Raw genomic sequence first — 61,927 nt, 5'->3', positions numbered from 1 at the left:
AAATAATGTTGGAGTATGTATTAGGAGTATTTATGTGAAGAAATAGTAAAGGTTAATATAGTCAATTGCAATGCTAATTAATGTTAAAAGGTGAGTTTCTTAATATGTGTGAAAACAACCAAAAAATCACTTATTTTGGACCGGAGGGAGTACTAGTTAAGTATATACAATCCTTCTTCGCAACTACTTTCTCTCCGTCATCAATTGTTCGCGCTCTTATACTCGACAGTAATTGTCCTGATTTTCTTATCATATTTGATTTTCCTATCTCATGAAGTTTCCTATCTCTTGAAGGAAAGGACAATATATTTACCATAATTGAGTTTTTCTTTTCTTGTAAGGAAATTATTAATCTCTCATATTTGGCTAGTCCTTTTTCCTGGAGGAAAAAGTTTGAACTTCTATATATTAAGGATCCTTCCTTCTCATTTAGTAGCATCCACAATGTAGCCATATGAGGTTTGAAAGTCTTATTTAGGGGGAGAGTTTCGGGACAAGTGTTAGTCTGCCACTTGTGTTTGCCTCTTCGTTAGGTTTTTCTCTCGATATTTTATACTCTCTTTTATATAATAGATTGCTCATTTCCACCCATGGATGTATGTCAAATTGACCGAACCACGTTAAATGTTTGTATCTCTTTTGGTAGATGTCTCTTTTATTGTCTGGTTTATCATCATTGAAAGTTTGCTTTACTAGCTTCCGCATGACACTTAATTATTTCGATCCTAACACATACAAACTGTTGAGGGATCACTACATCCTGTTTACTACTAAAAAATCTAGTTTTAGCGATGGACAAATTCCGTAGCTAAACAGAAAAAGTCGTCGCTATTCTCATTTAGCGATGAATTTGCGACATATTATCAAAAAATTCTGCTAGCTACGAGCGATTAGCGACAGATTAGCGATGACGTTCATAGCTAATTCCAGATTTTTTTTTTAGTGGTTGGAGGAAGATTTGCAATATTCTTTTCACATGTAATTTCAACTCACATAATTTTAAAGTAGGATGAGATCTTTTTTTTAACAAATACTACACTTGAGTTTAGCCAATAAGGCCGAGAAAGGTATGGATGAGATCTACACCTTGGCTTTCGATAAACATACACCAGTGTAATAGNTATATATATATATATATATATATATATATATATATATATATATATATATGTATAATCTATGTATATTCGCTAAAAAATTTAAACATTGAATCTTGTCAGTTATTTGTATAACAAACTATTACATTTTATTTTAATTTACATGACATCCTTTTTGTTTATAGATGTCCGGAAATGACATCGTTTTCTTGAGATGTCCGAAAATATTTGACATTGTTTAACTAATAATATGTTTTCTATTCCTTTTTTAAGTTTCTAGAACCCTGAGTATATTTACTTTAACTAATTAACTAAGCTTTGAAGTTTTGTATTCCCTAATTTCAGTATAGGTCAAAATCTGAACAGAAGAATCTTACTTAAGGAAGGACGACCAAGAGTCAACCAAGCCGAGGTCACGTATAGGAAGCAATACACCAACGAGTGATTCAGCTACGGTCGAGGTCGAGCACTCAGTTCGGCCTGAATGGCTAGTTCAACACTTAGACATTTTAGAGGAATATTCCACAAAGAACTTAGGTACTCCGGTTAAGGACTGTTAGGTAAAGAAAGTGTTTTTTTATTAGTATCATGGGAGAGAGTAACTAGGGGGGGGGGGGGTTAGAAAGAACTCACACACAGATAGACATATCTCTGAAGATATCTTCATCTTAGGCTCCTCACCAAGAAGAAAGGACAAAAAAAGCTTAGAACCTCGGTATTCATCATTAATTTAATCATATCAAATGTGTGGGGTTCAACCTTGTTCAAGAACGGTGATTCTTTTCGTTCATGTATTCTTCGTTATCATTTAATATTGGTGAAATCATCATCCTTTTCTTACATTATGGGATTCAATCGTAACTATAATAAAATTTTATGTTCAGCTATGCTTGTTTATTCTGATCTTCTATCTCAGATCTAGGATAAATTATCTTTGGCTAGGATTTGCCTCAAATCTTCCTATTTAATTAGTTTAACAAAAAAGTTTAACTCTTTTTAGTCGAACAATTTGGTGGCGTCTGTGGGGACTTTCTAGACAAAGTTTTAGTTTCCTCTAGATCTAAAGGTCAGTGAGAGTTCCACTTCCCGTTTATCGTAGTTTCGCCCTCTCGTTTTACAAACATCAATTTGAGAAATTTGTAGGCAAGCTCTTGAAATAGCCGAACCAACCAAGGTTAGATCTTTGCACGAAATCGAAATTATATTTGATATCTACACGAAAGCCACGTCTTGCTGTAGGGATGAGTCTGGTATGTCGTGAGCGTGAGTTTTCCAAGTAGGATTATGGCCACTATGCACTAAGCACGTCCACAATCTTATTGCTATATTAACGATTAGATACCAATATATACTTTATGCACACTGCTCTCTCTCTCTCTCTCTCTCTCACTCTCTCTCTTTCTCTCTCTCTCTCTCTCTCTTTCTCTCTCTCTTCGGAAGGAATGATAGCCTATTGTGTAATTCTTTGAAATAACAAGCTTGCCCTGCCCGTACATTTGCGGTATGACTCATGTTCCCCTTATTTTTGTGCACTCGGGACTGGATCGGACCGGGACTTGAACTCAAGATCCCAACAGGCGAAGTAAGTTGTCAGTCCATTAGATGCCCAGATTCGACTAACGACGAAGTTAAGCACAAGGTCGGGATCAAATCTGAAGCCAGCATTCGAGTACGGGTCAAAACGAGTCGTTCTACAGTGCCCCTCTCCCCTCGCCAGCCAATGAGATCGAGGTAACAAATGATTTCGATTAGGTTTAACTAGTTATCTTTCATTTAGATAGGGATAAGGACAGGAGCATCCTCCCAGATACATAAAAAGGAACAAACGCCATCAAAACAGCACACCAAGAAAACGTTCTGCGCCATATCATCCTACGGGCAACGGTCGAGTGAAACCACCCTCCAATAAGTTGGTACTTAAAACCATAAAGGAAAAGGTCTGTATAGACTGGGACTGGGTCACCAGCCTAGAAAACATACGAATCTCTCCAACAAGTTGGTACTTAATGCCATAAAGGGAAAAGTCTATATAGACTGGGACTGGATCACCAGCCAGGAAAACATATGAATCTCTCTAACAAGTTGGTACTTAACGCCACAAAAGGAAAGATCTGTATAGACTAGGACTGGGTCACCAGTCCGGAAAACATACGAATCTCTCCAACAAGTTGGTACTTAATGCCATAAAGGGAAAAGTCTGTGTAGATTGGGACTGGGTCACCAGCCCTGAAAACATAAGAATCTCTCCAACAAGTTGGTACTTAACACCATAAAGGGAAAAGTCTATATAGACTGGGACTGGGTCACCAGCCCGGGAAACATATGAATCTCTCTAGCATAAAGACAGAACACATGTGAGAAGCTCACCCACGTGCTCGACAAAGCAACTATGCGACTACACTAGCTAAATTTTGATTTCTTACACATTAAGACGTCCCAAAGCTTGGGCGAGACATTCATCGCCCGGCCTATCAATTACCTCTCCATGCAGGGCGATGAAGGGACTAGAGAGACTGGGACTCGAATGTATGTGTAGGCCGTACAAAAACATATAGTCTTCTCCAATGAACAAGCAAATCAGCATACAGAATTCTTATGTAACTCCACCAAGTTTACATATCACGCCAACACAGAAAACGTACATTCGACCTTGCTCGAATTCATTAAGAGTCAAATTCGACCTCGCTCGAATTAGCGCCCAAATTCGACCTCGCTCGAATTAACAAGTCAAATTCGACCTCGATCGAATCAGCAAGATAAATTCGACCTCGCTCGAATTAACAAATCAAAATTCGACTTCGCCTGAATTAGCAAGTCAAATTCGACCTCAATCGAATCAGCAAGATAAATTCGACCTCGCTCGAATTAAAATATCAAAATTCGACTTCGCTCAAACTAGCAAGTTAAATTCGACCTCGCTCGAATTAGCTGGTCAAATTCGATCTCGCTCGAATTTGCGTGTCAAATTCGACCTCGATCGAATTAGCAAGATAAATTCGACCTCGATCGAATTAACAAATCAAAATTTGACTTTGCTCGAATTAACAAGTCAAATTTGACTTCGCTCGAGTTAACAAGTCATATTTGACCTCGCTCGAATTAGCAAGTCAGGTTCGACCTCGCTCGAACTAGCAGGTCAAATTCGACCCCGCTCGAATTAATTACCAAAAGTCAGGGACTTATTGCGAGAAGATCCAAGAAATTCAAAAAGAAAAAAAGAGGAGGAGGAAAGGCCAAAGACATACGATCAAGGACGAATCGACTATTTCATTCAAAGGAAAAATAGCGTCTTATAAAGTGCCAAAAGGGAGCCCCCATCCAACCAACTAAGTACAAAAAAAAACTAAGTACAAAAGGAAAGATTAAGTACAAAAGAGTAACATAATATTCTTGGATGGGGGTGAGGTATGCTTGGATGCCTAATATTCCATTGTTATGGCCAGACATAATTTAATATTTTGAAGGATATAAACCTATATTGATCACTACAAGAGTAACATGGTAGGCTGGTAGCTTCCTTTTCATGGTTGGTACAAATGCAATACTGATGGAGCCTCAAAAGGAAATCCTGGTCCTAGCTCATTAGGTTTTTGTGTGAGGAATGATGAAGGTGATGTGGTGTATGCAAGGGCAGTAGACCTGGGGGTGACAACTAATGTGGTGGCTGAAGCTAAGGCTATTCTTCAAGGATTGGAATACTATATGGAGCATGATCTTCACCCTCTCATATTGGAGACTGATTCATTAGTGATGAAGAAAGTGATAGAAGGGGAATGGGATCCTCCTTGGGTAATTGCAAATGATGTGAAGAAAATTATAGAGATGAAAGGCAACTTCAATTTGATCTTTCAACATGTGTTCGGAGAAGGCAACTCAGTGGCGGATTTTATACCTAACATTGTGTTTTCTTTTGCAGGTACATCTGAGTTTCACTCATTCTCTGAACTGCCTAGTGCAGGGAGGAGGTTGATTAATTTAGACAAATCTCAAACTCTTAACCTTAGTGTTAAAATAGCAAAGAGAAGATCCCCAGACTGATGGCTTCACAGGATTGGAATCTACACATACTTGCGAGTTTCTTTTATGTCTCATTCTGTATGCTATTAAGGTACTTTCCAGTGGTATTAGCATGGTCACATGCTCATTCAGGAGGTGCTTTGATAGTGTACAGGACCAATGTGATAAGCAAGTATTGGATGGTGCAATTTATTCTACTTATGATATGTTCAAATGTTAAGGAAAAGGTTGAATCTGTTATGTGGAATTTCTGGAGATTGTTGAATCATTTCTCAGTGGTATTAGCATGTCTTCATGCTCAATCTGAGGATGGTTTAGCAATTTTTAGAATTATTTCTACATTAAAGGTTCAGAAAGAGAAGGATCTGAGCTTAAAAGATCGTAAAATCATCAAGCACCATAGGCCTGGCGGCACCAGGCTAAAGCTTGATGATACCCTGGCGTTACCAACTTAAAGCCAGCCCTGGCCTGGCTTTTTTCTTGCAAAGCCAGCCTAAAGCCAGCCTTAGCCTGGCTTTTGCCATGCAATGCCTGCTTAAGCCAGCCCCAGCCTGGCTTTTTCCTTGCAAAGCCTGCCTAAAGCCAGCCCCAGCCTGGCTTTTGCCTTGCAAAGCCTGCCTAAAGCCAGCTTCAAGACAAGTGTAGCCTGGCTCTTTTACATGATAATACTGATGATCGACCATATAATTTATACTTGGATAGAATCAGTACACTGCCTATGGGCAACACTAATGATTGGAAGACTCTACTGGCTTCAATTCTGTGGTGGAGATATTTGGAATTCATATTAGCCTATGGACTGCATATCCTGGCGCCTGGTGAGAGCTTGATAGATGCTGCTTGGTATTTTCCACTGGCAATTGGATTCACATACACTGACAGGAGAAGGAAGACTTCAGCGGATAATGTTGTAATAGCTAGTTCATTAGACTTTAGTTTTTCTATCTTTTTAGTAGCTAGTAGCTTCATGCAACTTCTATTTTGGTTTGGACATCTTGTAAGCTTTGGACCCATTTTGAGATTTTATTTATATACTAGCCACTAGGTGATAACTAGGGATTTTGACGCATTTTATACTCCTTCTTGCTTATGCTTTGATCAAATATTCATACAAAATAGTCCTAAAAGGCTCACAAGTTGTGCTTGATTGCAGGTTTGATCAACAAAGTGACAAAATATCAAAGAACGTCTCAAAAGGACTGAAACTTGCACAAGTACCAAAAACAAGGCAATCTCACGCAGAACAAGCCCAGTGCGGCCGCACACCACTTTGTGCGGTCCGCACTGGAAGATTCAGAGACCTTATTTCAAGGCTTCAAGGAAGTGCGGTCGCACACCATTTTGTGCGGTCCGCACTGAAGGCACCGCGGCCGCAGTCCATTCCGTGCGGTCCGCGGTGTGAAGATTCAGAGAGGTCACTTTTCAGAGTTTTGAGCCATCGTGGTCCGCGGTCAACTCTGTGCGGTCCGCACTAGAAGCCTCCGCGATCCATTCTGTGCGGTCCGCGGAGCCCAAGTTTAGAGAGATTAATTTTGAACGCCAAAGCCCAGTGCGGACCGCGGTCCATTTAGTGCGGTCCGCACTAACCCCGAAGGGGTATTTTTGTCCAGATTTTTTAGCTTAGTATAAATAGATTCTTTTTCCATTTTTAGGGCATCAGATATTGTAATACGTAAGCTGCACTCGTGAGGCGACTTCTCTTAGCCATTTTGGGCATTTCTACTTACTTTTCATCATTGAATCTTTGTATTTAGCTTAGCAATTAATTAATATGTGTTTATCTTCGTCTATTTCTTGTTTTTCTTCTTTGAATATGAGTAGCTAGACCCTATATCTAGGGTTGTGGCTCAACCCTAGTGTGGGTAATTGATGGGTCTTGTATTTTAGAGCTAATTTGACTATGGGTGTTTGTTATTTGGGCCAATTTCATGGTTAATTTCTGAATCAGTTTGTGTTGAGTTGACTTAAGCTCTTCTTGAGAAAGAGAGCCTAAGTCTTCGAAATTGGTCCAACAATGAATTGGGGCGTATTCAAGAGATTGATAGCCCGAACTAAAGGGTTAAACCTCGAGAGAGTAATACCCGAATTGAATCCTAAGTTGCTTGTGCAAAATTGCATACCCAATTGGTCTTGAGAAAGCCAATTCGGGCAAAATCACTTGAACCACCGAGAGGTGTAGAGTGGGTAAATTCGTACAACGGTTATAACATACTCCCCAAATATGTCAAATGAGCTTAGATTCAAGTACCCGTCAATTGACCACCTAGGCGGTACTCACCACCCTAGTGCCCTTTACACTATTTGAACAACCCATAGCATTTAACCCTTAGCTTAATTTACAATTTGTAGTTTGTTAAAAGTAGAATTATTAAGAAAATCCCAAAAATGAATAGAAGTGTAAATAAGAACACATACGCAATCCTAATCTAGATAGATACTCGATTCCAACTTCTAGCGCTCTAAGGATTCGATCCAGGCCCAAAAATCGGGTAAAAGCTATTGCGACCCTCTCTTGCTACTTATTAGTAGTGCGGAGTTGGCAGCGATCACTTTTTGGTGCCGTTGACGGGGAGCTAACGGTTTTGGCTATCTATCTAGTTGGTTTTGTGCTTTGTTCTTCTTTCCTTCTTGTTACTAATTTGTTTGTGTCAATACTACAGGTACCAAAATGGCTTTAAATGCAAATGACCCTCTTGGAAATGTAGATGCGTGGGAGGAGATAGATGACATTGGAGATGACGAGGTGCCTCTTGTACCTCCCAGACCACGACGAGGCCGCCAGGCCAATGCTAATGAAAACATTCCAGACCCTCCTCCGCCCCCTCCAAGAGCGGTTCCTCGGGTGCTAGCGAACCAAGGCTATGCAAGTGCTATTGTCCCTTCCAGAATCCGGGCGGGCAATTTTCAGATAACCAATGTGATGTTGACCTTACTTGAGCAGCGTGGGTATTTCATGGGTGCTGTGGATCAAAATGCCTACAAACATCTCAAGGGGTTCGTGGATACATGTTGTGGTAGCAAGCAGACGAATGTGTCCGAGAATGCTCTTAGGTTGAGGCTTTTCCCCTTCTCACTTCGGGGGAAAGCATTGGATTGGCTCGAGAGACTCCCCAACCATTCCATCACTACTTGGGACGAGTTGGCGGATTAGTTTATTGCTAAAAGATTTTCACCCGGGCACATGGCGGCACTTCGAGATGAGATATTGGCCTTTAAGCAAGAGCCCACAGAACCTTTGCATGAGATTTGGGAGCGGTATAGAACAATGGTAAAGGAATGCCCCAATAATGACATGACGGAGAATATGTTGCAACAAACTTTCTACCGGGACATTAATACTACAAATCAATGCATCGTCAATCAACTCGCTGGGGGTAATTTTATGAAATTGATGTATGATGAAGCTTGTTCCGTTCTTGATGAGATGGCGGATACGTCTTCCGCATGGAAAAGTAGGGCCAATGTTCCCCAAGGTGACCCTACGGTTATTCATTTGCATAAGGAATTAGTTGACCATGGACATGCTATAGCGGAGTTGACAACTACTATGAACCAATTGGATAAGGCACAGTTGTAACAAGTCCAAAATCCTCGCCAAGTGAATGCTATGGAGGGTGTGAATATGCTTGTCAACAAGAGAAGGCAACGAAGGCAACAAAACCAAGGAAATTCTGAGCAATTTGATGATGATTGTGATGGGTTTCAAAATGATGGCTATGATGAGCAAAATGAAGAGGTACAATATGTGAACAATTTTAAAGGCCAACGGGGCAACTCTTCTAACCAACAACAGTGGCGACCCCAGGGCAATTGGGGCAATCAACAACAGACAATGGTAATTGGGGGAACAATAATCAAAACAACAACTGGGGCAATCAGAACAACAATCAAGGCAACCAAGGGAATTGGAATGGTAATAACAACAACTGGGGCAACCATAACAATCAAGGTGGATGGAACAATGGGAACCAAGGAAACCAGGGGCAAGGCTTTGAAAGGCCCCCAATGTACCAACAACCGAACAATCCACCTCCTTTTCCATCCCAGGGCCCTAGTTCATCTAATAATGAAATGGGTAGAATTGAAATGATGTTCGAACAAATGATGAAAAATAATGAGGATTCCGATGCGCAATTGGCTTCTCACAATACTTCAATTAGGAATTTGGAGGTGCAACTAGGTCAAATCTCTCAGTCCTTGAATACACGCACTAAGGGTGCTCTACCAAGTGATACGGTAGTGAACCCAAAGGGAGGAAACAATCATGTTATGGCTGTGACAACTAGGAGTGGATGAGGCGGTGATGTGAATGCCTCGAAACAAAAGCAAGTTGTTGTTGATGATGTTGAGTTGCAAGAGGATGCGGCTCCTTTGGTAGTTGAAGATGTGGTTAATGACAATGTGAACAATGAAGTGAGGATTGATATTAATGAAACCGAGATGGAAACTCAAGAGGCTGTGAACCCGTCTAGGGAGCACGTAATGGACATGCCGGAGCCGGTTGTGCCAAAAGCCAAGGCACCTTTGCCTAGGCCACCTCCCCCTATCCTCAGAGGCTAGCCAAGCAGAAAAGTGAGAATCAATTCAAAAAGTTCATTGACATGATAAAGAGCTTATCCATCAACATGCCTTTGGTGGAGGCTTTGGAGCAAATGCCTGGTTATGCTAAATTCATGAAAGATTTGGTTACAAAGAAAAGATCAATGGACTGTGAAACTATCAAGATGACCCACCAAGTTAGTGCTATAGTACATTCAATGGCTCCGAAATTAGAGGATCCCGGTGCTTTCACTATCCCCTGCACTATTGGTAGTGCAGACTTTGCCAAAGCTTTATGTGATCTTGGGGCAAGCATCAATTTAATTCCCTTCCCAGTTTTCAAAACTTTGGGTATTGGGCCTCCGAGGCCAACTTCCATGCGTTTGCAAATGGCAGAGCGATCTATGAAGCGACCATTGGGTATTGTTGATGATGTGCTCGTCCGGGTGGACAAATTTATCTTGCCGGCTGATTTTGTAATCTTGGATTGTGAGGTAGATTATGAGGTCCCGATCATATTAGGGAGACCTTTCCTTGCTACGGGGAAGGCTCTAGTGGATGTGGAAGCAGGGGAACTCACTTTCAGCATGGGTGATGAAAAGGTAGTATTTCATGTGTGCAAGTCAATGAAGCAGTCCAATTGTGCCGAAGTATGCTCATTTGTGGATTTAGTCACGGCTGTGATAATTGATGATACCAGTGCGATGATCAATGTTGAGGACCTTTTGGAGGCCATATTGTTGAATTTGGATGTCAATGTTGATGCGGGCCGAGTGGAGTATGTGAATGCTTTACATGGAATGGGCTCTTATTCTTATGAGCCTAGGAAACTTTCTTTAGATCTTGAAAATAAAAAGATGGCTCCAACAAAGCCTTCAATCGAGGAACCCCCGGTGTTGGAGTTGAAGCCATTACCTCCACACCTCAGGTATGAATTCTTGGGCTCTAATTCAACTTTACCAGTTATTCTTTCCTCTTGTCTTACTAACATGCAGGTAGATGCCACATTGGTGGTGCTCAAAAAGTGGAAAAGGGCAATTGGATGGACTCTAGCTGGCATTCGGGAATAAGCTCCGCATTCTGCATGCACAAAATCATTTTGGAGGATGATGCAAAACCCTCCTCGGAGCATCAAAGAAGATTGAACGAGGCAATGCAAGAGGTGGTGAAGAAAGAAGTGATAAAATGGTTGGATGTCGGGGTTGTGTACCCTATTTCCGATAGCTCGTGGACTTCTACGGTGCAATGTGTACCAAAGAAGGGTGGGATGACTGTGTTGACAAATTACAACAATGAACTTATTCCCACTTGGACCGTTACCGGATGGAGGGTATGCATGGACTACCGAAAGCTAAACAAGGTGACCCGCAAGGATCATTTCCCTTTGCCATTCCTTGACCAAATGCTTGATCGCCTTGCGGGTCGTGCCTTTTATTGCTTTTTGGATGGATATTCGGGGTATAATAAAATCTTAATCGCTCCGGAGGACTAAGAGAAGACTACCTTTACTCTTCCATATGGCACCTTTGCTTTCTCTCGGATGCCCTTTGGGTTGTGCAATGCACCGGCAACATTCCAACGGTGTATGATGGCCATTTTCACCGATATAGTGGAAGATATATTAGAGGTGTTCACGGACGACTTCAGTGTGGTTGGTGATTCATTTGAAGAGTGTTTGGGAAATTTGGATAGAGTTTTGGCCCGGTGTGAAGACACCAATCTCGTACTCAATTGGGAAAAATGCCACTTCATGGTTGAGGAGGGCATAGTGTTGGGCCATAAAATTTCAAAGCATGGGATTGAGGTTGACAAAGCCAAGATAGAGGTGATTTCAAGGCTTCCTCCCCCCACTTCTGTTAAGGGGGTGAGGAGTTTTCTTGGCCATGTAGGGTTCTACCGGTGGTTTATCAAGGACTTTTCGAAGGTAGTGAATCCTCTTTGCAAGTTGCTAGAAAAGGATACAAGGTTTGTGTTTGATGAGAGATGTATGGAAGCCTTTGAACTTCTCAAGCATAAGTTGACCACCACCCCGATCATTACCGCACCCAATTGGAGCTTGCCTTTCGAGCTCAAGTGTGACGCGAGTGATATTGCTGTTGGGGCAGTTTTGGGTCAAAGAGTGAACAAAATGTTTCATCCAGTGTATTATGCGAGCAAGACTATGAATGAGGCTCAAAGGAACTACACGGTGACTGAGAAGGAATTATTGGCTATTGTGTTCGCCATGGAAAAATTTCGGCCATATCTTATGGGAGCCAAAGTCATAGTGCACACCGATCATGCAGCTATTAGATATTTGATGACAAAGCAAGACTCCAAAGCTAGAATGATGCAATGGGTCTTATTACTTCAAGAGTTTGATTTGGAGATAGTGGACCGGAAAGGTAGTGAAGACCAAGTGGCGGATCATTTTTCCCACTTGGAGGAGGAAGGTAGGCCGTGTGATGGCCTAGAGATGAATGACACATTCCCCGATGAGCAACTCCTTTCTGTATCGATGTGTGATATGCCATGGTTTGCGGACATTGCTAATTTCCTTGTGACTGGCATCATCCCGTGTAAGCTCTCTTCTAACCAAAGGAAGAAGCTCAAATGGGATAGTTTGGACTTCTATTGGGATGAGCCATACTTGTTCAAGAATTGCACCGACGGAGTGATCCGGAGGTGTGTACCTGAGGAGGAGCAATTTAGCATTTTAGAGGCTTGTCATTCCTCCCCCTATGGTGGCCATCATAGAGGGGCGAGGACGGCTTCAAAAGTTCTGAGTTGTGGTTTTTATTGGCCAACCTTGTTCAAAGATGCAAGTGATCTAGTAAAAAGAAGTGATCAATGTCAAAGAGCGGGCGGGATTTCCAAGAAAGATGAGATGCCTCTAAACACCATTCTTGAAGTTGATATCTTTGATATATGGGGTATCGATTTTATGGGCCCTTTTGTAAGCTCGTGTGGAAACACCTACATTCTTGTAGCGGTTGATTATGTCTCAAAATGGGTTGAGGCGGCCTTGCCCAACAATGAAGCTAGGAGTGTGGTGGCATTTCTGAAGAAGAGCATTTTCACAAGGTTTGGTACACCTCGGGCAATTATTAGTGATGGAGGATCGCATTTTTGTATTAGAGCTTTTGATGCCTTGCTTTCCAAGTATGGTTTCAACCACAAAGTGTCTACGCCTTATCATCCTCAAGCAAGTGGCCAGGTTGAAGTGTCTAACAGGGAGATCAAGAGCATTTTGTCTAAAACCGTCAATGCCAATAGGACCGATTGGTCTAAAAATTTAGATGATGCTCTATGGGTTTACCGGACCGCTTACAAGACCCCAATTGGTATGTCGCCGTACCGGTTGGTGTTTGGGAAAGCATGTCATTTACCAGTGGAGTTGGAGCATAAAGCCATGTGGGCCTTGAAGAAGTTCAATCTTGATTGGGATATAGCTGCTTATCTTCGGGTGGAGAAACTCAATGAGCTTGATGAATTTAGGTTCCATGCCTACTCTAGTTCGTCCCTGTATAAGAATAAAATGAAATACCTTCATGACAAATACACTCGGGGCAAGGAGTTCAAGGTGGGAGATTTGGTGCTCTTATTCAATTCTCGTCCAAGGTTGTTCCCGGGAAAGCTGAAATCAAAGTGGAGTGGACCATTTGAAGTTGTGTTGGTGACCCCTTTTGGTTCTCTTGATTTGATAAACAAAAATGATGAAGTCTTTAGAGTGAATGGGCACCATGTCAAGCATTATCTTGGGAAGTTTGATGATAGCCATGTGGTGGCTGTTGTTCATTTCAGATGATTAGATGGTAACATGCTTCGTGCCCCGACGTTAAATCAGGCGCTTCGTGGGAGGCAACCCATGTGTTTTTCTTCTTGTTTTCTTTGATTTTCTTTGTAGTATAGGAATGATTTTTGGGCTAACTGGTTGTGAGATGTTACAGGTTTGAGTTGATGCAGTGCAGGACATAATTGAAAAAAAATGCACAGGTCTCTGAAGTTTGCAGTGCGACCGCACTACCATTTTGTGCGGACCGCACTGGCAGAGGGTGAAGAGTGAACTCTCTGAAGTTTGCCACCGCGGCCGCAGTCCATTTTGCGCGGTCCGCGATGGGCCTCTGCGGCCGCAGTCCATTTTGTGCGCACCGCAGAGGGCTGCCTTCTCAAACTTGAAAAAAATAGCCCTGTGCGGACCGCGGTCCATTTTGTGCGGTCCACATTGGTAGGTGAGACTGGGCCCTAGGGTTCTCTCTATAAATAGACCCTTGGGGCCTCCTTTTACTCTTTTCGCACTTTTGCCTCTCATACCCAAGAAAAAACACTGTTCATCACACCTTTTGCTCATAATTAATTGTTGGAACGTATTTTCTTCAATTCATCTTATTATCTGGTACCACAATCATCCTTTTACTTGTTTAATTTTGTTAATTTTTGTTTTTCTTAGCTTTTAGGTCTTCTTCCTCCCCTTTTTTCTTAAATTTCCATGCTAGGTTAGTTTAAATCTTAATTCATGTGGACTTAGTTAGTATAATGGACTGGGCAATCATTTGGAGGAACTAATTAGGTGAAAAATTGAGCTTAAAATCTAAAATTTGGAAACCCTAGTTTAGTGCCAAATCTGGGCACCCTGTGCGGACCGCGGTCAATTCTGTGCGGTCCGCAGTGCCCCAGTGCGGCCGCAATTGCATTTGTGCGGTCCGCACTGCTGAGATATAGAGGCTATGTTTTTGGAACCCCACACCTGTACGGACCGCGGTCGTTTCTGTGCGGTCCGCGGTAGCCTCAGTGCGGCCTCAGTTGGTTTTGTGCGGTCCGACTGGGTACTTCTGCAACATGTCTGCACCAATTCTTGTTCTGCTTCTGCTACTTTGTTCTTAACTGATTACACTGATACTAAAGTGTTATTTGAACTGTGATTGCAGACAATGGTGAGACAAAGGGGTAAACAACCCGGCAGAGAAGAATCCTCCCAGGGAGGGAAGAAGAAGATGATAAAACTCACTCCCCAAGCTCGGGAAAACATTAAAAGGACCAGAAAACTAATAAAAGCTGCTGATAGAGCCACCTCCCATTCCTTGGGGAGTGAGTATCAACCGTCAAGGGACATTTCTTCAGACTCCGTGCCAGAATATGTTGAAGACTGGCCGGAGAGATTCAGGCTTCGAGACACTCCTCCACCATCACCCACTGCCCAAGAACCAACTAATGTCATTTCTGAGTCGTTTGAGGGATCAGCAGCAGGTAGTGGGGAATACTCCACCTCTCTTACAACTTCATTATCTAGAGAGGGTGCAGTAGGTGCGGAGGAGGAAGTTGAGAAATATGAGGAGGTAGCTGAAGGAGGTGAACCAAGGGTTGGGGGTGTAGATAGAACGACGAAGCCGGAGGTTTGGCGAGATAGGTTCCCAAGTGAGGTGGCATACCACAAATTTAGGGAGTGGTGGCAAGTGAGAAAATTGATACTGGAGAGGAGCTTCATTGATAACGATCTTTTACCCCTCAACCCCAATGTGCAAAGATAATTTAGGACTAGAGTGGGCTGGGAACATTTTATGGAGGAGTGTGTAGATTCCAACGAACACATGGTCAAGGAGTTTTACTGCAATGTAGCCCACATCAAAAAGGGCTCCAAAGTGACCAAGGTTCGTAATAAGACAGTGTTGTTTGAAGGAAAATACCTCAACGAATACCTTGGCTTCAATGAGGAGGATGAAACTTTGTACATGGCGAAGTTGGAGATGGGCGAGGAGGTTCGTCCCTGGCTAGCACAGTACCTGGCAATCCCAGGTACCACCCCTGACTGGTTGACTGCTGGAGTCAAGATATTGAGACGGACTTTGAATTTTGAAGCACGGGGATGGGAGACATTTATGTGTAGCAGGTTGGACCCCACGACACATGACCAGACCCTTCCTCTTCCCCGGGCTGTGCTGGTGGCTTCTATCATGGCAGGGTACCCCATCAATGTGGGGAATGTGATGTGGAGGATTATCTCCATCGTGGGTGCGGAGCATGACCGGAACTATCCCTTCCCCAGCACCCTCACTATGTACTTTCGGGATTTGAAGGTGGACAAGAAGCCCTACGACGTCAGCGTCAAAGCAAAGGCCTCCTTCTCCTAGTACAACATGCAAGGGGATGATAACCCCAACAGCAAGAGTTTCAAAGGTACAGCTACTGCTTCAACTGGCTAGTCTGACGAGCCAGTTGTGGTAGTGGCTCCTACTGAGCCCACCTCCACCTCCACAGCTATCCCTCCCGGTCCATCCACATCCACAGCCATTCATGTTGATCCATCCACCCCAGCAGGCCCGGAGATTCCATCTTCCCGGGCCCATCCCATTACTGCCAACCGATTGAGCCAGGCTCTTGCCAGTATCAACAACTGGATGTCCACAGCGTAATCCAAGCTGTCTATCTTGACTACCCCTGTAGAGGCTCAGTCAGCTCCCCCAGCCCCACAGGTACCCCAGTCGATCGAGGATGTGCTCAAGGAGATGTTAGAAAATCAAAAGAAGATCCTCGACAATCAGAAGAAGCTTGCTGAGGCAGTTGATTCACATAGCAAGGCTCTCAAGGAGCTTGCTAAAGAGCATAAGAAGCTAAGGAAGACACGGGCCTCCAAGGAGTCTGTGAAGGAGTTGCGTGCAGATGTTGACAAACTAAAGGCAGATCAGTTGCCCTTAGACTTATTGCTTGAGGACCCTGTACCTGCAGCCCACCCACAGCCAGAGCAATCACAGAGGCCTCTGAAGAGGAGGAGGATGATTCCTAGAGCGGATGATGTTGTCATCCAGTTGGCGGACCCACCGGAGACTTCCTCCAGTCAGCCACCGGATGTATCTCAGGAGCATGTCCAAGCACAGGTCCCAGCAGCAGAGCAGTAGCCCACAGGGGACCTGTCTGAGGTTCCCGAGCACACAGAGGACCCAGGGACCACTCAAGAGCCCATGCAGACAGACAGGCCTTAGGGAGTCTTTTATATCATTTCCCTCTCTAGTTTTGTTGCTTTGATTTCGACTAGTTGGCATTGGGGACAATGCCAACTTTTATTTGAGGGGGTAGGCCCTACTTTTTGCTTCATGGATACATTCGGATGACTGTATATATTTTTGATACATTTCTATGCTTTCTTTATCTTTTTATCTTTGGTCTGTATATAATTTTGATATTTCGTTACATTTATCGCATTTTGATTTCACTTTGGTCTGTATATAAAGTTACATCTCATTGTATATATTCATCCCATCCATTGTATATTCAAATCCCCTCTTGTATATATTCATTCTATTTTCCGCAAATTTTTTCGTTTTTAGCTTCTTATTTGTGATTCGTAGCTTTTCGTTTTTGAAATTTGCAATAAGCCTTTGGTTTTCTTAATGCCACGGTTCTTTCCAAAGGTGGAGTGTTGTGTGAACCGGGTGGCTCTTCCCAATGATAGATGGCGTGACAACCTTCTTAAGGGTTTGAGTCCGTTTTTCTTTTAGTTTTTAGTAGTTAGTAGTTAAGGGTGCCTCAAGCAAAGCTTCACTTGGGCCTAGCACATTTGCCTTTGATCTTATGGTCAAAAACAAATTGTTGTGTTTAGGATGGTGAAAGTCGCGACCTTGAGACTCTTGTGTTGGCCAATAATCATCAAGTGGTTTTTCGGGGACATCGTGAGCTTAAATCTTATCTAAGGCCGTTGTGGGCCCCCAACTCTATGTCTTTAGCAATCCGTTAGCTTGTGTGGTGAGTAATTGAATTACAAGTCCAAGTCCCCGAGCCATTGGTCTAGAACTTGCCCTGAATATTTGTTGAGGCGAAATCCTAGGTGAATTTTGACTTGATACATGATTATAGGCTCTCCTTGATCCAAATGATAGTTTGAACAATTTCATAGCCTACCAATGATAAGATCCCTAGTTAACCCTTTTGAGCCTTACACCGTTTTCTTTCAAGAACCATGATACAAGCCTATACCCGTTCTAAAAGATACCCTCTCTTGGCACCCGATCTTTCCTTTAGCACATGGCAAAAGTATGAGTTTGGGGGGAGAGACGAGGATTGCAACAAAGTGGTAAAAAGGCACAAAAATGAAGAAAAGGAAAGGCAATGAAAAAGAAAGAAAAGCAAAAAGACAAAAAGAATGTTCAATGTGAAAAAAGAATAAAAAGGGATTCAAGAAAAGCAAATGAAAGGTGTGGAAAGTTGAAAAAGGAGAAAAGGTTTGAAATGCATAAGAAAGAGTGACAATGTGTCTCTCTAACCCCTTAGAAAGAAGTGAAAATGACTCAAAGAGTCAAGTGAAGGAATGCCAAATGAATCAAAAGAAGTGCTTATGGGAAGATGGAACCCACTTAGACAAAAACATTCCCTACCCTGAACCAAAAGCCTTCACAATGTCTCCATAAAAGCCCTATATGATCTTGAGTTGAATGAAGCTTACATTAGTGGATACTCACATAAGGGGCAAGCATATGGTACCTAGAGCCGGACTTGTAACTTTTTATTGAGAAAGATGAGTGAATTTCCATTAACCTCGTTTTGCGTGCCACTATTCTAAAGGTGAGGTTTGCTTAGGGAGAGTTGAGGATGTGTAAGTTTGGGTTCCACAATGACCGAAGTAATTGAAAGAGTTCTTTGATGTGTTGACAACTCTTGATGCTCTTGTGTCGCACTTGATCCATGGTGTTTTTCAAAGAGTAAATGTTGTTAATGGTTCATTTGTATTGAGGGCAATTGTTAGTCCCAACTGATGCTAGTTGAGGTAACTTTAGAATAGCTAAAAATTTCTTGGATTTTCCCTTAAGGGGTGGGTCTTATTTTGTTTGCTTGAGGACAAGCAAAAGCTTAAGTTTGGGGGAGTTGATAACTAGGGATTTTGACGCATTTATAATAGTTTGGGGGAGTTGATAACTAGCAGTTAATTAATATGTGTTTATCTTCATCTATTTCTTGTTTTTCTTCTTTGAATATGAGTAGCTAGACCCCATAGCTAGGGTTGTGGCTCAACCCTAGTGTGGGTAATTGATGGGTCTTGTATTTTAGGGCTAATTTGACTATGGGTGTTTGTTATTTGGGCCAATTTCATGGTTAATTTCCGACTTAGTGGTTGCAAACACTAGTTTGTATTGAGTTGACTTAAGCTCTTCTTGAGAAAGAGAGCCTAAGTCTCCGAAATTGGTCCAACAATGAATTGGGGCGTATTCAAGAAATTGATAGCCCCAATTAAAGGGTTAAACCTCGAGAGAGTAATACCCGAATTGAACCCTAAGTTGCTCGTGCAAAATTGCATACCCAATTGGTCTTGAGAAAGCCAATTCGGGCAAAATCACTTGAACCACCGAGAGGTGTTGAGTGGATAAATTCGTGCAAAGGCTATAACATACTCCCCAAATATGTCAAATGAGCCTTAGATTCAAGTACCCGTCAATTGACCACCTAGGCGGTAGTCACCACCCTAGTGCCCTTTACACTATTTGAACAACCCATAGTATTTAACCGTTAGCTTAATTTACAATTTGTAGTTTGTTAAAAGTAGAATTATTAGTAAAACCCCAAAAATGAATAGAAGTGTAATTAAGAACACATACGCAATCCTAATCTAGATAGATACTCGATTCCAACTTCTAGCTCTCTGAGGATTCGATCCCGACCAAAAAATCGGGTAAAAGCTATTGCGAATCTCTCTTGCTATTTATTAGTAGTGCGGAGTTGGCAGCGATCACTAGGCAGCCTAGTTAGTGGTATATTTGCTAAAACAAATAAAAAAAAGTACAAAAGTATAAAAGCTTCACTCAACATTATCCCCATCCACGCTGTCATCTCTCTTTCCGCTTGGTTCAGCGACTTCACCTCCACCATCACTCTCTCCATCAGTACGTTCATCATAAAAGGCAAGTCCGTCCTCAGCCTCATCGTCTCCATCAGCCTCCGGTGCTGCAGGGTCATAGCCGCAGGCAAGCCGGGCCTCACGCGCTTTAAAACGGACTTCTTCAAAAGCGGATTCCGAAATATTCCCCGCTGCCAACAAGCACTTATATATATCTCACTGAGCCTCATCATGGATCCACATCTTGTACATGTGGCGAGGAACGTCAATAGAGGAGGACGTACGAGTCGAAGCCAACAATCGCGCCCTCTCAGCCTCGAGAGCGGTATTTTGATCACCCAAGCTCGAGACATCACTTTCAAGCCCACCAATCCACTCATCAAGTCGCGCCTCCTTCAGAGCGGCCGTTTCCATTTTAATTTCCTGTTCGGACCTGAGAACGCAGATAGAATCTTCCAATGCCTCGGCCCTCACCAAGGCCGTTACTCAGTCTCCCTCAGCCCTCTCTAGCTCGGCCGCCTTCCTTTCCAACTCGGTCACTTTCTCCGCAAACTCAACACTCAGACCGGCGACTCTGGTGGCTCTCTGCTCAAGCTCCATCCGCAAGGCCACCACCATCGCCCGAAGATCAACGCACTCAGCCGTGACCCTCTTGCCCACCTCGAGCTCCTATTATTTAGCCCTAAGCAGCCCCTCGAGTTCGTTGCATCTGCCGATGGACCACACCAAGTCCTTGTCCTTCTTCTCCAACTCCTCCCTAAGGGACTGAAGATTGCTGCCCTCCCTAAGTCGTGCATGCATCTCGCGTCACTTGTCACGGTATCGGCAGTACTTTGAAACTAAAATCTGGAAAATGGCAGCCCACCTCTCCTCGCGGCAGAGACTCTCAATCTCTAAAACGAAAGTCTGAATAAAGAAAAGAGAACAAAGAAAAGTCAGCAAGAGTAGAAAACGTAAAACGAAGAAAGCAATAAAAACTCACCCTCAAAGCCATTCCGGCTACGCCCCGTGATAGGCCAGCATCGCTGATCTCCTGAAGGGCCCTGTTTTCCGTAGCGGAACAAAGAAGGGCAAATTGGGATACCAAGCTTACTGTGTACTCCAACAAATTGCAATCTGGGAAAATCTCGATCACGCGAGAGGAACTGTCCGTTCCCGCTTCAACCCGAGTGAACCCCTCCTCAAACATTCTTATGTCCTCGGGGTCAATATCTGAACCGGACTCATAGTCATCTACAACCACGCCCTTTGCCCTCTCGCTGGCTGAAGAGGGAGCACGGGCCTATTGCGAAGTCGATGGACCACTCGGAATGATTGCGGCGGCCTCCGAGCTCTGCCCCCTTCCAAAGAAGCCATCTCCACGATCGGAGGAGGCACGATTTCAACGCCCAAACCAGTACCCCGTGCGGTTCGGACACCGCCAACACGGGTTCACCCCTCGAAGGTCCCTCAGTCTCAGCCACTATCCTCCGCCTCTTTAATGGAGCCTCTTCGTCTTCGCGCTCCAACGACTCGTCCACCAAATGAACAACGGGAGCCGAAACCCCCGCTAGGGGAGAAGCACCTGGGCGGCCTGTTGATATCCAATTTTTCCCTGTATATATTTTATATGCAAAATACTTTCAAAATAACATATGTTTGCATATATAAGAGTGTCCAAATGTTTTAGTATTTTTCCTGATTTTTTAAAAAAGATTTTTAAATCAATTTATTGCCCGATTTTAGCTATACAAAAACCAATAATTATTCCTCGAATTATCATTTTGGTGATTAATTTATTTTATTCTCATATTTATACCAAAATATAGCTAGGGTAATTTTTTGCACATTTTTACAAATTTATTTAGTATTTTTTAAAGCTAAATTGCATATAATTGCAATATTAGCCTATTTTAAGAATTAATTGTGTTTATAATTACCAAATTGACCAGTATTTTTAATTTAATATTTATATATTATTAATTAATTTAGTACCTTTAATTTGTTTTCAGAAATCATTTTACTATTTTTATAAAATAAAAGGGAAAAAAATGGCTATTTAAAATCTAGCCCTATTTCATTTCAATTGTAGCCCAAATCGACCACCCTAGCTAACCCAATTTCAATCCCAATTGGACCGGACCAAATCCTAAATTTACCCGCCCATGACCCAATTAAAAAACCCGCCCGCCTCCCCTTTTTTTATCCAGGCCGTTGATCATTTTGATCAACGGCCACAATTCCCCCTTCCTTTTTTAATTTCCAAACCCCCCAACCCTAAAATCATTTCACTTAATCAGCCGCCTCTAAACACCCCCTTCTCTCAAACTCTCTCGAACCTTCCCGGAACCCTAATCGTCTCCTACCACCTCCACCGTGAAACTCACCGGAATCCATGGCTTCTCAGGCTGTGGGAGTCCTATATTCACCTCCTATTGCTCCTATGTGCCTGCTACCTGAAGATTCGAGGTATGACCTCGAAGGTTTTAATCCAGACCTTTTCCGGCTCGAGGTTTCACGACCATCTCCGGCCTTGCTCCGGCGTATCCTGGTCTTCTAAGCCTGATTCTAACTTCTCCGACTCAGGTCAATGACCTTTTCAAAGCCTTTCTCATTCTAGGGTTCTTCTGAAGCCCTAACCCTTCGAGGTTTTTCTCCAATTCTTTTTAGATCTGTTGCGTATCTATGCTCTACTTGAGTTTTCAAACGATTTCCCTAACTTTTATTTTGAAAATTACTTTGAACACCCTTCTTTTCCGATTTAAGGTTTTCTGGAAAGTGTTTAAGTGTTTCATGATTTTTCTTCTTTGTTATTCGTGTGTTTGCCTCTGCTGTGTTCTCATATCATCTTTTGTATGCTTCTCTTACTATATTTTCCTATACTATGGTCTCGTAGACTTCTCTACTGTATTTTTACCATGTTCTTATATGTTTATCTTACTGTGTTTTCCTATATGCTTTTCTGCTATACTTTTTCGGTGTTCTTGTGTTCTTCTACTGTATTTTCCTGCTAAGTTTTTAAGTTTCTCTGTTTGCCTTCTACTGAGCCCTGTTTAAGTTTCTTCTAAGCATGCTTTTTCTACTGTTCGTATCAGTATTTGCTATTATGTTCTTTGAATCCTTCTACTGTGATTGCATGTTACTTTGCTATCATATTCTTCATAAGTTCTATTGCTGAAGAAGCCCGTCCTTTTTTGAAACTTTTGAACATGATTTTGATTCAATTGCCTGCCCTCTCATCCTTGTTTTATGGTTTGATTGAACTAGGGTTTCATTTCAAAACCCCTAACTCTATCAGACTAACTTTGAGTCTCTGAACTGAGTTTACACCTTTGTTTTCATACAATGTTGAACCTTTTGCTAAACTCTTCTACACTGGATTCTTTCTACTGATTTTTACAAGGGCATGACAAAGTTTCCTTCATGTTTAACGTGTCTGTATGCTTTTATATGTGATGAATCTTTCTTCAAAAAAGGTTTTCAAACATGTGATTGATTTAGAATTCCTTTTAAATAGGTCTAATTGATTTGTTTGCTGATTTTCCTTAAGTTAAAAATCTTTCCCATCTTTCTGACTTGGTTCATTCGTACAAAATCTCTGGCCTCAGATTTCTTGGCTGTTAATCGATTTTCTTCCTTAAATTGTACAACTGTGTATTTCAAAGACCTTGTCCTTAAATAGCCTTTATGTATTTGCCCCTAATTTACTACTTTGCACAAAGTGTTTGATTAATTTCTTTCCTTAATTGGTTTTACCCGTTTGAATCTGAATCCCTTAATTAAATGAAGCCTTGTCTAATTGATTGACAATCAGTTATCAAACTATTTTCTTACTTTATTTCTGCCTGTTTTCTGCATTATAAATACACTACTTCTCTTTAACACACAGCATACACGATTAACAATCCTCCAGTACTACTTTACAATCTCTTCTGAACTCTTACTAGAACTCTCTCTTCTTGTCTGCATTCTGACTTTCACAAAGACTACTGCTTTTTCCTATTTGAAACTGGTATGTCCTAATTTTAATTTTCAGCATCACCACAATGTGTTTACTTACAGCTTTCTACATCTATGTCTACTTTACTACTTCTGCAAAGTTAACTACTTAAACTAGCATGTTGTTTTCTTTTGCTTGTTTCTGTTATGAACCCATCCTCCCTATTCCCTTTGTGTGCTTTGAGTTACAGTTTAAAACATGGCAATATGCAAGTTATTGTCTATGGATTAAACTTGATCCCTTAGGGGATCCTGACCTCTAAACAATGTGTTCCAGTAGGCTTATGGGTGTGCCAGCATCTCCCATTGTTGGGTTATGCCCACTAGCCTGCTCTTTACTTCTTGCAACTCCCCATTCCCTATACCCCTATGTGTACCAATAACATCACGTGTAAGAATGATTACCGCATGTTGTGTGGGGTGATCCATATTATTAATAAACCTAGGACCCCCTCCCTTTTGTTTCTTTGTTTCTTTTAAAATCTTAAAACGTTTCTTCTAAATCAACTTTCTTCAATGCTTTCCGACTTTGTTTATTTCTAACCTTTATGTGAAAAATCCCCTCTTATTTGAAGTCCTACTTGTCTATATGTTATTTGTACCTTAAGTCACAACAATAGTTTGGCCGGGAACCACACTAGTGGATTCTGAGGGGTGCCTAGCACCTTCCCCTTGGAATAATTTCAAGCCCTTACCCTATCTCTGGTTATCCAAAATCAAGCTCTTCTAAAAGTGTCCTAATGCACTTCAATCATTAGGTGGCGACTCTTCAATTCCATTAAACCCAATTCCCAAAAGGGAACGAGTTGTCTTCCAAATGTCATAAACCCGATTTCGCGAGAAAAAGGGGGCGCGACACGGCCAAGCCCGCGCGAAGTCGAAGTCTGCGAGACAGCGGCGGCTTTAGCAGGCTCACTTGCAGCTATAACGAGTATGGGTTCTGGTGAGATACCCATTTGGCGAAAAGCAGGCGTAGGAGCCCTCGCCCTCCTTGCTGTCCTCCGACCCATAAACAAAGAAGAGAGATAAGATGATAGAAATGACGGTATAAAAGTCAACAATTGAAGCCAAAAGTGACTCACCGGTCGCAGGTCTACGCCCGAACCTCTCATTGAAGTGCGACCACTCGCGAATCCCCATTGTATGGGGCAAAAACTGACTCACCCAGTCGCGAATGTCAACAATTTGTGGAGGAGGATCCCGCTTGGCTGCAAAGGAAGAAAGAGAACGATCATATTACCCCAAAATAAACAACAGGTCATTTTAGAAGGGAAACACTTACTAGCAAAGTTCTACTCCTCGGGGAATCTGCTGGGGTTCGATACCACGTGCGCTGTCTTCATGTAGAAGAAATTTTCCCAAAAACGACGATTAGTTTTATCATCCATCTTCTCTACCAACGCCTTGGTCCATCGTTGGCTCGTATGAATCATCGTGCCCCTGTGAAAACTTGGGGCGAAGAGGTGAAGCACATGGCGTAGAGAAATACCACGACTGGACAACTGCGCGTATTTGATAAGCATGAGGAAAAGCTTGTATATGTACGGAGAGAGCTGAGCAGGGCACACGTTGTAAAAGCGGCAAAAATCCTCTACCAAGGAAGGAAGAGGAAGCGTGTAGCCGACGATAAACAGGTATGCGTAAAATGCGCAGTACCCTGGGCGGTGTATTTGGACTACATCACTACCAGCGGGAACGATTTCAACATGGGCCAGGATTCGCCACTTAATCCTAAATGCAGTAATCGCCGCCGCATCCATCGTAGAAATGGCAGGTTCAGGTTCATCCTCAGGTAGGTTTTTGAAGTCTGATCTAACCTTCCCAGAGCGTTAGATTATCTCGTCCATGGTGGAAAATTTTTCATCTTCCACCATGGCCACCCCTTCCTCATGAGGAGGTGCATCCGTAGCCAACGTCACAGGGTCAGAGGAAGCGTTGGCCTTTTTTCTGATTGTGTGAAGAAGAAATACAAAGATGAAGGAGATGATAGTTGCAAAGGATACTGAAGGGTAGAAGAAAACACAGAAGCTGAAAACTCGAAGAAGATAAGAACTCGGGCTTCAAAGGCTCTGAAAACACAACAATTCAGATGAGTGCCTATCCCTATTTATAAGAATATAGGCACCCCAATCGAGAAAGCCCAAACACCGCGTCATTAATTTCGAAACGGAAGAAGCGAGGGAAATGATGTAACGTATGAGGAACGTTCGCCATAGTGACACATGAAGAAAGTGTCATTTCAAACTAATGTAACGGCCAGGTGCGGCTCTTGAAGCGTCACCTCGCCAACAAAGCTGAATCACTCTTTGGCCAACGTTCGCAGATTTCTCAAAAAGTGCAACTGGCGTAGTCCGCCCACCGAGCTCGCCCAAAGGCAACCCCGACGGGCAGAGGGACTAACTGTATAGGTCAAAATATGAACAGACGACCAAGAGTCAACCAAGCCGAGGTCACGTATGGGAAGCAATACACCAACGAGTGGTTCAACTACGGTCGAGGTCGAGCACTCAGTTCGACCTGAACAGCTAGTTCAACACTTAGACATTTTAGAGGAATATTCCACAAGACATTTCAAGAACTTAGGTACTCCGGTTAAGGATCGTTGGGTAAAGAAAGTATTTTTGTATAAATATCATGGGAGAGAGTAACTGAGGGGGGCTGGAAAGAACTCACACACATATAGACATATCTCTGAAGATGAAGATGAATCTTCATCTCAGGCTCCTCGCCAAGAAGAAAGGACAAAAGAAGCTTAGAACCTCGGTATTCTTCATTAATTTAATCATATCAAATGTATGGGGTTCAACCTTGTTTAAGAACGGTGACTCTTTTCATTCATGTATTCTTCGTTATCATTTAATATTGTTGAAATCATCATCCTTTTTTTACATTATGGGATTCAATGGTAACTATAATCAAATTTTATGTTCAGCTATGCTTGTTTATTCTTATCTTCTTTCTGAGATCTAGGATAGATTATCTTTGGCTAGGATTTGCTTCAAATCTTCCTATTTAATTAGTTTAACAAAAAGGTTTAACACTTTTTAGTCAAACAATTTCTTGTTAGCTTTATAATAACTAGTACATATATCCATTCTTTCTTTCACAACTACTTACATGAAACCCAGGTTCAAATAATACCTTTAAACTTAGTATTTGAAAAAAAGAAAAGTTAATTAAAGTTAAAGTATTTCTTTAGTTTTTTTGTTGAATACATAAGTTTTTACACCAAATGCACCGAGCATAGTGCATAACTTAACTAATTTTTTTCAGCCCTGATTAAACTAATATTAAGTACGTTGTTGTTTTTTTTTATCTAATTTATGACAAACTATAATTTTTAAACAGAACCAAGGTATTAAAATCAACAAAAATTACAGCAGTTTGTATAAATAGGGAAGATAGTCACTCCCCAATATCTCAGGAAAGTAATATTATTTCTCCTTAAGAAACCTTCTACAAAATGTTAGCTTTTTCCTCTTCTATTTTTGCAAAAATGAGTACTGAATGGTCCTTTGAAGAACCACAAAACTATGATCAGCAGAATAATAATATTCTACAAAATGAGATTACTAACGACTTGTTTGGAGGTTTACATATTGATAATATTCAATATTCTCCATCTTCTTATCAGCAACAAGAAAAAAGCTTTGATAATGCGTCATTAATGGCGAAGAAGCTAAGCCATAACGCAAGCGAGCGTAATCGACGGAAGAAGATGAATTTCCTTTATTCCACTCTTCGTTCTCTGCTTCTTCCTGCTATTCTTCAAAAGGTACAATCCCTATAACAATTATGTCTCTCGTAATACAATAAATGTCCCTCTTCGATACATCAAAAGTCTGTATTTATCTCATAAGTACGTACTATCAAGAAAATAATTTAGTTTACATACTAATTGCTTTTGATGATAGGAAAAACACCGTCTCTATTTATGTATCTTTTTATATCGGAGATTTAAGTTATATACGCGGATAGTCTAGTCTGGTTTAGCATATTATAGCATATTAATTGTTATTTCTATTAGATTATTAATTATTACTCCCTCCGTTTCATATTATTTGAAATAGTTTGATTCGGCACGGAGTTTAAGAAAAAAGAAGAAGACTTTTAAAACTTGTTGTATTAAAAGATTAAGGGGTAAAAGGTTTGTGGGGCCATGCCATTTGTATGACTATAAAAGATTCTCATTAAGGGCCATAAGGGTAAAATGAAGAGTTTAAAGTTGAATTATTTCCAAATTTAGAAATGTGTCAGTTGTTTTGGAACAGACTAAAAAGAAAAGTAACTCATTTAATATGAAATGGAGGGAGTAATACTTATTGAAGAGATTTACTTGTGATGAACTTATAAATGACATGATTGTGTTAAAAAAATTCACAAAGCGTAAACATTTTTTTGTCAGACCTGACTCAAAGAACAAGCTTAATTAATTAGAGAGCTAGATACCTAATTAGGAGATTGCAAAGAAGATAACAATGATTCACATCACCTAAACTTGGGTTTTGTAATATTTCATAGATCTATTTAATTTGTCCATTAATTAATTAGTTGTTTAACCCATGTCTCTTTAATTACAGAAAAAGCTAGGGTTTCCAGCAACAATATCTTATGTGCAAGAATATATACCAGAGCTGAAGAAGGAAATAGAGAGGCTAAGTCAAACAAAAGAGTTGTTTTTATCAAAGAAAGCAGATATATTAGTCCAGCCTAATAATACTAATAGTCAGAGAAATACAACTTCTTCTGCATCTTCAACATCTATTTCTGCAAGTTCAGTCTGTAATGGGCAGGTTTTGGTTCAAATCTCTACAACTCAGACAAATGATTTTCCAATTTCAGAAGCATTCCAAAATTTAGAAGAAGATGGGTTTCTTTTGCTAAATGCAACGTCCTTTAAATCTTCTGGAGATAAGATTTTTCACAACTTGCACTTTCAGGTACTTGGCCTTTTCTTTATTTGAAATAACTTCTCCAAAAACAAAATTGGAGTTGGGGTTTATTTCACTTGGCTCATCACTGAAATTTATCCATTATATGTAAAAGTAAAGTTACAATTTTTTTTTGTAACATTAAAATAAGGAGAGTTAGTCCCTCAAATATCAACGGTTAAGTACATATAACCTTTAATTAATTTAATATGTGCACTTTTGATCCCTCTGATAGTGAACCTAGTGCTAATTAAGCCATTCAATTGTCTATATGTTGTTATGTTTTTACTGTTACTCCATGTTTGAATGTAATATAATTGTAAAAATAGTCTAAATATCATATATCTTTTATACAAAGGGACCAAAAACACACATATTAGCTAAATGAAGATTACATATGCTTAACCAAATATTACAAGGATCAAATCCATAATTTATCAATAATTGAGGGATCCATAGTGCATTATCCCCTAAAATAATATAAGCTTTTTAGTTGCTAAACAGTACTAATTTTGTTGTAGTAGTTAATGTAAGCTTCCAAAGTAAGAGGTCTATACATACAGTTAAAGTTAAAACGGGTTTTGTTTTTGAAGAGAAACAACGTAATTTCTTGAAAGCTTTAGTTTATGTGATAAAAAAGAAATTATTGACATTTTTCTAATTTAATTTTTTTAAATATTCCTAATGCAAGGGACAATTGGAATGGAGATTCAGAGTCTGAAGACAATGTTTTTAGCAATGTATGAAGAAAACCAAAATCGTAGTTTAGCTTAAATTTTCAGTTCTGCTAAGTAATTGTCAACTGTAGGTTGACGACAAATAAAAGTATGTAGTTTCGTTTATATATTTCTTTAGAATCTCAATAACTCACTATTAAAACATCTTAAATACTACATGAAGCTATTTGAAAACAAGAACAAGAAGACTTTAAAGCCGTGCTCATTCATATTGCACTCAAATTTAGTTCCAGGAATCCAAAATTTTAGTTTCTCTTAGACCTTCTCTCTCTTCGCTCTAGCTTCTCTCTAAGCGTAGGTTAGTCTAACGTACGCACTGAAGCTCCATGGGAAGGGGGCGAGGTCAGGGAAGGGGACGACCTAGAAAAGAGATACAAATAGCGTTTGGAAGTTCAGTGCATGTTCAATCCAAGGAGCAAGCATCAACATCAAAGCAGCCAGTGACAAAAATACCAATGGAACAGTACCCAGCTTCAGATTCGGCATCGAGCTCAGCTGTGAAAGCTTTAAATCCGTCATCGAGCTCAGCTGTCAAAACTAAAGCAACGGAGGATGTTGAGAAAACTCCTATGACTGGGAATTCTAACGAAGAGGAAGTAAAACAGGGGAAACTAAGCACATATCTAGTTCAGAAGGAGGTGGTTCTAGCACGAGAACCAGTTGATCCAACAGTAAAGAGTGATGAAAACCAAAAGGAAGCTAAGGAGATGATTAAGCCAAAGTGGAACTCCCTATTTGCAGGAAATCGAGTGGCAGAAAATGGAATGGCCCTAAGCTATTTTCCTCCCCAAATAGTTGATGGAGAGACGATAGTGCAACTGGAGAAAGAAGAAGTAGACAGGGAAGCAGAAAAATGGAAAAACTCACTTATTGTCTATGTTTTGGGAGAGACACCAGGATATACCATCATGCACAGGCATATTTCTCAAATGGGAAACTCTATTCCTATGCCAGACCTGTATTTGCATGAGGAGGGATATTATATAGCTCGATTCAATAGCAAAAATGATATGAATGAAGTACTCTTTGTTGGACCTTATACTATGAGGAATAGACCAATTATTATGAAATTGTGGAACCCTGGTTTTGACTTTAAGCAAGAGTTTATGACAGAGATTCCGCTATGGGTAAAATTCCCTAAACTTCCTATGAGCTGTTGGGGATGTGGATCACTAGGCAGGATTGCTAGTGCATTAGGCAAACCTCTATTTGTTGATAAATCTACAACTAAGCAAATGAGGATTTCCTATGCTAGAATGTTGATTGAAGTTAATGTATCCAAGCCACTGCCGGATACAATAGTAGTAATGGATCTAGATGGAAAAAAGTTTTAACAAGAAGTGAAGTTTGAATGGAAGCCCCAATTCTGTCCAAAATGTCAAGTTATTGGACACAATTGTACTAAGAAACCTGAGCTGCAAGTGATGGATAGACAAGTACATAACAGAAGAGGAGGGGAACAATAGTGCAGGAATGGAAGCCAAAAGAAACTATGCCCAAGCAGAATGAGGAACAACAACAGGTGACTACAGAAGGTAATCTAAATGGAGTGGATGATAGAATGAGTAAACTGCAGCAACAAGAAAGTGCAACACCAGATGAGAAGGATAGAAGTCTCAGTAAAGGAAAGGAGCAGATGCCTAATCCAGAATTGAACCTAACCAATTTTCCTGAATTGAGTGCAGTGATGGTGTCCAAAGCTAGGATTGAAGCTACAGGGTTAAAACAGAGAGAGATGTAGAGAATAAGGCAAGCTAAACCTCCTGACCAAGGAGGACCTATCATAGCTCAATGACCTGGCTATTCTGGAACATTAGGGGGTGAATAAAGTGTACAAACAAAAAGAGTTAAAGAGTTATATAAAAGCAAAAAATATAAAAATACTGGGACTGGTGGAAATAAGAGTTAAGGAACATAGATACAAGAAGATAGCTACAAAAATAAATGCTAGTTGGGGTATTATCCATAACTATTCAGCTGCTGTCAATGGAAGAATCTGGTTGATGTGGGATCAAAACTCCTATAGTGTCAATGTACTAAGGGTGGAAGCTCAATTAATACATTGTGAAATCACTTCAAATGATTTCCAATGTGTGATGACTGTTGTTTATGGTTTCAATACTCTGGAGGAGAGGCATAGTTTGTGGAGTAGTCTGAAACAAATAGCACAGAACACTAACTGCCCATGGCTAGTATGTGGAGATTTCAATGCAATGCTAGTAACTGCTGATAGACAGAGTTCCCATCCTGTCACATTCAACGAAGTAAAGGATTTCTCTGAATGCATTCATACAACTCTATTAAATGAATTACAGTGGAAATGTGACTATTATACATGGACAAACAAGCAAAAAGGAGGAGAAAAAGTCAATAGCAAGATTGATAGAGCTTTTGGAAATCATGACTAGATGATGAATTGGGGACATGTTGTACTTGAATATGATTTACCTAATATTTCAGACCATGCCCCTATGCTGTTAACCCTGCTTAAAGTGAACCAAAACATTACAGCACCTTTCAGATTCTTTAATATATGGTGTGAGCATGAACAGTTCCTGCAGCTGGTGGAGTCTCAGTGGAAGAAGCAATTGGATAAAGATCCCATGCAGAATATCTGGAAAAAAATGAAGGCAATGAGACATGTATTCAGACAGCTAAACCAACAGGAATTCAGAGGGACAGTGGAGAAGATTGACAAAGCCAGAGAAGACCTTCAGAGAGTCCAAACAGCAATGAATGTAAGCTATGATGACAGTTTGCTAAGTGAAGAGAGAGCTGCACTGATGAATCTGAAAAAATGGAGTCTGATAGAGGAGAGTATATTGAAGCAGAAATCTAGAGCTCAGTGGATTCAGCTTCGAGACTCAAATTCAAAATACTTTGCTGTTATTATAAAAGATAGAACTCAAAGGAAACAAATCAAAGAGCTCAAAGCATTGGAAGATGGTAAGATGCTGACTAATCCTAAAGACATAAAACAAGAAATTGTTTCATTTTACAAAGGGTTAATGGGAAGTTCAAAGCAATTCTTAAGGGCAGTTAACAGGTTAGTAATGAGCAAGGGACCTAAACTCAATCATGAGCAACAAGTTTTCCTCTGCTCCTCAGTTACAGAACATGAGATAATGGAAGGGTTAAGATCAATTGGGGATGATAAATCTCCAGGATTGGATGGATATAATGCTTATTTCTATAAGAGAGCATGGAGTGTCGTAGGTCCAGAAATCATAAAACAGTTAAAAGGTTCTTTGAGACTAACAAGATGAATAGAGCTATCAATTGTACATCTGTGACTCTAATCCCTAAGAATGAGCATCCTACAAATGTGAAGGAGTATAGACCCATTGCCTGTTGTTCAGTGATGTATAAAATCATTTCCAAAGTCCTAGCAGCAAGAATTCAGAAAGTAATTGCAATAGTGATATGTGAAGCTCAAACTGGGTTCATTCCTGGAAGAAAGATCTCAGACAATATCTTCTTGGCACAGGAATTGGTGAAGGCATACATAAGGAAGAATGTCCCCTAGATGCATGATTAAAATTGATCTCCAGAAGGCTTATGACTCTGTTGAATGGGTATACCTGAAGCAGATGTTAGAGGAGTTGGGATTTCCTAATCAGTTCATTTTATGGGTGCTAGAATGTGTGACAACTGTGAATTATTCCATCTTGGTCAATGGTGAACTAACAGCTCCTTTCAATGCAGCTAAAGGACTTAGACAAGGAGATCCAATTTCTCCTTTCCTATTTGCAATAGCCATGGAATATTTGAGTAGGATGCTTAATGAAATGAAAGGAAGTAAAGGTTTCAAATATCACCCTAAGTGTTCTAAGCTAGCAATAACTCACTTGTCATTTTCAGATGATCTGTTGCTGTTTTCGAGAGGGGATATGGAATCTGTGGACACTATTAGAAAATGCTTCAGGGAGTTCACTGAATCCTCAGGTCTTTAAGCCAACAAAGATAAGAGTTCCATTTATTTTGGAGGGGTTACTAAAGAGATACAGAAGCAAATTCTGCAGATGCTAGGATTTACTAAAAGAGAACTACCATTCAGATATTTAGGGATACCTTTAGCTATAAAGAAAATATCCCTAATTCAGTGGCAACCTTTGATCAACAAGATGGTGTCTAGAATTACTGCTTGGACTGCCAGGAAACTATCATATACAGGAAGGGCACAGCTAATCCAAACAGTTTTATTTGGTATTCAGGCCTATTGGTCACAAATATTTGCTATCCCCTCCAAGGTATTAAATGCAATTGAAGCTTACTGTCGAAGCTATCTATGGTCTGGTACCAACACAATTACAAGGAAAGCTCTGATAGCATGGGAGAAAGTATGAACTCCAAAATCTATGGGTGGATTGGGATTGATAAATATGAGATTGTGGAATAAGGCAGCTATGATTGAAGCTAACTGGGACATTGAACATAAGGTGGATAGAATGTGGATCAGATGGATACACTCTTACTATGTTAAGAATCAACAGTTTGATCAAATGGTCATACCAATGCATGCAGGATGGATGGTGAGGAGAATTTTCGAAGCAGGAAGATCTATGACACTGGTGCAACACAACAACAACAAAAGCTTAATCAAGCAGATTTACCTACAGCTTATTGGAAACAATGAAAGGATACCATGGAAGACACTCAAGTTTGGCAATGATGCTCGACCAAAGGCCCAGTTCACAATGTGGCTGCAGATGCAAGGGAAATTACTAACAATGGATAGAATTGCTGGTTGGGGCATAAATATGGATCACATATGTAAACTGTGTAACAGGCAAAATGAAACAAGGAATCATTTATTCATGGAATGCTCTTACTATATGGAAATCTGGGAAGGGATACTAAAATGGATGAAGATGAAGATATTCAAAACAACACAATGGGGGCAGATGGAGAGCTGGATCATAGAAAGAGCAAAAGGCAGAACAAAAAAAGCTCAAGTGTTCAAGATGGTATACACTGAATGGGTGTATGCAGTATGGATAGAAAGGAACCAACGCAGATTCGAAGGCAGATGGAAGACTACAAGTCAACCGGTGAGGGAAATTGCTTACGTATGTAATGTTCGAGCTTCAACCAGGATCAAAGAATGGATTCAGCAACTGAAAGTTAGTTAATTCTAGTAGTTGTGATTAGTCAATTGTAAATATTTTCAGATAGTAGACTGTGATGTAGTCTACTATGGAACTTATATGTAATCAGTTTGGTGATTAATAAAAAGTTTAATTACCAAAACAAAATTTAGTTTCTGATATCATGGGTTGAATTTTGAAACCCAACTTATCTATAATTGAACTAATGATATCACATTATTAAAAGTTAATCAGGAATCTAAGGCTTAGAAGTTACCATTCTACATCACAAAATCAATATTGGCAAGTCGATTTTTTTTTTGGTGAAAGTAAAAATATTATTAATCTCCATCAAAACCAATAAAAAAGTATTGTTATTTACAAATTCTCTACAAGCCTATGAGTCAAATATACCTATCAGATAGGGCTACCTGAAGCTTAGAAGGCTGTAAACTTGTAAAAATAAATTGCCGCTACTTCTAGTTACAAATCATTCTTTTCTACTTTTCCTTCTCTCATTTTCGCAATGCTACTACATTATCTGTCATTATCATCTATGCGAATCTTTTATCCATGCTCTTTCTCTGCTGTTTTGTCTTCCTATCCAGCTCATATTCAATCGGAGCTTACTCTCTTGCTTAATCTGGTCACATATAGTTCTTGGACTGGGTACTCTCTGCTGCCATAAACTTCATTCCTTGCTCTCCAAATATTGTACACAATGCTTCCAATACCAATATGATAAAGGATCTGCATATTTTCCCTTTCACCCTCCTGGTTATCCTCTTCCATAACCCTTATATTCCTGCGTTCCTTACTCCTATTTCCATCCAGTCTAGTAATGTTTTGAGACAAGTTGTTTACCTCGAAAAATACGAGTAACAATTAAATTTGATCTGTGGTTTTAAAGATATGTGATTTAGTTCAATACCAATTAAGAATCAAGGAATATGAAGTAGAAATGAAAGATAAAAGTGAACCAAACCAATGTTATTTGGCAGTGATGACCTCGAGACGATGACCTTGAGATGGTATAGGGCAGTAAGAACAGTTAAGTAGAGAAATCAAAGTAAGAACAATTAAGCTAAGGGACAATTCTGATGAACAGCAAAAAGTAGAGAGTATATTCTTTGCTCAGTAAAAGATGATGTTACAAATGATTGGGATCCCCCTTATATAATGGGGGAACCTTAAATAAGGATTATTTCCATTTACAGTAGGGAATATTCTTGGTACAACTGTCTAACCGTCTAGTACAGAATTGTACAATCCTATTCCGGGAATTGCGCCATGATTTTGGGACGTGGCACGAATCTAGCTAGCTCTGGTACAAATCTATAACGGTACTATTTCGAGGTCGAGCACGCTTGACGTCGGTATTCCTTGAACTCCTGCCTCCGGGCGCTACACTCGATCTTTGAGCTTGAGTCTGGTCCACCGGTTTCGAACTTGGCCTCTCCCGGACTCGAGCCTAGGGAGGAACCTCGAGCTTCTACATCGGGGGCATATGATTTTGACCGTATACAGATAGTCCCTGCGTTTCTTAAAATAACATGATAAGAAAGGATTTTCACCACGATCTCCTCGAGCTTCTCATGATGATGTCATGCTCGTGACGTAGGTGCTTGAAATGACCGAAAATGTCACGTCGGCACTCTTCCCCAATACATCAAATGCGTGTCAGTGTTGGTCGGCCACTAGCGCCGCCAATCCATCGTCGCCCTTCTATAAATAGGAGGCTATTCTGTTGAACAAAGAACTGTACTTTTCTCATCTTTATCTTCTTTTGATCTTTTCCCTCCTTTGCTTCCTTCTTTAATCATCCATTTCCATGGTTCGAACCTGCGGACACAAGCTCATATGGGAGCAACTTTACCAAAGCATCGATTTGAAACAACGTGAGAAGGACGCCGAATCCTTCTTGCATCAGAAAATATGCGAACTTTACACTGCTGCTTATCTCTCTTAACTTCAACCTGGTGTGGCACTTCATTCCTTTCGCTTTCTATAGAATGAGGTGGCACTATCATCTACTAACTTTTTCATCCCACATCGGAACAACATCCCAAGGATGAACATTCTTGGATCGTTGTTCGTGCATCTTGCAACCCTTTTGATTTTTCTTGTGGTAGAAGGTGAAGCTACATCTTCTTGTCTTCCCTTCTGGTCTTTTTCTTTTGCCGCTCTTTTTTAATGGATGATGGCCTGAAATCTCAACAGGATGCCCAATCCCCGCTACTAGAAATACAGTTACACTCATCGAGGACTCTCTGCCCTGAATCTTTTCGGGCACACGAACATTTTTAAAGATCGAAAGGGAGGCCCCGAGAAGGAGGTTCCCGAAGATATCACTCTCGAGGGCGCGACCTTAAAAGCGGATTAGGTCCTTAGTTTTTGTTTTTCGCTCCTTTGTTCCTGTGTAAGGATCCTTCGTGGATGTTGTAATTATACTTTGTAACCATCTCTTGCAAATATAAAAGGATATCTTTGTCTTATTTTTGGCTCGTGTTGAATTTTCATTCCATCTTCATCTGTGAAAAAGTTTGATTGCATAACCTTGGTGACTGGCCCGAACATTGGACTCAGAGCATAATATACCCTTAGGTTTTAGTCGATCAATATAATACCCCTTAAGGTTTTTGTTAATCCTCGAGCCGGGCTTGATTTGATGTAAGCTCGAGACATCGGGATCCCTGAGCCCGAGTTAGATGAGAGCAAGGTCTCGAATTCAAAATAACGGTAGCCCTTAGGCGCCGTAGACGATCATTGTCGATATCCAATTTTTCCCATAATATTTTCAAACTATTCTTTGGCACCAATTAGTATTTTTCATACAATTTCTGCATTTTTAAAATATTTTAATTTATCCAGCATTTTATTTATAAAACAATCATTGATTGCATCACAAAATAGTTTTATAATAATTTCTGTGGCTTAATTTTATCATTTGTATTTGTATTAAGTTTCAATTATTGCACAAATAGCCACATTTGTATTTTAGGATGCAACTGCAATTACTTTGCAAATATAGCCTATGCATGCAATATTACATTATTTTTACCGGAAAATAGCCTTTTATATTTTTAAATATTAAGTAATTACTTTAAAACATTTCCATGCATGAAAATCATTTTTTATAATTTATTAACCATTTTTAAAATTATTTTAGCAATATAATTACGTATTTAACAAATAGCCCCCTTTTCACCTATTAACTAGCCCAATTTTAACCCAAAATCTATCCGGCCCAATTACCCCCTACCCGTTCGACCCAAACCCAGACCCAAATACCCGGTTAATTTCAACCCGCCCCACCTAACGTTTAATCCTGGCCGTTGATCTCAGAAGATCAACAGCCCTAAATCAACCGACCCTTTTTAATATAGCAAAAACCCTAACCTACCCATTTCTTCCAAACCCGCCGCCCTCATATGCTCTCACCTCTCACCCTCTCTAACCCTAGCGCCGTCACCTATTATCTCCTCCGATTCCGACCCAAAATGGAATCAGCCATGGATTCCCTTACATTATCGGTCTCTCTCCACTGTTGGTTACTTGTCTACGACCCTATTTAGTTTGCTTCTTAACATGGCAAAGCAAATCTGGCCAAGCTCAAGCTAGATCTGGTTCAAAATCTTTCATGCCTTAACTATTTCCGCTTATGTTCACCCTAATACCTGTGAGTACGAATATCTTCATATTTTAGGGTTTTAAATCTCCGGTTTAAACCACATTTGGTTCAACCTCTGTTTATTTTATGAACTTGGCTAATTTTTGGGGGAATCGGTTTAGATCTTCTCAGATCTGAAGCAGTCTCAGGTTTATTTTGGTATTTCTTCTTTAATTCTTCAGTACTTCTACCTCGATGTCTTCTGATCTTTCCCTATTTTATTCCTAACTAATTTTGGTTTACCCTAAGATTGAGGTATTGATTTCAACAGGTTTTCTGCAAATATTTAGTTTTTAAAACGTTTTGTCACCAAAGTACCTGTTAGAGTTTCCTGATTTATTCTTGTTTATTGTATGCTTCTATATTTTTGCCTAAAAATCTCTTATAATTTTGATTATTTAACTGGTTATTTGCTACTTCTGCCCGTTTGCCTCGAACTCTGTCGAAGAATTGATTAATCAATTGTACTTACTTAAATTAGGGCTTGAAATTGGGATTTCCTTATTAGATTTTACCTTCTTGCCTTATGTGTAACTATTAATTGATACTACTAGCCTGATTTTATGCTTTGATTGTTCAGAACTAACTTCTGATTAATTTCGGAGTTGATTCTTGCCTTATTTAGCCTAGCCCTTAATTATTGATTGATTCCATATATAACTTTCCTTAAATTAAGTAATACTAGTCTGATTTTGTGGTTAATTTGTTCATAATTGTTTCCACTTGATAAATTGCCTGATTATTTCTTACCTTATTAACCTGGTTTTGATTTACTAAAGGATTCCGTGTGAAACTTTCCTAAATTAAGTACCAGTTATGGGACTGTGGCCCCTTAATTGATTCATGACTGATTGTTAATTGATTTCCCATACCTTATGTGCATGTGATTGGCTCATTACCTTATTTTCTCTACTCTTGAGCTACTATATAAACTCTCTTATTTTAACTTCTTAAACACGAACACTAGTTCCTCCACACTCTCACACTCATAAAAGCTCTCTATTCTCTTCTGTTACTTGCAATCTCACTAATCCAGCCGGCTGTAAGCCAAGGCTGGCTATTTGCACCATCTCTGCTCTATACTCTGTATTCTCTCCTTGACTGGTATGCTGATTCAATTCACATTCCAAAACTATGTGTTTCTTTGTTGCTGCAGTTCATTATTTGTGATTTCCAGTTCTATTTGCTATTCTACTGTCATATGCTCAATGTGTAACCAACATGCTTAGATTAGGCTGCCTAATTACTGTATTACTTATACTGTTTAGCATGCCCAATTCTTCTTTAGATAATTGCATGAATCCTATTTGTTCACTAGTATGTCCAAGCTACATTGTTTGCTTACTGTCTCACCCATCATGTCTACATCCTGCTTGCTCTGTATGTGGTCAGTATTTCTAAACTTTGAATGATTCATGAAGTGCCTGCCTAGTTTGCTCATTTAAGTCTTACATATTCTATTTTGACTAACGAGATCCTGTTAAGGTATCTAGCCCTACCAAGTATTCTGATTGTGTGCCTAAGACTTATGTGTTATCAACATGTCTTTATTGTAATCTTTGTAACTAACTTGTCAATTCCACAACCTTATTTGTATATCTGTTTGCTTATACACTAGGCTGTATTCTATGTGTCCCCCAATCCCTCTCTCCATTTATGAAGAGTCTGCTTGCCCAAAATGTTTTTGAAACTGTGTGTTCTGTGACCTGCTCTCTCACCTCAAAAATGTTCTTCATGTTTCCTCAAACTGTTTTCCACCCTAACTAGTACTGATTTTAGAAAATCTTTTACTCCGAAGGCCCCTTTTCTACTGTTTACCAAACTCTTTGAAGTCATTATGCACTCTCACTTACTCTTAGTTCATTAAGTCCTGCCCCTCTGGCATGTGTACTGCTTTGAGACACTTGAGATCTCTCTGAACTCTGGCATATCAGGGCTGGCACTTCCACACTGCACATAAATTAGTTCTTATTTGAGAAAGGTCTGGGTGTGAGCACTGCCCGGGATCCTTGAGGTCCTTCGGGAACTCTGACGCACCTAGACATGAATTGTGCTATGGAACTTTGGGCACTTGAGACTACTGAAGGCTTGGAAACTACTTTAGGCCTACTTCAGGCTCCCTATAGATTAATGTATATTTGTATTTATGTAATTTATTCAGTTCTTGGTCTATAATAATCGTTGTAAATAAATATTGGGGAAATTAGTAAATTGGGAGGGATTATTATACACATTTTGTTGGGGAATGGGCAGATATCCTGCTTATAGGATTTTAAAAGAATGCTTACATTCTTAAAAACCATGCCTGTAGGACGTTACAATATGTTGTCTATATATCATGCCTATAAGCTATTACAATGTTTGTTCAATGTTTGTTCACTTAGACATCATGCCAATAGGATTCAAAAATCAAGCCTGCATCCTAATAACATGCCTGTAAATTTGCTGCGATGTTCACTTATATGTCATACCTATAGGGTGTAAAGTAATTGAAGTTCAGTTCCCATTACAACATGTATTCAAATTGCATCTCCTTAGAAATCATGCCTATAGGATTTAAAATCAGCTTTAATAGGAATCATGCCTATAGGAATTTCGCTTTGGTCAAATAAATTCTGCTTGCTTCACCTTGTGTTTAACTAGAAATCACGCCTATAGGATCTAAAACTAGTTTACTTAGACTTAAAATAAGTTTAATTCACACCTGTAGGTTCTAAATCAGTTTAATTAACGGACCAACTAATCTATTCAACGCTGTGTTAATTAACATCACCAGAAAGCATGCTTATAGGATCCAAATTGCTCGTTTAAAATTGTTTACTGTTTTACCGCGTTCCTGATCAATGATTAGATACCATGCTCATAGGACATCACTATTATACGCCTATGCAAGCCCGTAGGGCGACTAAAATTCTGCAATTGTAAGACTACGCCTTGTCATTTGTGATTGCTCATATTCATCATGTCTAAAATCAGTAGGTAAATGGATCCAGTTCTTTTACACTTTGATCTTAACTCAATACTGCATATTTTCTGCTCACCTAGATGTCTTATTCTAGAGTTCCTCTTAAATATCTGAAAACTGTTGTTTGAGACGTGCACTTACTTGTTCTGTTTGTGGAGGTAAATATGTGAGCCTTTAATTGTTCCCTCTTTAATGCAGTCCTAATTGTTTTGGGTTGACGCCTAGATTTTTCTCCTTTAGGTACCTTAGGATGGTCTAGAGCTACCTAAATTAGAGTCCTAAATACCTCCAGGGCCACAAGGAAGGGACGGGTAGTGCACGCATAGGATATCTTTCAAGGTTGCTAGAACGCTTTAGGCTATGACCAAGGGGAGGGAATTGGGTAGTAAGGATATGATGACTACGCGCTAATGTCACGTGTAGCCCCTCATTGAGGAGTGATTACCGGGCATTGTGTGGGTATGATCCTGTAGGCTAGCCAACCTAGGACCCCTTTCTCAATTCCTATGTGTTTTAAATGAACTTCCTTTTCTTTATGTATATATGTGCAAATTGTTCAAGCCTCTCCCTTGCTTCCATTACCTGAATCATATATGTGTTTAGAATGTGAAAACATGCCTTTATTTGAGAATTTGTGTTGAAATTGTTTGTAAAAGGACTAATTCACATAGTTTAAGTTCGTCTGGGACCCACCGTTGTGGACCGCGAGGGTGCCTAACACCTTCCCTTCGAGGTTATTTCGAGCCCTTACCCTAATCTCTGGTAATGCAAACTGGTTCATGAGTTAACCGCTCTATGTTCCCTAATGCACCATATTCCTTTAGGTGGAGACTCTTCAAACACCCGATTCCCAAAAGGAAACGAGTCGACTCCTCATGAGTGTCGAAACCCGGACTTTCTCCGCGAGGAGGAAAAAAAGGGGACGCGACAGCATGGCGACTCTGCTGGGGATTTTAGGCTCTTACCATAACGAACTTACTTTTGTGAATTAGTCCAAGCATGCCTTATCCCGTACCCTTTCCCCTTATTTGAATAAAACTGTCTATTTTTAAAGCACTTATGATTCTTTTTATTCCTGAAACTGACTTGTCTCTTTGTTTCCTTTCTGTAACTGTCCTTCAATTATTTAAATACTGCATTTATTATTTTCTTATGTGCAAATACCTGACAACATGCTATTTATTGTTGCATAAATCATGTTCCACATCATATTCCACTCGTGCGTATCAAATCCTATAACGCTTGATGAGTGGTTGCGCTCTTCCAATTTATTACCCTTAAATTCGGAAAGGCTTCTTTGCGGTAAAACTAGTCGATCAGCGGTACAGTCGACGGTTCCGTGCCTTTCCCCCTCAAGTTGTCCGCTTGAGGGTGCCAGTCTAGACCCCCATAGTAACCTTACTCTGATCGTAACTGTGCATGCATCATCGACAAACCTAGTTGGATTAATATGTTGTCCACATAATAATCCTTTAAGACGAGCCTTATCCAAAGTCCAATGGGGTTTCCATAATCCCAACGGACACAAACACGTTCTGTGCATTAATTTGGAGAACTAAATGCCAATATGCTAATCATGAATGTACAAATAGTCGAGTCTGGTGGGGAGAAGGGCCTAACCTTTTTGTTTTGCAGAAAATGAGGCATGAGATCCCCAGATTTGGTATGGTCAGCAACATTCCACCATTGCTACTAGATTGGTGGGAGGACCTTTCCTCAAGTGACAAGAAACACGTGAGAAAGCACTTAGGAAATTTACCTTCTCTACTAGACATTCAGCCAAACAATAGGTTGATCGAGGTTGCCACTTTGTTTTGGGACCATGAAAGGGCTGTGTTCCGTTTCAAAGATATGTAAATGACACCACTCCTAGAAGAAATTGGGGGACTTGCGGGACTGGCTTGGGATAGCCCTGGGTTGTTGGTACCGGAGAACCATACCGGTAAAGGGTTCCAAAAGATGATGGGGATGAAGAAAAATGCTGACTTGGAATGCCGAAAGAAATCCTACATACCCGAATACCTGTATGAGAGATACGGCCATAGCAAATCCTACCGTACCTTCCATGGCGAGCTTTCTATCACTTCTCTAGGACACATCCACCGCAGAGTACTCGTGTTCATTGTGTACTTCTTGGGCCTGATAGTGTTCCCGATGAAAAGGGAAAGAATCCATACTAGATTGGCCATGGTCGCCAAGACTTTGATGGAAGGGATCAGCGGACAGACATACACTATAGTCCCCATGATCATAGCCGACATCTACGGGGCTCTGGAGCGCTGTCAAAGGGGGATCAAGCATTCCGAGGGTTGTAACCTGTTGCTGCAGTTGTGGTTATTAGAACATCTTCAAAGGGGCCAGTAACGCTAAGAACTTCCGCGAAGGGCTTGGAACGACCATATTGCCTTCTATTACCCTAAGCGGATGACTTACATTCTGGACAGGTTTGCTCAGCCGGAAAGTACCAAAGAGTGGGTGGAGTTCTTCGACAATCTGACCGAGGAACAAGTGCAATGGATGTTTGAATGGTTCCCAACAGACGAACTCGTCATCAGATCCCGAGATGCTCCACACTTGGTGTTGATTGGGTTGAGAGGAATATACCCTTATGTCCCTATCTGAGTTATGAGGCAAGCAGGCAGGAAGCAGGTTGTACCAAGGGTTGCCAAGATGAGTCATTTCAGAGCAGACTTTCAGGATGACGATGTCCCTTACAAGTGCCAAGCTCAGCAAATGTGGCACTGCAAGATCATTGTGGAAAAGAACACCATTGAGCCTGACAGGTTTCATGCAGGGTGCGAACCCCTCCACCCAGCATGGTTAGAAGACAATCTAAAGAGAATGGTGAGGCCAGGAGCCGGTCGAGGGAATAGGATCATAGACGAAGAGGCTGAAGCTCAAGTCAAATACAACAGGGCGCACAAGAGGGTCCACGACTCTGAGAATGAGCACCGGGAAATACACGAGAGGAATATGAGGTTGATCGACGAATGGAAAGAAATGGATGTCACTTCCAACAGATTGTTGGAGTATCTGGAGCGAGGATTAGTGGAGCTGGAGGGCAAAGTCACAAAAAGGATTGAGGATTGCCAGAACGTTGAAGGAAGTGAACGAGGACATTTGGCCAGAGCCTACTTGCTGCTGGGTCTGCGCGAGCTGGGGAACCTGTATGATGGAGTCAAGAAGATCGAATCTGGGGAAGGTCCTTCTGCTACCAAGTAGACTAGATTTATTTGCTTTTCTAAATGTAATAAGGCCAAGTGCCAATAGTGACTTACTTTTCTATTATCTTAGTGTTGTTTTGGGATTCGTCTATTTTCATATTATGAAATGAGGCATTTACTGGCACTAAAGTTCTCCAAATTTATTTGTCGCTAGGCCTACCTCGGGCACAACGAGGCTCCCAAATTAGGACACGAATTTACATTCTCGCAATATGTGTTAAATACTGCAAACATTTCAGAACACCTACTGACTTGTTTACCTTTTTGTTTTCCTTTTAATCTTTATTCCCATCCCCTAAGGTTGGTTCGCTCATACTGGCATCATCAGCATATCAGACCAGATCCAGAGGCCCACCACCTCCTCCTCCTCCAAGTAATACAAAAGGCAAAGGAAAAGCAAAAATGGACTACTTAAGTGGTATCCGAAAGGAGAATGTTGAGAATGCAGAAACTTCGGATGGCCGGAGTACTCCGGCACCAAATGATCTAGTCTAGGGATTGGAACAAAAGATACTGGAGATACAAGGAGAGCTTGAGCAGGTTCGCAACTTGGCTAACTTGTCACTCACCCTGAATGTCCCCGACATCAACCAACAAAACACAAAGAACCTAGCACCTCCCCAAAACACACCAAACCAACATCTACAAAACCCTCCTGCACCACATCAATACACAACCCTACCTCAAAATCTCAATCCCTTACCGGTACCAACTCCGCCACAACACCACTATCAATCAATCCAGTACCCACCAACCGCCACTTACCACACTCCCCAAAACACACCACAACCCATTCCCGATCCTCAAAACTTAACCAATTGCCATCACTACACCCAAGTCCCTGGCACTCATCAAAACAACCCCATATATATGGAGACCATACCTCACTCTACTCAACCAACTTCCTATACACCAGAATCAACTGAGAAGGACCTTCTCATTAAAAACATGGCCGAAGAACTCAAGAAATTGACAGGTCGGGTCCAGGGTGTCGAAGGCGGCAAAGGGATAGAAGGTTTAAACTATGAAGACCTATGCATACAGCCAGATATAGAATTGCCAGAGGGGTACAAACCTCCCAAGTTCGAGATGTTCGACGGTACAGGTGATCCAAGGGTTCATCTGAGGACCTATTATGACAAGCTTGTCGGGGTCGGAAAAGATGAAAAGATCCGGATGAAACTCTTTATGAGGAGTCTTACTGGAGATGCTTTGTCCTGGTATATCAGCCAAGATCCCAAGAAATGGTCCAATTGGGTGAGTGTAAGCACGTGATTTTTGCCCTATACGAAATACTCCTATAAAATCTCAAGAAAAATAGATTTGTGTTAATTGTTTTCCATTTTAGGTATTTTCTAGAATTTTTAATTTTTTGCATTTTTGTGCATGTTTAAGTTTTAGTTAAATCATGAAAAATACCAAAAATATCATGCATGACATTTAGGCTTTATCTTTACATTTTTAGGATTAATTAGTAGTTACTTGTTTTATAATAAATTGAAAATCATAAAAAAAAAACGCTTCATTTTTACACTTTTTCCTTTTATTGATTTTTTTTCTCTTTTAATTTAGGATTAGGTAGTTTTTAGAATTTTTATAATTAGTTTAATTTCACACTTTCGGATAATTTAGGATTTTGAATTTGTAGGATTTTAATTAAAAGAAAAGGAAAAACTAGAAAATAAAAGAAAGAATTGGAAAAGAAAGGTTTGTCTTGTGAAATTGGACCGAAATTAATGTTGAGCCCAAATTCTATACCCAAAATTTGTTCAAACCAAGCCCAATCTTCCTACCAAATACCCATTACCCCTTACATATAAGAGTACATTGAGAAAACCTAGAGGCGGGGGATCAGATCTTAGACCTCACCCTTAGCACATAGAGAGAACAGGGCACGCCCCACTCTTCCTTCTTCTTCTTCTATTTTTTTTTCATTCAGAAGAAAAATTAGCTTCCTCAGTAAAAAGCTAGCCATCACCAATCCCATTTCTCTAAAGACAAACACAAAAAAAATCGAGGCTACCCTTGAAAGAAACCAGAGAGAACAGTAAACCAGGTTTTGTTGCTGATTTCGCTCGAGCTTGTTGCTGTTTAGTTTGATCGAGCTTGTTGCTGATTTTGCTGTTTCTTCTATTGCTGAGCTCCAACTAGCAGATCTTTGGCCTTCACTCGGCTGTTTTAAGTTGTGTTGTCTCAAAACTAGGTACACACCACAGATCTGTATCCCTATTTGTTGGAATGATCAAATTAATTGATTTATGATTGGGTATCTTTTGATTTTATGCTTGTTTTATCACTAAATGGTTCTGGTAATTTTGTCCGAAATATGCTGATTCCAAGCAACATGTAATTCAGTTCGATAAATTTCCATACTATTTTTTTTTTGCTTGACCCAGCTGTACTTGATATTAATTCACCGATTATTTGAACTAGCAAGCATGAACAAGAAGCCATGGGTGTTAAATTGAAGCGTTGTGGACGCTGTGGGATTCGTTGCAGCTATGTTCTGTCACGTTGTTTTTTTTGTAGATCTCTATGTGGGTGATATCCCATTTCGCTAGCTCGGTATCTATTTCAATTCATAGACTCAGATTTGTATGACTTGGATCCTGAATATATCATGTGGTTTATGGATTTCTAATTTTACTTGACTTGTTTGCTAGTATTACATGAGTTTATGTTGAGCTCGGCTTGTGCTTCTGTCGTCTTTCCTTTACCTGCTTTAAATGTGAAGTTGATTCCCAGTAGTGACAAATTAGGATTCTAACATCTGGAACAACGAGTTAATTTTGCAAATGAAAGGCTCTTTGGAGTTGAAATCAAGCAGCACCTTTGTCTTGATTGTTTCTTTTTGGTTGATGAGTCTCATATTTCCTTTGGCTTTATATCATTACACAAGAGACTAACTGTCCCTTATATTGAATAGTTTGAATTGTCTTTCCAAAGAAATGAGGAACCCATATAAGAACGTAGATAATACAGTTAACAGCTTGCCTTTATCCTTGTTGCTTTGTTTCGGATGGTGTACTGAACAATTTTCTTGCCAATCCATTCCCTGACCAACTAACTAATGGGTTATTGTTAGCCCAATTCCCTCATCAAAAACGATTAAAGGTTAAGAATATCTACCCCAAGCATATATATACAATTAGGTAATCTTGAATAATTCGAGGCGTGCCATGCAAAATAAAATCTCAAAACGCATGGCTCTCGTTTAATTAATTTTAAAATCCTTAGAATTCGGGACGTGCCGTTTAGCGAATTTCACGGCCTCCCGCAAAGATAACAACACGTTAGTCGCTTTAGGCGCGCTTTTTAATAATTTTACCTTCCTAAATACGGGTGTGCATTTCATGCGACCCAAATCCAAATCCCAAAATGTTGAATAAGAATGTGTCGAGGATACGGGTGCATTTCATGTGACGTGATCCAAAAACACGTTTTTTAAACGACATTCACTTTCTTAAAAATTTTTTTAACTAAAAGCGGTTAAATAATTCTAAAATTGCACTATAGGATGACATGTATAAAAAAATCAGATTTTAGCCATTTATAATAATTTAAGTGACCGTGCTAGAACCACGGGATCCGGGGGTGCCTAACACCTTCCCTCGGGTCAACAGAATTCCTTATTCAGAATTTCTGGTTCGCAGACTCCAATTGGGAAGTCGAAATTTTTCCTCGATTTGGGATTCAAGTTAAACCGGTGACTTGGGACACCAAAAGCCAATCCTATCCCAAGTGGCGACTCTAAACAAATAAATGATCCCATTTCGAATAATGTCACTTTAAATGGAAAAACTCCCTTATACATTACCCTTCGGGGTCGGTGTGTAAAAAAGGAGGTGTGACAGTGAGTATAGCGTCTGATTTCATGGACCGGTTCAGGTTCAATACAGAAAATGCACCAGATGTTTTTTACATTCAGAACCTCAAGAAGAAACCCACCGAAACTTTTCGCGAGTATGCTGCTCGATAGAGGTCAGAAGTGGACAAGGTCAGGCCATCTTTGGACGAGGAACATATGAACAAGTTCTTCGTCAGAGCACATGATCCACAATATTATGAAAGATTGATGGTTGTTGAAAACCATAAATTCTCTGATATCATCAAACTTGGGGAAAGAATCGAGGAAGGCATCAAAAGCGGGATGGTAACGAACTTTGAGGTGTTATAGGCCACAAACAGGGCATTACAATCAGGCGGCATATCAAAGTAGAAAGACGTTGGGGCAGTAATGGTGGCTCAAGGCCCGAAATCTCCACTCACCTATCAAACACCTCCACCCACATATCAAACACCTCCACCCACATACAAAGCACCACCACCTATATATCAACCATCATCTCCCAAATATTCCCAACCGGCCACTGTCTATCATGCCTATAACTTCCAACCATCTCATTTCAAGTCACCTCCGACTCGCCATAATTATCCAAGACCAAGACCTAATTTTCACCGCAAGCCACCCAGACAATACACTGCTATCGCCAAACCCATTGACCAGCTGTACGAAAGGTTGAAAGCCGCAGGTTACGTCACTCTTGTTCCCGCTGTGGCATTAGAGAATCCATCCCAATAGGTCAATCCTAACAAAACCTGTGCGTAGCATTCCGGTATGAAGGGGCACACCACTGACGAGTGCCGAGCATTAAAAGATAAGATCTAGATGCTGATTGACAACAAGGTCATACAGGCAAAGGAAGCCACACCCAATGTTCGCAACAACCCTCTCCCTGATCATAGGGGCGGTGGGATACATGTGATAGAGACGAACGAAGAGTGGGATCCTGAGGAGTTTATTGGGCTTATTCGGGAAAGTGATGACTTTAATCCCTCAGTCACACTCACTCCTATTGTAGTACAGACTCAGTCGCCAATCGAGGTTGAGGTAGCCACATCCGTTGCATTTGAGGTAGAGGTGGCTCCACCCGTGGACACCCCTGTTCCGTTTGAAGTAGAAGTGGTCGCACCTTTCACGGTGATAGTATCAACCACGCCTCCTTTCAATTCAAAATCAATACCTTGGGATTATGTTGCCGAAGCTAAGCGAAAAGGAAAGACAAAGATGGAGGAATCCGATGCTGCACAAGTAATGACTAGGACCGGAAGAGTCTATACACTTGAACACTTAGGAGGACCAAGTAAGGATGCCACTACCAAGCAGCCTGTCATTGAAACAGGGCCAGATGACCTTTGGAGGAAAGTACAAGCAAGGGAGTATTCCGTCATTGACCATTTGAACAAAACCCCAGCTCTAATATCCATCCTGTCACTGTTGCAAAATTCAGAGGCGCACAAGAACGCTTTGATGAAGGTGTTGAGCGAAGCTTATGTGCCCAATAATGTCACAAGCGGAGAAATGGCTAACATGGTGGGACAGGTGTTGGAATGTCACAAAATCACTTTCCACAAGGATGAGTTGCCACCTGAGGGTTTGAATCACAACAGGGCACTGCACATCACTGTGCGATGCGACGACTACTTCATTACCAGGGTCCTAATTGACGGGTGATCCAGTCTCAATATTTTCCCATTGACAACACTGAAGAGGTTGGGCAAAGGCCTATACGAGATACGAGAAGGGACCATGAACATGAAGGGACCATGAACGTGAAGGATTTTGATGGGTCTCAGAGAGCTACCATCGGAGAAATTAATCTCTGTCTACAAATGGGGCCTATGTGGTTCGATGTCGAGTTTCAGGTGCTGGACATATCTGCATCCTACAATCTGCTGTTAGGACGAACATGGATACACGCCGTTGGCGCTGTGGCATCAACCTTGCATCAGGCAGTGATGTTTCAATGGAACCATCAGGAGGTGATCATTCACGGGGACGGGAGTAACCCCATTTACACTAGCCAACCATCTCGGTTATCGAAAACAGAAGAAGGCTAGGAGGGCAAACCTATCATCACATTGAACATGTCAACTTCGTTGAGAAAGACAAATAGTGGAGTAGAAAAATGGAAAGCATACTGGCATGGTCCGTGTATGAACCCGGTAAAGGGCTTGGGAAGAACCTCCAGGGTATTACTAGACAAATACAACTGAAGGGTCATGGCACTACCTTCGGGCTCGGATATCAGTACACATGGCAAGAGTATGATGACTGGTCGCCTCCATGGCGTGGACCTTATTACCCTCTCGAGCAACCAGTGCCAGAGTGGGTCAGACTTTTCACCAAGCTGATACAATATGGGGAACTGCAAAAGAAAAAGCGTTAGCTGGGCTGGGGAATCTGTTCCTGGAGGAAGAGGATATGGACTGCAGTGCAATAATTGAGGAGGAGGAGGAAGAAGGCCTCATTATTCAGAATGTGGAGAAGGGAGCCGTTCTCAGGAACTGGACCGCCATACCATCTCGGGCCCGCCGAGTCCCTGGGTAGCTAGGCAGATTTTATTTCTATAGCCATTCTAGGCATTTGAGATTTTCAGTGACTTTGTTTTAAAAGACTTATTTGTTTCAAAATAAACCCTCGATTTATCGAGCCGTACTTGTCCGAATGTTTTTCAGTTTTAATCAAATGCATTGCTCTTTATTATTCATTATTATTTTCTACACTTTTTCTTTCTACAGCGTTATTATTACTTTTCCTGATGAACCGGTAACTGTGACATGTAATGAGGCAACGCAATATGAGGATAGTGATTCGGATGAAAAAGACGAGATACCCGAGGAAGTTGTCAGGGAGGTTGAAAACTTTGAGAATAAGCCTAAGTCCAATCTGGACGAAACTGAAGCAGTAAACTTGGGGGACGCCGAGACCGTCAATGAGTCTTGCATCAACATTCATTTATCACCAACAGAGAAGGAAGAGTACATCTGCTTCTTATAAGAGTATGAGGACATTTTCGCATGGTCATATGATGACATGACCGGTCTAAGCACGTCTATAGTGGCTCACAAGTTGCCTACTAATCCCATGTGTCCGCCAGTGAAGCAGAAACTCAGAAAATTCAAACCAGATATGAGCTTGAAAATCAAGGAGAAAGTTACTAAGCAGATCAAATCCAAAGTCCTCAGGGTTGTGGAGTACCCGACCTGGTTAGCGAACATTGTACCAGTTCCGAAGAAAGATGGGAAGTCAGAGTATGTGTTGACTATCGGGATTTAAACAGAGCAAGTCCCAAGGACGACTTCCCACTGCCAAACATACACATCCTGATAGATAATTGTGCCAAGCATGAACTCCAATCTTTTGTAAATTGCTTCGCGGGTTATCACCAGATCTGGATGGATGAAGAAGATGCAGAGAAAACAACTTTTATTACGCCATGGGGGGTGTACTGCTACAAGATGATTCCATTTGGTCTAAGGAATGTTGGGGCCACTTACATGAGAGCCATGACAACCATCTTCCATGATATGATGCATAAAGAAATAGAGGTGTATGTGGACGACGTCATTATCAAATCCAAGAGGGCCGCAGATTACATAGCAGACTTGAGAAAATTCTTTGACAGGTTAAGGAGGTACAACTTAAAGCTGAACCCCGCAAAGTGTGCATTCGAGGTTCCCGTAGGGAAATTATTGGGATTCATCATCAGCCGTCGAGGGATCGAGCTAGATTCATCTAAAGTCAAGGCTATTCAGGAGTTACCGCCACCTTGGAGCAAAAAAGACGTAATGAGTATCCTGGGACGTCTCAACTATATCAGTCGCTTCATAGCACAGTCCACAGTCATATGTGAACCCATCTTCAAGATGCTGAGGAAAGATGCCAAGACAAGTTGGACCGAGGATTATCAGAAAGCTTTTGACAAGATCAGGGAGTACCTGTCCACACCACCAATTCTGGTCCCGCCAAAACCAGGACGACCTTTGCTGCTCTATCTATCTGTATTGGATGGAGCCTTCGGATGTGTTCTGGGACAACATGACGAGACAGGGAGAAAGGAGCAAGCCATATACTACTTAAGTAAGAAGTTCACACCTTACGAAGCACGGTACTCTCTGCTGGAACACACTTGCTGTGCTTTTACCAGGACGGCCCAAAAGTTGAGGCATTACTTTTGTGCCTATACGACATACCTCATATTGAGGATGGACCCTTTGAAGTATATATTTCAGAAACCCATGCTGACTGGAAAGTTGGCCAAATGGCAGATACGTAACTCAAAAGGCGGTCAAAGGACAAGCATTGGCAGACCATCTTGCTCAAAATCCGGTGGGAGGAGAATACGAACCCTTGAAAATGTATTTTCCTGATGAAGAGGTGTCATTCGTAGGAGAGGACATTACTGAAGCATACGACGGTTGGAGGATGTTCTTTGATGGAGCTGCAAATTTCAAAGGAGTAGGCATTGGAGCGGTTTTGGTATCAGAAACAGGTCAACATTATCCGGTATCTGCTAAACTCATATTTCCCTGCACCAACAACATGGCAGAATATGAGGCCTGGATACTAGGACTCAACATGGCAGTCGACGTGAATATTCGGGAGCTGCTGGTAATTGGTGATTCAGATTTGCTTGTGCACCAGGTACAAGGAGAGTGGGCCACGAAGAATTCCAGGATATTGCTATATCTTTACCATGTGTAGGAATTGAGAAAGAGGTTCACAAATATAGAGTTTCGGCATATACCCAGAATTCAGAATGAGTTTGCCGATGCATTGGACACCTTGTCATCTATGATACAGCATCTGGACAAGAATTTCATTGATCCCATCCCAGTAAAAGTCCATAATCAACCGGCTTACTATGCTCATGTCGAGGAAGAGACAAATGGAAGACCTTGGTTCCATGACGTCAAGGAGTATTTGGCAAAGGGAGAATATCCGGAGCATGCAAACCACACTCAGAAACGCACACTTCGGAGATTGTCCAATCACTTTTTCCACAGAGGTGGAAACTTGTACAGAAGAACTCCCGATTTGGGATTGCTAAGATGTGTCGATGCAAAAGAGGCTTCTAAGCTACTCGAGGAGATACATGCTGGGACCTGCGGCCCGCATATGAATGGTTTTGTCTTGGCAATGGAAATACTTAGGGCCTGTTATTTCTGGATGACCATGGAGACGGATTGCGTCCAGTATGTCCGCAAATGCTACCAATGTCAAGTACATGCCGGTATAATAAATGTGCCGCCAAATGAGCTCAATGCAACAAGCTCACCTTGGCCATTCGCCGCCTGGGGAATAGATGTCATTGGTCTGATTGAGCCCACAAAATGGGTAGAGGCTGCATCTTACAAAGCTGTAACCAAGAAAGTCGTCGGAGATTTCGTCAAGGAGTATTGTTTGCCGATTCGGAGTTCCCGAATCCATTGTTGCTGATAATGCCGCCAATCTCAACAACGATCTGATGAAAGCCATGTGTGAAAATTTCAAAATCAAGCACAAGAATTCCACAGCCTATAGACCTCAAATGAATGGAGCCGTGGAAGCCACAAACAAAAACATCAAGAAGATACTAAGGAAGATGATAGAAAACCACAAACAATGGCACAAGAAGCTACCCTTTGCTCTGTTGGGATACCGCACCATAGTTTGCACATCAACCAGGGCAACTCCCTACATGCTGGTTCATGGTACCGAAGCTGTCATCCCAGCCGAGGTAGAGATTCCTTCTTTAAGAATCATAAAAGAGGCTGAACTCAGCGATGCAGAATGGATAAGGAGCCGCTATGAACAATTGGCCCTTATCGATTGAAAGAGAATGAACGTAGTATGTCACAGTAAACTTTATCAGAATAGAATGTCCAGAGCATTCAACAAAAGGGTCAACCCAAGGCAATTTGCACCAGGGCAACTGGTGCTGAAGAAGATCTTCCCACATCAAGATAAAGCCAAAGGAAAATTCTCTCCCAACTGGCAAGGTCTGTACATGATTCACAGGGTACTGACAGGAGGAGCACCCATACTTGCGGAAATGGACGGAGAAATTTGGCCAAAACCAATCAATTCAGACGCAGTCAAAAGATATTAGCTTAGACTATTTACATTTACTCATCTGATGTAATTGAACTACGCTTGACCTGATTCCCGTTTAAGAAGGGATACGTAGGCAGCCTTATGGGTTCGGTCATATCATAATAAAATTTCCATTTTTCCCAAAAATCAGGAACTGGGGCAGAATTTTGAGGAGGACCCTCAAAATTCCGGAGCAAGTTCAGCCGACGCCATCACATGCTAGAAAGTCAAAAATTGATTAAGAAACTGGGGTAGAATTTGAGAAGGATTCTCCAAATTCTGAAGAAGGTTCAACAAGGGTCGTTACCTGCAAACGACTGAAGGATCATCTACCAAATCGAGGCAGAATTTTGAGGAGGACCCTCAAAATTCTAACATGAGAAAGCCGCAATGTCTCTGAAACATGTTACCGTCACTAGTTCCTCTAAAAATCACTTGATATATCAATATCTTTCTAATATGACTCTTTTATCAACAATTGCATATTTTCGAAAACATTATTTCCATAACAGTCAGGTGTTACCCAGGGAAACTCGAAAAAGGCCTCTAGAATGGAGCAAAGCAAGGCCAGCGGACAGAAGCACGAACCAACCTCCCCTCACAAAACTTACGATTTTTCTTTGAATGCAGGAACATCTGACGTAGCGATAGCATCCGCAAAAATAAACACGTAACAAGATCACTATCAATCGGACCATCGAACACCGAATATATCTCCAGGTAAGACATATACTACTCTTATTTGCTACTCGTTCTTTGCATAGGACTAAGACCTATCCCGCATACTTTCATTAGGCTAATGCCTGCCTCCATAATTGCATGAGGCCAATCCTTGCCTCCCTATATCTGCATGAGGCCAATCCTTGCCTCTCTGTCTTGCATGAGGCTAATCCCTGCCTCCATAATTGCATGAGGCTAATCCTTGCCTCCCTATCTGCATGAGGCTAATCCTTGCCTCCCTATATCTGCATGAGGCTAATCCTTGCCTCCCTATCTGCCTGAGACTAATCCTTGCCTCCCTCTATCTGCATGAGACTAATCCTTGCCTCCCTATCTGCATGAGGCTAATCCTTGCCTCCCTATCTGCATAAGGCTAATCCTTTCCTCCCTATCTTGCATGAGGCTAATCCCCGCCTCCATAATTGCATGAGGCTAATCCTTGCCTCCCTATCTGCATGAGGCTAATCCTTTCCTCCCTATATCTGCATGAGGCTAATCCTTGCCTCCCTATCTGCATGAGGGTAATCCTTGCCTCCCTATATCTGCATGAGGCTAATCCTTGCCTGCCTATCTGCATAAGGCTAATCCTTGCCTCCCTATATCATCATGAGGCTAATCCTTGCCTCCCTATCTTGCATGAGGCTAATCCTTGCCTCCCTATATCTGCATGAGGCTAATCCTTGCCTCCCTATCTGCATGACGCTAATCTTTGCCTCCCTATATGTGCATGAGGCTAATCCTTGCCTCCCTATCTGCACAAGGCTAACCCTTGCCTCCATAATTGCTTGAGGCTAATCCTTGCCTCCCTATCTGAATGAGGCTAATCCTTGCCTCCCTATCTGCATGAGGCTAATCCTTGCCTCCCTATCTTGTATGAGGCTAATTTCTGCCTCCATATTTGCATGAGGCTAATCACTGCCTCCATAATTGCATGAGGCTAATCCTTGCCTCCCTATCTGCATGAGGCTAATCCTTGCCTCCCTATCTGCATGAGGCTAATCCTTGCCTCCCTATTTTGCATGAGGCTAATCTCTGCCTCCATAATTGCATGAGGCTAACTCTTGCCTCCATATTTGCATGAAGCTAACCCCTGCCTCCGTACCTGCATGAGGCTAATCCCTGCCTCCCTGATTTGCATGAGGCTAATCCTTGCCTCCACGTCTGCATGAGGCTAATCCCTGCCTCCATACCTGCACAAGGATAATCCTTGCCTCCATATTTGCACGAGGCTAATCACTGCCTCCGTACCTGCATGAGGCTAATCTTTACCTCCATATCTACACGAGGCTAATCCTTGCCTCCACGTCTGCTTGAGGCTAATCCTTGCCTCCATATCTGCATGAGGCTAATCCTTGCCTCCACATCTGCATGAGGCTAAGCCCTGCCTCCATATCTATATGAGGCTAATCCTTGCCTCCATGTTTGCATGGGGACTAAGCATTGTCCCTCCTTGCATAAATATCGATCTATTCTGGTACTATCTATTTGTTTTTCGATTGGGTTAAGCTTTGCCCTTCATTTCACAAGACTAAGCCTTTTCTTGGTAACCTTATTATTGCATCTCATGGGCTGAAATATCGCAAATCTGTCCAGAGGCGTCATAGTCTAAAGGCATCATCCTCATAGCCGGAAGACACCATGCCATGGCCTGAGGATCTCTCAAATTTGCATATGATTATTCAAAGGCGTCATGGTTCGGAGGCACCATCTTCATGGCCCGAGAACATCATTTCATAGCCCAGGACATCATGGTCTGAGGACGTCATCCTTAAACCGTCCGAAGACAACTTTCATGGTCCAAAGGGAATCTGCGTCATGTTTAAATTTTCGCACAAATACATGTTTGTAGCGTCTTTTTATCTGTAGGTGACCAGTAAGCAACCGCTATCCTAGCAGGAGCTACCTCGCTCCAATTCTTTCAACTATCTCAAACTTGACCATCCACCAAAACCACTCTCGCACCCATTCCGAAATCTCGTGTTCATTTTTGTAGAGACCTCATTGGTATATTTCGCCGATCGATCCAGATCTACATATGGCCTGATTCCTGTAAAACCAGGGATATGTAGGAAGCTCAGAGACCGGAGTCCGACCCCTATCTTTCAAAGCATCCCATCCGGTCAAAATTGGCCATCATGTCTTTACCCGAAAACTCTTTCATCCTTCCCGGGTAAAGAGGGGCAGCTGTTGATTCCCAATTTTTCCCATAATATTTTTAAACTATGCTTTGGCACCAATTAGTATTTTTTATACAATTTTTGTATTTTTAAAATATTTTAATTTATCGCAGCATTTTATTTATAAAACAATCATTGATTGCATCGCAAAATAGTTTTATAATAATTTCTGTGGATTAATTTTATCATTTACACTTGTATTAAGTTTCAATTATTGCACAAATAGCCACATTTGTATTTTTAGGATGCAATTGTAATTACTTTGCAATTATAGCCTATGCATGCATTATTTACATTATTTTTATTGAAAAATAGCCTTTTATATTTTTAAATATTAAGTAATTACTTTAAAACATTTCCATGCATGAAAATTATTTTTTATAATTTATTAACCATTTTTAAAATTGTTTTAGCAATTAATTACGTATTTAACAAATAGCCCCTTTTTCACCTATTAACTGGCCCAACTTTAACCCAAAATCTACCCAGCCCAATTACGCTCTACCCGTCCGACCCAAACTCAGAACCAAATACCCGGTTAATTTCAACCCGCCCCACCTAACGTTCAATCCTGGTCGTTGATCTCAGAAGATCAACGACCCTAAATCAATCGACCCGCCGCCCTCATATGCTCTCACCTCTCACCCTCTCTAACCCTAGCGCCGTCACCTGTTATCTCCTCCGATTCCGACCTAAAATGGAATTAGCCATGGATTCCCTTACATTATCGGTCCCTCTCCACCGCTGGTTACTTGTCTACGACCCTATTTAGTTTGCTTCTTAACATGGCAAAGCAAATTTGGCCAAGCTCGAGCCAGATCTGGTTAAAATCTTTCATGCCTTGACTATTTCTGCTTATGTTCACCTAATACCTGTGAGTACGAATATCTTCATATTTTAGGGTTTCAAATCTCCGCTTTAAACCAGATTTGGTTCAACCTCTATTTATTTTATGAATCTGGCTAATTTTTGGGGGAATGGGTTTAGATCTTCTCAGATCTGAAGCAGTCTCATGTTTATTTTGGTATTTCTTCTTTAATTCTTCAGTACTTCTACCTCGATATCTTCTGATCTTTCCCTATTTTATTCCTAACTAATTTTTGTTTACCCTAAGATTGAGGTCTTGATTTCAACGGGTTTTCTGCAATTATTTAGTTTTAAAATGTTTTGTCACCAAAGTACCTGTTAGGGTTTCTTGATTTATTCTTGTTTATTGTATGCTTCTGTATTTCTGCCTAAAAATCTCTTATAATTCTGATTATTTACTGGTTATTTGCTACTTCTGCCCTTTGCCTCGAACTCTGACGACTAATTGATCAATCAATTTTACTTACTTAAATTAGGGCTTGAAATTGGGTTTTCCTTATTGGATTTTACCTTCTTGCCTTATGTGTAACTATTAATTGATACTACTAGCCTGATTTTATTCTTTGATTGTTCAGAACTTTACTTCTGATTAAATTCGGAGTTGATTCTTGCCTTATTTAGACTAGCCCTTAATTACTCATTGATTCCATATATAACTTTCCTTAAATTAAGTAATACTAGTCTGATTTTGTGGCTAATATGTTCATAACTGTTTCCACTTGATAGATTGCCTGATTATTTTTTACCTTATTCACCTGGTTTTGATTTACTAAGGGATTCTGTGTGAAACTTCCCTAAACTAAGTACCAGTTATGGGATTCTGGCCCCTTAATTGATTCATGACTAATTATTATTTGATTTCCCATACCTTATGTGCATGTGATTGGCTCATTACCTTATTTGCTCTACTCTTGAGCTACTATATAAACTCTCTTATTTTAACTTCTTAAACACGAACACTAGTTCCTCCACACTCTCACACTCACAAAAGCTCTCTATTCTCTTATGTTACTTGCAATTCTCACTAATCCAGCCGGCTGTAAGCCAAGGCTGGCTATTTGCACCATCTCTGCCCTATACTCTATATTCTCTTCTTGACTGGTATGTCCTGATTCAATTCATATTCCAAAACTATGTGTTTCTTTGTTGGTGCAGTTCATTAGTTGTGATTTCCAGTTCTATTTGCTATTCTACTGTCATATGCTCAATGTGTAACCAGCATGCTTAGATTACACTACCTAATTACTGTATCACTCAGCACGTTTAAGTTTGTTCTGTTAAATGCTATAACTAGTATACTGTTTAGCATGCCCAATCCAGCTTTAGATAATTGCTTGAATCCTATTTGTTCACTAGTATGTCCAAGCTACATTGTTTGGTTACTGTCTCACCCAGCATGTCTACATCCTGCTTGCTCTGTATGTGGTCAGTATTTCTAAACTTTGAAAGCTTCATGAAGTGTCTGCCTAGCTTGTTCATTTATGTCTTACATATTCTAGTTTGACTAACAAGATCCTGTTAAGGTATTTAGCCCTACCATGCATTCTGATTGCGTGCCTAAGACTTATGTGTTATCAATATGTCTTTATTGTAATCTTTGTAACTAACTCGTCAATTCCACAACCTCATTTGTATATCTGTTTGCTTATACACTAGGTTGTATTCTATGTGTCCCCCAATCCCTCTCTCCCTCTATGAAGAGTCTGCTTGCCCAAAATGTTTCTGAAACTCTGTGTTCTGTGACTTGCTCTCTGGCCTCAAAAATGTTCTTCATGTTTCCTCAAACTGTTTTCCACCCTAACTAGTACTGATTTTAGAAAATCTTTTACTCCTAAGGCCCCTTTGCTACTGTTTACCAAACTCTTTGAAGTCATTATGTGATGTTTTTAACGTCAATACCACACAAGAGGGGTGGTGATTTGTGTGGTACCCAATTTTCGCTTTAGAAGAACCTAGTTCTTCTAGGTGTACTTACTATTACTGTTTGCGGAATTAAGAGTGCATAAAATAAAGAACACAGAGATTTTTACGTGGAAAACACCTGGCTCAAAGGGTGAAAAAACCACGACCTACTATGTAGGATTGTCCCAAACTTCCACTAAAATTACTGAGCCAAAACAGCATGTACAAAACTCTTTGTAAACCTAAGCATTAAACTCTAATCCCAGTGTAGCACACAGCCTCAACTGTTGCGACACCTTCAAGTTAACCTAACTAGAATACTCAAAGTACCTAATACAATTGCTTCTATGAAAGTTGAAAAGGTACAACTTTAAGACACCTACTACAATTGAACTAATATAAAAGAAAGACACAATGGAATTGGTTCTTCGATCTAGTCCAAGTAGCTTCAGGAATGCACACTTGAATCTAACATAAATTGCTTGCAAAATTGCCTGCTCTTTTGCTCTCAATTTAGTTTAACTTCTGCGTTTGTGCAATACCTGTAAGAGAACAATCACTGTTATTTAATGAGTTAGTAATCAGAGTTTGATTGAGACTCAATTGCTGATCTTCCATCGAAGTTGAGTCCTTGAACAATACAAACTCCAACCCTATCCTTTATCCGGATTGTGTCCTCTTCCCATGAGAAGACTTTCTCTCCTCATCCAATATGCAACCTTTTCGATTAGTTCAGGAGATTTTGTTGCTTGATCACTGAGACTTATCTCCTTCACGTGTATCTCACATGTCTAGGTTGATAGATACTGTGCCTCACATGATGGACCTGGTCCATGACTGCATTCATTTGTCATTCTTCAAAACTTCACCTGAACTTGGGCCAACAAATTCCCCCTTTTTGATGATGACAAACTCTGTGCTTCTATGGATAAAAAATCTGTAAGAACTCAGCTTAACCATCAACACGTAACTTAGAATTTTAACTTATCATCAAGGACCAGGTTTAATTAGGTTATAAATATCACATTATTCAGAATAAAGATTAAAGCACAATATCTCTTCCCCCTTTTGGAATCATCGAAAAGTTGCATACATTGTGAATCCCAGAATTTAGTGATTACTCACGGACACTTGGGCAACTTCAAGTGAAAACATGGATTAAATCATCAATAATCAACAAACACATTCAACTATTAAGAACAAAATCTTCATAGAACAAGAGAAACAACAGTTGTCATTGATAAGGTATGTTTCCACTACAAACCACAAAAAGAAAGAAAAAACTTCCAAACATGAGCAAAAACAAAATAAAATCCCTAATCTGGGTCACTGGGGGGTAGTAGACTGGTTCAGAAGGCAACAACTGGAGGACCTAAGGCTTGGAAGAACTAGAGGGCTGGGTTTGGAGAAGGTTGAGCATATTCTGAAGCACCCCATCACTTTTCTCCTTTTCTTTTGCTAGCTCAGCTCTAAGGCCATCTCTTTCAGCTTCCAATTCAGCAACACGAGCCTGAAGCCTAGCAATTTCAGCATCATTAGTTCCACTCTTGAACCAAAGTCCTAACCTTGCTGTTCACAGGTGTCTTCAGAAATGAACCAGGTTCAACGGGGATGGCATTGACAGGATAGTCACAAGCCAATAAGGTCATAACACCAAAATGCTCCTTGCTCGATGCCATCTCCCATTTCTTCAAAGGCACCCTTAGCCTATCCAGCACAGTAGTCAGTATGAACCCATATGGAGTTGCATGTGCCTTGGAGCCATTAATGACCCTGTTCAGTAATTTGACAATAAACGCAGGCCAATTTATCTGCATTCCTCTTACAAGGCACTCCATAAGAACCAGGTCCATGTAGTTGGCAGTGTGCCTCCTCTCCTGTCTGGGCAGCAGGCACTTGTTAACAAATTCAAACAAGACCTTGTGCTCAGGTCTCATCTCACTTTTCTGCACAAACCTGGCTTCAGGTACATCTTCAGCAGTTGCAACATCACAAAAATTTCTAGTAATTTGAAGAGCAGTGGGAAGAGATTCCAGACATGGCCACCTTTGCCTTGTATAATCATCATACCCTTCCTAGGTATGCCCAGAATCTCACCCAGTTTGACTGCATCAAACTCCACTTTTACTGCTCTCACTAGGATGGAGACTATCCCATTTTTCACCGTGGCATTTGCCATAAACTCAATTAGTTCATTCCCGGCCAGCCTGCCATCCAATTCAAGGACCATGTCCTTCCACCCTTGTGCAGTAAGAGCATCTACCAACCTTCTCATTCCTGGTTCATCCAGGTCTTTCA

General features: G+C 40.8%; 1 protein-coding gene across 1 annotated transcript; it reads left to right on the top strand.

The window, feature by feature from the left end:
- The first annotated feature begins 26,926 nt into the window (after positions 1-26,926).
- LOC109240991 (transcription factor ORG2-like) lies at positions 26,927-29,184 on the top strand. Its single transcript, XM_019407698.1, has 3 exons — positions 26,927-27,205; positions 28,011-28,370; positions 29,170-29,184. Exons 1-3 carry the CDS (start codon positions 26,927-26,929, stop codon positions 29,182-29,184), a joined length of 654 nt encoding a protein of 217 aa, XP_019263243.1.
- The last annotated feature ends 32,743 nt before the right edge of the window (positions 29,185-61,927 follow it).

Source organism: Nicotiana attenuata, unplaced genomic scaffold (assembly GCF_001879085.1).
Source record: "Nicotiana attenuata strain UT unplaced genomic scaffold, NIATTr2, whole genome shotgun sequence".
Classification (NCBI taxonomy): Eukaryota; Viridiplantae; Streptophyta; class Magnoliopsida; order Solanales; family Solanaceae; genus Nicotiana; species Nicotiana attenuata.
Note: the sequence above shows the minus strand (reverse complement) of the source record. Positions and strands in the feature narration are given on the sequence as shown.

Coding starts and splice junctions, on each gene's coding strand:
- LOC109240991 (XM_019407698.1), top strand. CDS start 26,927: ATGAGTACTGAATGGTCCTTTGAAGAACCACAAAACTATGATCAGCAG. Junction 27,206..28,010: donor TTCCTGCTATTCTTCAAAAG/GTACAATCCCTA, acceptor CTTTAATTACAG/AAAAAGCTAGGGTTTCCAGC.